The 60,878-nt window shown below is 45.0% G+C and overlaps 1 protein-coding gene across 1 annotated transcript; it reads right to left on the bottom strand.

Moving 5' to 3' along the window:
* Window positions 1–11,611: 11,611 nt before the first annotated feature.
* On the bottom strand, window positions 11,612–40,292 carry LOC138769586 (32 kDa beta-galactoside-binding lectin-like). The gene is made up of 5 exons (XM_069948157.1): window positions 40,213–40,292; window positions 37,470–37,496; window positions 37,303–37,391; window positions 17,018–17,186; window positions 11,612–12,156 (listed from the first exon to the last, which is right to left on the bottom strand). The coding sequence occupies exons 2-5, from the start codon at window positions 37,485–37,487 to the stop codon at window positions 12,016–12,018; spliced, it is 417 nt and encodes a 138-aa protein (XP_069804258.1). The 5' UTR covers window positions 37,488–37,496; window positions 40,213–40,292; the 3' UTR covers window positions 11,612–12,015.
* Between the last annotated feature and the right edge of the window lie 20,586 nt (window positions 40,293–60,878).

The raw sequence follows: 60,878 nt of genomic DNA, 5'->3' as shown, positions 1-60,878 counted from the left end.
CCCCATCTTCTCCCCCTGACACCCTAGCTGCCCCACCATCTTCTCCCCCTGCCCTCCCACCTGCTCCCCCTGCCACCCCATCTGCTCTCCCTGCCACCCCAGCTGCTCCCCCAGTCACCCCCAGCTGCTCCCCCTCCCAGTCACCCCCAGCTGCTCCCCCTGTCCCTGCCACCCCCAGCTGCCTCCCTTCCCCAGTCACCCCAGCTGCCCACCTGCAGACGAGTTGTGGTCGGAGAAGTCTTCATGATGCTGCACCAGATGGCGAAGAAAGCAAAGAGTGAGCGATGTAACTGCACTGTAATCACTTCTATAGTGTGCAGAGCCTGTGTATCATTGGGGTCTAAATGGGTCAGTGTATTTGTTTGCGGTGGTGTACTAACACAGCCCCGCAGTCACTACAGTACACTAGCGCACTATCCTGAGGGCTGCAGACTCTCAGTACATGCTGGGAGTTGTAGTGCCTGCAGCTGTTGTTGTTGGGTCCTAGGTGCATCATACACTGGATGCTTTGTGGCATATAAGAATACAGAGATCTGTGGGGGCTCAGTGCAGGGAAGTGACCCCAGAACATCACTAATAGGGGATAGAACAAAAACATCTACCCCTATCCCCTATTAGTGCTGTTCTGGGGTCACTTCCCTTCACTGATCCCCCACAAATCTATGTATTCTGATCTCCCACAAAGCATCCAGTGTACAATGCACCTAGGACCCAACTACAACAGCTGCAGGCACTACAACTCCCAGCATTTACTGACAGTCTGCAGCTCTCAGGATATGCTGGGAGTTGTAGTACAATAGTACAATCCTCTGATAACTGCCGCTGTAGACAGATGTATTGCTGGACCTTCAGGGCTGATGTCACCCACAGATTGCAGCCAACAGAAGACTCTGCACACAGTGATTTATTAAAGGGTTTTCCTCTCAAAGACTACAACTCCCAGCATACCCTAACAGTTGTATAAATGGAGGGTGTTCTGAGAGTTTTAGTTCGACTGAAAATGTTGTTCACAAGGGATTTGTCACAGATACAGATGATTCCAGGAAAGGACGGGGTCAGTATGTCGTGTCTCACTGGTTCTATATTGGTGGCCACAAGGATCATTTCCTCTGGTGGGCCCCAGGTACTCCAGTCCAACACTGGACAAAAGCCGTCCCCAAACTAAGACGTCCCTGGCCTCCTTCCTTCCTCCATCACGTCTGCTTGATGAGAAGAGCGGGCATCAAGCAGAGTGGCACCCCAGTACCCAGCACCCAGTACTACTGACAGCCGGGGGGTGCCGCTCAGTTGTACCAGGTACTGGGTGCCGGGGTGCCGGCCTGCCAGCTGTGCCAGGGTATACACCATGCATATAACCTGCCAGTGCCGAGGGGAGGGGGGGCGGCGCTAGGGCGCGTGGGGGGGCTCAGCATGCAAAGTGCCTAGGGCAGCATGAACTCTAAATACAGGCCTGTACCCTCCCCTAATCCAAATGCCTTAAGGGCTTCCCACAAGAAGCCCCACTCCAGAGGAGAAGAGCGGACCCGCTCCGTCCTCTTGACGTCATAAAAGTAGACCTTAAGGCGTAACTGCCTACAGAATTTGTAAAAATCAACTTTAAAGTCAAATTCGGAAATATCTTTCTCAGGTACAAACCCTAACCCTCTATTCAACAACTTCAATTCTGTGGTGTTAAGCGGCCTATCTGAGATGTTCACCACCAGTTTTTTTTCATTAGAGAAACACATTGGGGGAGATTTATCAAAGGGTGTAAAAGTTAGACTGGTGCAAACTGCCCACAGCAACCAATCACAGCTCAGCTTTCCTTTTAGCACTGCCTAAAGCTGAGCTGTGACTGGTTGCTGTGGGCAGTTTGCACCAGTCTAAATTTTATACCCTTTGATAAATCTCCCCCATTGTCTCTATTTCTTTTTCTTTTGTGATACGTTTGTCCTTTCCTTTTGTTGTCACGGTTCTTTGTCCCCTGGAATCCTCCGATTGAGTGCTGGCCTCCGACTCCTCTGTTGTCTCCTCTCTCTCCGATGTTTTTCCTAAAAAACGTGCATATTTTTTTTTGCTCTATATTTATTTTCACTTGAAGCCTCAGATAAATAGTCAGTGGAATCGCCATAACAGTCACTTTGTTGTCTCTCACGTCTCACCTGCCTCCGCTCATCGGCCCATGTATACACACGATTAAGCAAAAAATCGCGCATATCACGTTCGAATTTGGAGATCTTCCCTTGCAGGATGGTAGTGCGCAATTTGTCAATGGAACAGTTTAATTCGTCATGAATCTTTTGACATTCATCAATAGTCTTAGATTGTTTGATCTTGTCTTCAATTTCTTTTATTTCAACTCCTGATTTCTCAATGGCTACTTGTTACCATTGTACGGTCAAAAACATCAGATCCAACGAGTGCTGATTATTTAGGGCATACCATTTTTGGTGATATACCACATCATCGTGGAGCAATATTGGAAATAGTTTGCAGCGCAATCCTCTAGGGATCCTCTGTACCTTCAGATATTCCGTAAGTGTGGAGGCATGCAACACAAGGCTCAGTTCTTTTTTCTTTAGATTTTCAAGTTGCTTAGCATAGTCAGTTTTACATTTATCTCTGGCAGTTGCCAAAGTCAAACCAGCGGATGTTGCTTGATCAAGTATGCTGGCACGATCACTTGCCGTGAATGAGAGGAGACAACAGAGGAGTCGGAGGCCAGGACTCAATGGGAGGATTCGAGGGGACAAAGAACCGTGACAACAAAAGGAAAGGACAAACGTATCACAAAAGAAAAGAAAAAGAAATAGAGACAATGTGCTTCTCTAATGAAAAAAACCTGATGGTGAACATCTCAGATAGGCTGCTTAACACCGCAGAATTGAAGTTGTTGAATAGAGGGTTAGGGTTTGTACCCGTGAAAGATATTTCCGAATTTGACTTTAAAGTTGATTTTTACAAATTCTGTAGGCAGTTACGTCTTAAAGAGTCTTTTTGCTGAGTTTTTTTGCAGAAATCAATAGTTCAGGCGATTTTAAGAAACTTTGTAACTGGGTTTATTAGCCAAATATGCCATTATCTGCATGTAAAAAGCCTTTTCCCAGGTCCCCCCCCCCCCTCCTTCCTCTTTTCCATCCACTGCAAAAAATCTGAAAATTGTGACTTGTTGCAGGAGACGTCCCCTGTCTGCTCTAGGGAGAGGGGAGGGGGGAGGAGGAAGGAGGGAGTTAGCTGGCAGCAGAAAGCAGATAACAGAGGATTACAGGCACAGAGCTGGGTTACAGCTGTAATCTGAGCTCAGACTGGTCAGTGGTGACTGTCCCAGGAGATAAAGGGTGAGGTATTTGTAGATTAACTCTTTGTTGTCCTGTTTTGGTCTTTTCTTTAGCTCTCTCCATAGGAGAACAATGAAGACAGGGAAAAGAGCTTCAAACTGCTTTTTCATGATAAAAATGCATTTTTTGGCTAATAAACCTAATTACAAAGTTTCTTAAAATCGCCTGGACTATTGATTTCTGCAAAAAAAAATCACGACAGAGACACTTTAACCCCTTAAGGACCGGGCTTGAAATGGCCTTAAGGACCGGAGCAAATTTTATGAATTTGACCAGTGTCACTTTATTCATTAATAACTTCGGGATGCTTTTACCTATCCGGCTGATTCTGAGAATGTTTTCTCGGGACATATTGTACTTCACATTTCTTGTAAATTGGAGTCGATACTTATAACGAATCTTTATGAAAAAAAACAAAATAGCGTGAAAAATTGTGAAAAAATGCATTTTTCCAACTTTAAAACTTTTCTGCTTATACAGAAAATGGTTATACCACATAAATTATATATTAAATAGCATTAGCAACATGTCTACTTTATGTTGGCGGCATTTATTAAACTATATTTCTTTTTTTTAAAACAATAGAAAGCTTAAAACATTAGCAGCAAATTTTCAGTAAAATTTCAAAATCTGATATTTTTAGGGACCTGTTCAGGTTTAAAGTGTATTTGAGGGGACTGTATGTTAGAAAGCCCCACGAAGCACCCCATTTCAGAAACTGAACCCCCTAAACTCTGCAAAAGCACATCCAGAAAGTTTTTTAACCCTTTAGGGGAGTCACAGAAATAAAAGCTAATTGTGTAAGAAATTTGAAAATTTTAATTTTCTGTGCAGAGATTTTATTGTAATCCAATATTTTTCATAATTATAAACTTATTACCAGAGAAATGCACCCCAACATTGATTGCCCCGTTTCTGCAGTTTATAGAAATACCCCATATGTGGCCCTATTGCGCTATTTGACGCAACCACAAGCCTCAGATATAAAGGAGCGCCTAGTGCATTTCAATGGCTCCGTTATATTTGGTCATTTCTGACTGTACCACTTCAGGTTGGCAGAGGCTCTGGGGTGCCAAAACCTAAAAAACACCCCTAAAGGGACACCATTTAGAAAACTGCACCCCTCAAGGAATGTAACAAGGGGTGCAGTGAGCATCTGGACCCCACAGGTGCTTCACAGATTTTCCGAACAATATGGCATGAAAAAAGACAAAAGTATTTTTTACACTAAAACGTTGTTCTAGCCTTCAACTTTTCATTTTCACAAAGGGATAAAAGGAAAAAAAAAGCACAAAACATGTAGCGCAGTTTCTCCCGAGTACAGAAATACCCCACATGTGGACATAAAGTGTCAAGCGGGCGCAGCACGAGCCTCCAAAGGGAAGGAGCGCCAATTGGCTTTTGGAAGCTGGATTTCACTGGAGTGGATTTCAAGGGCTATGTCGCATTTACAGAGCCCTTGTGCTGCCAAGACACTGGAAACCCCCCACAAGTGACCCCATTCTGGAAACTACACCCCTCAAGGACTCTAACAAGGGGTGCAGTGAGCATATGGACCCCACTGGTGATGGGCACAAATGTGGAAAAATGTGACGTGAAAGTGAAAATTTTCATTTTTTCACTTTCACGGCACAAATGTGCCCATCATCAAGGGGTCCATATCCTCACTGCACCCCTTGTTAGATTCCTTGAGGGGTGTAGTTTCCAGAATGGGGTCACTTGTGGGGGGTTTCCAGTGTTTTGGCAGCACGAGGGCTCTGTAAATGCGACATAGCGTTCATCATCCATTCTAGCCAAATCGAACCTCTAAAATCCAAATGGCGCTCCTTACCTTCGGAGGCTTGCCCTGCACCCACATGGCGCTTTATGTCCACATGTGGGGTATTTACGGACTCGGGGGAAATTGCTATACACATTTAATGTTTTTTTTTTCTCTTTTAACCCCTTGTGAAAATGATAAATTCAAGGCTAGACCAACATTATAGTGTAAAAAAATGTAATATTTCATTTTCACGCCACATTGTTCCACATTTGTGCCCGTCACCAGTGGGATCCATATGCTCACTACACCCCTTGTTACATTCCTTGAGGGGTGTAGTTTCCATAATGGGGGTCACTTGTGGGGGGTTTCAACTGTCTTTGTAACACAGGCGCCTTTTAAATGCAACATGGCCCCTCGAAATCCATTCCAGCCAAATCCAGCCTCAAAAAACCAAATGGCGCTCTTTCCCTTCGGAGGCTTACCCTGCACCCGCATGGCGCTTTATGTCCACATGTGGGGTATTTCCGTACTCAGGGGAAATTGCTCTACACATTATGTTTTTTTTTTATCTTTTAGCCCCTTGTGAAAATGAAAAAATCAAGACAAGATCAATGATTTAGAGTAAAAATTAAAAAAAAATTACACTAAATGTTGGTCTAGCCTTGATTTTTTTTCCATTTCCACAAGGGGTTAAAAAAGAAAATAAAAGCAAAACATATAGGGTAATTTCCCTTGAGTACGAAAATACCCCACATGTGGACATAATGTGCCATATAGGACAGAGCGCCATTTAGAGGCTGGAATGGAGGATGGAGGCCATGTCGCAATTACAAAGCTCCTGTGCTGCCAGGACAATAGAAACCCCCCACAAGTGACCCCATTCTAGAAACTACACCCCATAAGGAATCTAACAAGGGGTGCAATGCGCATATGGACCCCACTGGTAACAGGCACATATGTAGAACATGTGCCGTGAAAATAAAAAATAAATTTTTTTTCATTTTCACGTCCCAAATGTGGCCGTCACTAGGGGGCCATATACCCGCTGCCCCCCTTGTTAGATTCCTTATGGGGTGGTTTCCAGAATGGGGTCACTTGTGGGGGGTTTCTACTGTCCTGGCCGCACAGAGGCTTTGTAATTGCATCATGGCATCCTCTAATGGGAATGGCGGCCATACCTATTTAGCTGGGGGAAAGGGACAACTCTAATTTATTTGGGGGTATTAGGCCAATTATTAGCTTATAAGGTTTAAAATGACAGGTGTCCATCAAATTCAACCTGTGTTGATCCTGAGGAAGGCAAAAAACCCTTGTAAGGCAGACGACAGTAGCCTCATCACTGGGAAAAAATTCCTTCCCGACTCCATAATGACGATCAGAATAATCCCCGGATCAACGTGACCCCTGAAATAGGAATAAGGGACAGAATTTAGATAATGTAGAACTCCAATGACGTGTGGTACGCCTTAAAGCGATCCAGTATGCAGAGGCCGGGGTGATCAGGTCAGGCGTCACACTGGTAAATGGTGTCCTTCCTGATCCCCCTGTTACGCCACACTCTGCACGTCTTCTGGGGTCTCCCGTTCTCCTGTGTGCGGGACATCACCTGGAAAATGTTGTCCTGGTGCGATACGGGGTCCCTCATATCCAGAAGCGCTGGGTTCGCTCCATGGCTGCTAAATATTAGGGTTCTATTACTGCTTCTGATATTTTCGGATCGTGCCACAAGCTACAGTAGCTCAGGCAGCGAGGGACCGGAAGAGGGGGTGATGGTAAAAAAGTTATCCCCGTACGGGTGGTAACCTTTATCCAGCAGTGGACAGATCAGTTCCCAAACGATCTTCCCACTAACTCTGAGGATGGGGGGGGGGGGGCATCTGGGGGCCGGATTCGGGTGTCCCTTCCTTCATACACTCTAAGGGTACGTGCACACTGCGGAATGGCGAAGGATAACCCTTTGTGCATTCCGCAGCTGCCCCCCCCCCCCACGCACTGATGCGGGCACGCACGTCTCCGTCCGTGTCATAGACTCCATTCTATGCACAGGCGGATTCCGCTCTCCGTCCAACGTGTTCATTCTTTGGACGGACGATGGAATCCGCCTGTGCATAACATGGAGTCTATGACACGGACGGAGATGCGCGCCTGCATCAGTCCGCCGGCGGGTGCCAGCTGCGGAATGCACAAAGGGTTATCCTTTGCCATTGCGCAGTGTGCACGTACCCTAAATCTGTAAGTGTAGCCTGAGGTACTCTCACAGAGTTTGTAGAATTTCATGCCATACCGTCATCTCTTATTGGGACTGTACTGGCGGAAAAGACGTGTCTGGGGGGCAGCATACGCTACGCTACCCCCAGACACGTCATTGGATGATGAGGATGAATGGAGGAACGAAGGTTCCCCCCATTCATCCTCACTGGCTGTTTCAGTGTCGGAGGCAATAATAACGTATGTGTCCGATACCGAAAACACGCCGGGGGCCACTTTTATATAGGGATTGGTATATGGGGTATGTAGTGGTGTAGTGTCAAACTTTATTCAATGTAGTGTAGTGTGGTGTAATTTTAGTGTTGTGTGTGTAGTTTTTTTTACGTGTTTTTTTACAGTAAGTATAAAAAAAAACCTACGCCAAAAATGGTGTTGCAGATAAATGCCGCCCTTATGTGCGGCACTTATCAGCAGACCGTGGTAGTAGGATATAGAAAAAAAACACCCTACGCCAAAAAGGAGGAGTTGCTGATTAGCAGCGCTGATCAACACTCAGTTACTACACTTACTACATGCTGAACATCCCTATAGTGGCTGATACGTGTATTACACTTATCAGCCGCTAGAGGGCAGCAGAGCGCAAGATCCGAAAAAAGACGACGCTGGAGCCGAAAAAATCCGAAAAAAGACGACGCTGGAGCTGAAAAAAGCTGATCGGGGACCGCACGGAAGAAGCCGAAGACCCGACAAGAAGAAGAGGACGCGGGGAACCCGGAAGACGCCGATCAGGACCCCGGGACAGGTGAGTAATGTACAAATACCTGCTCTGGACCCCTCAGCTAGGTAGCAGGTATTTATTACTTGTGGGGACCTTGATCGCCGGTACCGGCCGGCCGTTGACGGCGATCGGGCCGGTGGTACCGTGACCACCATTACTTTTTACAGTAATGGCGGTCGGTGCCGTCCTCGGACAGCACCGACCGCCATTTTTTCCGGGTCACCGATGGCCCGGAAAGGTTCCGATCACCGCTATGGGCTGATCAGCCAATAGCGGCGATCGTCGGCATGGGGGGGGGGGTTAACAACCCCCATGCCAACAGGGAGAGATAGCCTGCTATGTATTATAGCAGGCTATCTCCCTCGATCGGGACCCGGCCGGCCGCGGCGCCCTCTTAAAGGACCCGCGTAAAGGTATGTCATGGATCCTTAAGTGACAGTGATCCATGACGTACCGGTACGTCATGGGTCCTTAAGAGGTTAACGTCTATTTTATGACGTCAAGAGGACGGAGCAGGTCCGCTCTTCTCCTCTGGATGTCATTCCAGGTGCTTTATTGCAAAGAAGTTCTTTTGACCCTATAGTGGAGAATGAGTCACTGAATACATTTGAATGCATGGTTTTGCATGATGTCCGTGAATCTTGAACTCATGCAAACCATGGTTACATGAATTTGAGTAAAGCTGAAGTAGAGGCCTTAGATACATTACAGAAGGATACCTCCATCTTGATAAAAAAAAAGCGGACAAGCGCACCTCCTATGTCAATGAAGCTCTACGTCAATTAGCTGATGTGAAAACATACTGGAAATTACCTGGGGATCCTACAGTTCGGTTCAAGAATGAGGTAGACACCTTTGTCAATGATGCGGTGGTTAATGGTGTCATACAGGAGAAAACAGCCGATGCATTGCGTGTAGAGACCCCACGGATGCCGATTTTGTATCTTCTTCCTAAGATCCACAAGGACTGCAGCAGCCCACCCGGCCGACCCATTGTGTCTGGTTCTGGGTCGCTGCTGCAGTCCTTGTTGATCTGTCGACTCCTTTTTGTAAGGAATTGTTCGTAAGCTTGATAGATGCCTGGTTGATACTGGTCATTTCTTAGATATGATTGAGCGCATTGATACCACTAATGTAGCTTTTCTATGCACACTATGCACATGTGTAAAGTCTGTACACCAATATTCCACAGGAGGAGAATATGCTTTGCATTAGAGAACAGCTATGGAATGCAAATTAAGTAACAGCATGATTAATTTTTTGATGGGTTTGCTAGATTTTGTGCTCAGTCGGAAATATTTTAGGTTTGATACCGATTTTTATTTACAGACCCATGGTGTTTCAATGGGCTCGTCTGTGGCCCCCAGTCTGGCTAATATTTTTATGCACTCCTTTGAGGAGAAGTTTGTCGTCCCCCGCTTGCCCATGTCGTCCACATGGGTGCGCTATGTGGACGACGTGTGCTTGCTGTGGACGTCAGATGAGACATCTTTGCTGACATTCGTTGAGACGTTAAATGGTTGTCATCAAATTTACTTTAGAGTATGACAGTAAGTGCATTAATTTTCTTGACGTGGAAGTTCGCAAAGGCGATAATATGTTAGAAACTACATTATTTTCAGAACCCACCGATAGAAACAATCTGTTGCACCATAGAAGCCAGCATGCCCTCCATGTATTTAAGAGCTTGCCTAGATCCCACTTCATGCGAGCCAAAAGAATTGCCAGTACTGAGACTGAATATCTTAAAAATGCTGAAAAAAATTTAATCTAAATTCATAGAGAGAGGTTATAACAGAAGGGAGGTGAATTTTACAGAGAAGGAAATCGGCAGATTAGATAGGAGAGAAATGAGGAAGGAAAAAGAAAAAGTGGATAAAACTTGCAACAGATTGCTGTTTAGCAGTACTTACGATAAGACATTCTCAGATCGTGAGAAGATGTATCTTCAAGCATTGGAATTTGCTACAGTGTGATCCGAAATATGGCAGCATATTCAGAGAAAGACCTTTGTTTTGTTATAAAAAGAATAAATCTATTGGGAACAAATTGGTCAGAGGTGACATAGCTGAGAAAAAGATGAGCAGGCAGAATTTCTTAGCTAGCCCCCGTAAAGGCACCTTTGGGTGCATGTCATGTCAGCACTGTAGTGCGATCATAAAGGGTGACTCTATTAGTCATCCCAGTAAAGATACTAAGTATCCTGTGAAAGTTTTTTCATTGTAATGATAAAAATCTAGTTCACCTTCTCAAGTGCCCTTGCAGATACGGCTATGTGGGTCAGACCAGCCGTCCTATCAAGCTGCGTCTGAACGAGCACAAAGCCGCTATCCTCAAATTTAGTGTGAAACAGGAGACAGAGAGTGCTGCGAGATCAGAAGATAAGACTTTTGGTGAGACTACTGTAGCCAGGCATTCCTATGAATTCCGTCATAATGTTTGTGATTTAAGGTGCCAAGTTGTGGAGCAGGTAGAAGTCTGTGCCGACAAGGAGGAGAATCGTAAGCGATTACTCCGCTGTGAGACGTTTTGGATTTCAAGATTTGAGACATTGAGTCCGAATGGACTCAATGAGGTCTGTAGCTTTAGAGCATTTTTGTAGTTTACATATCGTATATTTATATCCTTTTGTCCACACCTAGGATCATGCGTGTTATTTGGATTTTTATGTGCAATACTGTTTTTATGTTATAATGCTATATTCATGCTATGATAGAGTTAATTGCAGTATCCATATAATGTTGTCCAGCCCCTTACATCCCCGCGCATGAGGAAGGAGGAGTTTATGTCCTCCGAAACGTCCGCGTTGAGGACGTGCCTGGGCGTCCGTGTCTGTTAATGCATCAGCTGTGAGCTTCAGCATAGAATGTACCATGAAAAATAAAAGAAATATACAGTATGTCAAGAAGGCATCTGTGAGTATTTTGTGCTCTTGATTCTTGGAGCATGAAGGTTTCTCAATCACTATATGTTTCTCCCCTCCGCTTTCCTAATATTCTTTTTGTCTTTGCTTTTGTAGAATATCTTCTCAGTACAGCAGCGTGCAGCAGCAGCGTTTTGTCACTGACGAGCTCTGTGCACTGGTAACAGTCTCCTTCCTCTATCTGTGCAGACTGCCTCATGCGGTCATGTGAACGCTCCTCTTAAAGCAATACCGACGTCACACAGGGGGTGGGCTAGTGCAACATCCCTGGATGTGTTCCGGGCCCGGATTGGATGTTTTCCCGTCCTGAACACTTTATGCTTTCTAAAATGGCGGCTGTCATTTTAAAAAGCAAGAAAAAAAAAATCGGAGCGGACTTCCAAAAATCCGAATCCGATCGGACTCAGACTTTTTGGAAAATCCGACCTGGATCCCATACCGGCCGAACCAGTTCGCTCATCTCTACTAATAATGTGATAACCTACATAGCAGTAGTCACCCTAATATAATGATCTCATTATACATATAATTCATTTATTGATTATCTTTATATGGCACCAGTGCAGAGCTCCTAAATTTACTAACTGTTACCATTTCTCAGTAGTCAAAAGCACCAGAGACGGTTTATGTGATTCAAAGCATTTATTGTGTGGTGAAATACAATCCATATCATAGCTTATAGGAGGAGATTATGCAGCACAGAATAGAAAGACATAGCGGTTTACCGTAAGAGCGCCCCAGAGGAAGCCATTGGTTTATAGATATTATATGTAAGATGAAGATAATTTACTGCTGGAAACGTCTATAACTGATGGGATAAGGAGGGCGAGAGAAGCCAATACTGTCATCACATTATGGAAACCTCAACCAAGAAAACGTTAGCTGAAAGTAAGAACCTCCATGAATGACATGCAAGTGTAATGTTACCAACATGCCTCAATGTTCTATTTAATTAGATTTTTATAAAGAAATGGAGACAATGATAGATTAGGTAAAAGCTCCAATTCTTGTATTTTCCATCTTAGAGTTAGAGTTTGACCAAGGTCACGCCGATATCTTTAATTTCAATAATATCAATTTGGTTGAAAGGCAGGCGATGTTTATAGCTGAAAAGTTTTTCTCCATTAACAAACACAGCGAAAGCGTCTCCTTCATTCCTGACTTCCATCTGATAGGGAATAATATACAGAAAAGACAGATTTTTACTTACTGGCCCCCACAGATATATTATACATTGTCCAGAAAACAAAATAAAACAGTGTATTGAAGCTCAGCTCTGGTAAAGGGGAGGGGGTATGGACCAAGATGGCAGCCACTGTAACGCCCGGAGTAGTGGATCCACTGGACCGGCACCAGCGATGACACAAACCTCACCAGGGAGCGGAGTCTAAGGGGCCGCTGGTTTTCACCAGAGCCCGCCGCAAGGCGGGATGGACTTGCTGCGGCAGGCGACCCCCAGGTCGCTACCCCTGGCTTGGTTGCTGGTGTCGGCAGGCGAGGCGTGGCAGGAGATGGCACAGGCAATAGTCTGCAGGTGAGAGCGCACGTGACAGGCTGGACACGGGAACAGGTGGAGTGACAGGGAAACAGGAACCAGGAACAGGGACTTGGGACCAGGTAATGGACAGGACTCAGGAACAGGGACTTGGGACCGGGTAACGGACAGGACTCAGGAACAGGGACTTGGGACCAGGTAACGGACAGGACACAGGAACAACAGGGAGCTGGGCCAAACGCTATGGGAAGCATGTAGAGGCTCCAACACAGGGGACAGGGCATGCTGGGATTTATAGGGGAGTGATTAGGTGCAACTACCAATTAGGAGCGCACTGCCCCTTTAAATCTGAGACAGCCGGCGCGCGCGCGCCCGAGGAGGCGGGGACGCGCGCGCCGGCCGGCACAGCGGGAGACAGGAGCGTGGAGAGGTGAGGCGCCCCCCGGGGCCGAGGTGATAGCAGCGCCGGGTCCCCGACTATGGACACCGGCTGCTGCATGGGGCAGGAAGCGGTCGCGGCGGCGGCCCGGAACGCAGGACGCCGCCGCGGCCGTGACAGTACCCCCCCCCTTTGGCCTCCCCCTCTTTCTTGCCTGCAGATGGCACAGGAAGCCACAAAGTCTTTGACATCTTGAAACAGACTAGGCCACCAGTAGTGGCGAGAGATCCGTTGGCCGGTCTTACGGACTCCAGGGTGCCCGGCCTCCACCGAGGAATGACCCCACTTCAAAATACCTCTTCGAAGCGCAGGGTGAACATGAGTCTTTCCGGGGGGTACTCTCTGAAGCGAGGAGGTGACGACTGGTGCTAGGCGATCAGGCGGTAAAACATGGCAAGGGACTGTGGGTCTGTGGACGAGGACCTTCTGTAAGTTCTCCCGGTGGTGAGAGGACACGACCTTAGTCTTGGGTACGGAGAGAGGGTACACCTCGGCAGAGAAGGCATCCGCCGAGTCTTGGTCTTCTGCCGGTAGGTCGGGTAGAGGCTTGGCTGGGACAGGAAACGACATAGTACACTTGGTCTGAGGTGACCTGAGACACTGGTTGGAACAGTCCTGACCCCAACTGAGAATCTCCCCGGTTCTCCAGTCCAGTTGAGGGGCATGTTCTTGCAGCCACGGGAGTCCCAGGAGGACCGCGGGGGAAGAATGGGGCAGGACGTAGAAGGATATCTCTTCTTGATGTAAAGGACCCACCTGGAGGACTAAAGGTGCGGTCTGGTAGTACACACGGTCGGTAAGAATTTCGCCTGTGACCGAGGAGATAGACAGGGGCCTGGCTAGTCGGGTCACGGGTAGCCGCCATCTTTGGACCAATGTTGCCGCAATAAAACTGCCTGCTGACCCAGAATCGAGGAAGGCAGTAGTCTGATGATTTCGTCCTGAGAGAGTCCGGATGGAAACTGGCATAGACAGACTTGGAATGGTGGCATTCACACCTAGGGACACCTGTCCCACCGGACCTAGGTGCGAGCATTTTCCGGATGTTTGGGGACGTAGGGGACATCCCAGCCGGAAGTGATCGGAACCACCGCAATAGAGACAGAGATTCTGCTCCAGGCGCCGGATTCTTTCATCAGGCGTCAGGTGAGCCCGTTCCACCTGCATAGGAATCTCAGGAGAGGGTTGGGACATCGAAAGGTCAGGATTCTGGAAAACCGGCGCCAGCTGGGGATGGCGACGGGAACGGGTTAGTAAATGTTCATGCCGAACCTCCTCCTCCCTCTCCGAAAAACGAGTATCAACTCGGGTGGCCAGTAGAATGAGTTCGTTCAGGGAGGTAGGCAGGTCTCGGGCAGCGAGCACGTCTCTCACACGACTAGACAGGCCCCTCTTGAAGGTGGCCAATAGGGCGGCCTCGTTCCAGTCCAATTCGGCTGCCAGGGTGCGGAACTGGATGGCGTAGTCACCAACAGAGGAGCTGCCTTGAGAGAGGTTGAGGAGAGCAGTCTCGGCTGAAGAAGCACGGGCAGGTTCCTCAAAGACGGAGCGAAACTCGAATAGGAAGGCCCGGAGATTGGCAGCAACTGGATCATCACGGTCCCACAGTGGCGTGGCCCAGGCCAGGGCTCTACCTTCTAATAGGCTGATGATGAAAGCCACTTTAGAGCGCTCGGTGGAAAACTGACTACTCAAAAGTTCAATGTGCATGGTGCACTGAGTCAAGAATCCTCTGCACAACTTAGAGTCCCCAGAGTACTTGCTTGGGAGGGCCAGTCGGAGTGAAGAAGAAGCGTCAGGAGGTGGTGTGCGCTGGGCAGTAGTCTGCTGCTGTAAGGCGGCAGTGAGTTGCTGGATCTGCTGTGACTGCTTCTGGATTTGTTGCGCCTGCTGAGTGACCACTCTGGCGACATCACGGAGATCAGGCACCTCGCCGGGATCCATGGTTGGAGCCTACTGTAACGCCCGGAGTAGTGGATCCACTGGACCGGCACCAGCGATGACACAAACCTCACCAGGGAGCGGAGTCTAAGGGGCCGCTGGTTTTCACCAGAGCCCGCCGCAAGGCGGGATGGACTTGCTGCGGCAGGCGACCCCCAGGTCGCTACCCCTGGCTTGGTTGCTGGTGTCGGCAGGCGAGGCGTGGCAGGAGATGGCACAGGCAATAGTCTGCAGGTGAGAGCGCACGTGACAGGCTGGACACGGGAACAGGTGGAGTGACAGGGAAACAGGAACCAGGAACAGGGACTTGGGACCAGGTAATGGACAGGACTCAGGAACAGGGACTTGGGACCGGGTAACGGACAGGACTCAGGAACAGGGACTTGGGACCAGGTAACGGACAGGACACAGGAACAACAGGGAGCTGGGCCAAACGCTATGGGAAGCATGTAGAGGCTCCAACACAGGGGACAGGGCATGCTGGGATTTATAGGGGAGTGATTAGGTGCAACTACCAATTAGGAGCGCACTGCCCCTTTAAATCTGAGACAGCCGGCGCGCGCGCGCCCTAGGAGGCGGGGACGCGCGCGCCGGCCGGCACAGCGGGAGACAGGAGCGTGGAGAGGTGAGGCGCCCCCCGGGGCCGAGGTGATAGCAGCGCCGGGTCCCCGACTATGGACACCGGCTGCTGCATGGGGCAGGAAGCGGTCGCGGCGGCGGCCCGGAACGCAGGACGCCGCCGCGGCCGTGACAGCCACTAGTTTTTAGATTTACTTGCTATGAGCAATAAGGCTTAGAAAGTATCTGCCAGGACCACCAATGGAAAAATGAAACAAGAGACAACAGGGAGGAGCAGAGAACTGCTAGGAAGTGGGAGTCATGTGTAGTGAGCTAAAGGCCTGTCCAGTCTGCTCACTGAGCAAGGACCAAAGGAGGAAAAAGAAAGAAATAACAAAGACATCACAGAGAAAGGTTATATAGGGATGTGGCAGTACTGTGTGTTTTTAATTAATTAGACATGTTCAGGGATATTCACCTGGACTCAGGCCTGATGTCCTTACTGCTAGCTCTGGCACTTAAAGGGAATCTGTCAGCTGTTATTCAGGTTCTAACTCCTGACACTGTTAGATAGCTGTTTGGAACAGGAGACACAAGGTACTGTACCTTCCATATGTCCACCTGTCCTTTCATAATGTAAAAAATTTTTTTTTACTTTATGGTCAAAGAGGCCTGTGAACTGACAGGTTTTTCTGCGGCCGGAATTCACTGAATTCCGTCCGCAGAAAACTGACATGTCCGTTATTTGCGGAGCTGCATGGGATCCCGACCGGAGCGTATACAATGTGTATACGCTCCGGCCGGGACCCCATTGAAAGTAAGGCATTGTTTCACCGCGTCAAAAGTACGGCCGTTGTTGCCATCGGCAACAACGGCCGTACTTTTACATAGTGTGAACATAGCCTAACCGTGTGAGATCGGAAATGTGATTATTTATTAGTTCGTACACATACACATGCAGGTTTTTGTTTTTTTTTACACTTTTTAATTCCCCTCTAGGGACCTTTTTTATTCCAATATTAGTCTGATCTATGCAATGATACAGTATATAGTATTAGCATTGCATAAGTCAGACACTGTGGTGAGTAGACCTCCAGCTGTGACCCATTGTTCCCTCACACTCATATTGCGAGTGTCCCGATTGGACACTTGACAGTCAATAATTCATTTCAATGCCTCGATTGTGGTACAATCATGGCATATAAATGGTTAAATGACTGCCGAGAGGAGGATGGGCCGGGCTAAGGAGGTGACGGCAGGGGGCAGCACATAGAGAACATGGCCGGCACTCTGTATACTGTATAAACCTTTTAGACAAACCAGATCACCAGTGCTGCAGGTCGGGTAATAATAACCAATTGTTCTGTAATTTTACCGGCTACCCATAAAATAGAAAATAACTTTTAAAATATCAACCACCAATGTCAGAAAATCTTGGGTGTAAGTTACTTGAAAGGACTACACACCCTGTGTTATCCTCAGATTAGCAAGCATGAAGAAACTGTTCATACCCAGGATAAATTTTGATAAGTGATTAGATAAATTTAAATTATAATAAACAACCCCTTTAGTTTTTATAAAATTTGTTGTTCATACCGTAAATTCTTTCCCTTGTTCAAAGCCAAACTTTGGAGTATTGTCTTCAAATTCTTTAGACCAGGTATTATTCTTTTTATAATTTCTTGATATTTTCCTATCTCTGAAACGAGGCTTTACATGAAAGTGAATATCGCCTGTGTTGCTGTTGATAAAATTTACTTCAAAGCTGGAAAAGTGACAGTGACATCAGTTTTAATGTTGATACAGTCCTATGTTAAACATATTTGGAAGGTTAAAGCTATATTGATCTAGAAAACGGAGCATTTATTGACTTATCTAAAATAAAAGGGGCTTTCCAGGAATAAAATATTTTTAATATATGACTCTAAAAAGTAAAAAAAAGAAGTGATACTTACCTACCCCAATTCCCACTGCTTCTGCCTCAAGGCTCCCAGTTTTCCCCAGTCCCCAATTCTGACCTGTTCTGTGACATATTACCCACTCAGCCGATCACTGGCAGCAGCAATGTCCTGAAATCATGGTAGCTCAGAATGATTATGACTGTGCCAATGTCCACATATATAATGGTGTCAAGGGGATCAAGGTGGGTAAGTACGATATATATAAGAACAAGCAAATAGGTAACAATATCCCAGATTTACTATAACTGTCTAACTGTGCACGTAGACTAGACAATCTTTATATGTGCCAGATTTATCAATTCATCAATGTGGCAAAGGCTGTTTGTCGCACTTATGTGTAACTGTCAATTATTTAAATGTCCCTTTGCATCCATAAACTATCAATAGTACAAGCGATTTTAAAGGAAATGAGTCGCTTTTTTATAGTTATAGTAAATCAATGTTTAAAAAAAATAGTTAAACTTTTATTTGTGTTTTGGTTTCTTTTAATTTAATCGTAATGTGCTGCACTGGGGGCTGCCATTTGTAATAGCATCTGTGTAATGGTGCCTGTGCATAGAAGGCAATAGACGTCTCCCGCTCTCTCTGCTTTGCTGTGTTGGGAAAATGCCATGCGCAGCTCACAGCCCTGTGGGAAACCAGACACCATAACTGAGAAGCCCAAACAGAAGCCGACCTGCAGTAATGCTCACCATGTGTAGAGTAGCCTCCTATTTTTTGTGATCAGCAGAAGCAATCATTCCTCCAGCCTTTAACCCCTTGCCGCAACATGACGTTCCAGGAACGTAATGCTTTCCATGCCTCCCCCCGCTGACCCTAGTGGCTGTCGGGTAGCAGGAGGAGGCTGTGTCACACAGCCTCACCCTGCTGCCGCTGCCTTGCGGCCACAGCGTCTACGGGGAATCCAAAGGGAGATCGACTCCCTCTGACGCCCCCTTCAACCCCCCTCCCCCGGAGCCACGCAAGCAATCGCTCGGCTCCAGGGGGGTTACCATAGCATCCCAGACGCTGCTTAAAAAAAGGCACCAAAATTCCCCAGGTCTCTGTCATGTCTGCGGCCTGTGGTTGAGTCAGGTGATACACTCTGGCCACATATGGGGGATTTCTAGAAACATTGAAAAAGCGGAATAAATATTGAGTTCCATTTCTCAGTTAGTATTTGCTGTGTAAGAGGAAAAAAAATGGATTAAAATGAAATATCTGCCAAAAAAATTAACATTTTTAATTTCTTCTTCAACCTGTTTAAAGGGGTTATCAAGTGCTCTAAAAAAATGGTCACTTTCTTTCAGAGACAACACGACTCTAGTCTCCAGTTCAGGTGTGATTTGCAATTAAGCTCCATTCACTTTAATGGAACTGAGCAGCAAAACCTACACCCAAGCTGGAGACAAGAGTGGGGCTGTCTCTAAAAGTAAGTGGCCATGTTTTTGTAGTGCTGGATAACCCCTTTAAATTTCTATGAAACACCCAAAGAGTTAATAAACTTTCGAAATGTTACTTTGAGTACTTTGAGGGGTGCAGTTTTTACAGTGGAGGGATTTATGGGGGTATCTAACATACAGGCCCCACAAATCCACTCCTGAACTGAACTGAATAAAATCAGAATTTGAAATTTTCCAGAAAATTTGAAAAATCGCTTCAAAATTTCGAAGCCCTCTAACATCCTAACAAGTAAAAGGACGTTCACCAAATAATGTCACCATAAAGTAGACATGCTGTAGATGTTGCATTAACAGTTAGTTTATGTGACATGACTATTTTTCTTAGAACAAGAGAATTTTGAATATGAAGAAACATAATTTTTTCAAGTTTATGTTGTGTTTTTTTACAAAAAACTACTGAATGTATCAACCAAAGTATACCATGAAGAGGAATATGTAACATAAACATATAACATATAAACATATAACATAAAGAGGAATACGTCATGAAAAAACTATCGCGGAATAACCACAATAATTAAAAGCATCGCAGAGTTATCATTACATAAAGAGAGACAGGTCAGATTTGAAAAAGTGCCGGGGTGACAGGCTCCCGACCCCCCGTTAGAGCCCCCTATACTCACCTAATCCCGCCGGGTCCCGCTTCTGGAGGTGGTCGGGTGATGAAGATCTCAGCCGCTGCAGCCCGACGTGCGCTCTGAGAGATGAGTCCAACGCTCATAGAGAATGACGGAGCTCTGGACTCTCTTGTCATTCTCTATGGGTGTTGGACTCATGTCTCAGCGCGCGCGCCGGGCTGCAGCGGCTGAGATCTTCATCACCCGACCACCTCCAGAAGCGGGACCCGGCGGGATTAGGTGAGTATAGGGGGCTCTAATGGGGGTCGGGAGCCTGTCACCCTGGCACGGGGGGTGACAGGTTCCCTTTAACTAAAATGGAACTGAGTTACAAAACCCCACCCGAACTGGAGACAAGAGTGGTGCTGTCTCTGGAAAAAAGTGTCCATTTTTGTTTAGCACTGGATAACTCCTATAACATGTAATCTGGAGTGTTGGTATGTAGCATATGCTCTGCCAGGAGTTGGGCTCTGTGGGGGAGGGGGTCTGAAGGAGAACTCACGGACAGAAGCAGCTCATGCCGACCAGGGCAGCAGGAACAGGGCTTATATAGTGGATGGAGAAGAATCATCCCTGAATCCAGTAGCTGTCAGTGTGTGTGTGTAAGCGACTCTGTACCCTCATCTGCCCCCGCAATCTGCTTGTACCTTCAGATAGCAGCATTTTATCCAAGATCTGTCCTGGGGTCCATTTGGCAGATGATGCAGTAATTGTCCTAAAAAACAACTTTAAAACTTGCAGCCCTGTGTTAAATTGGTGTCGCCTAGAGTACCCATGCCCTAGGACTGCAACACACCTCCGTCCCTCCTCCCCGTCCTCTTCATCATTAGGAATGCCCCTAGAACAATTTCTCCTTTTCATCACCTGTGTTAACTCTACACATGTGGTGAATCGTTAAGGCCCATATGCAGTGTTCAGACAGGTGAAGAAAAGGGAAAAATCCTGCCCGGGGGCATTCCTGGTGATGAGGAGGGCAGGGATGGAGGGGCGTCACAATCCTTGGGCACACACACTCTAGGCCACACCAATTTGACAAAGGGCTGCAAATTTAAAATAACTGCATCACCTGCCGAACGGACCCCAGGACAGATCTTGGATTAAAAGCAGCTATCCGAAGGTACAAGTGGTTTGGGGAGTCATATTGGCTCCTGTTATGTACCGGTACATCATGGGTCCTTCAGAGGTTAAATGTTTTTGCCCTCCTAACATGTCTTTTTTACACTTTTACCAAGATTAAAATAATTTTTTAATACCATGTGGTTATACAGAAACCCTCTTTAACCCCTTCAAGACGGAGCCCATTAATGCACGGATGTCTTGGTCAAATTAATGCAATGTTCCTCCTCGCCTTTTAAGAGCCATAGCGCTTTTATTTTTCCACCTACAGGGCTGGTTGGGGTGTCATTTTTTGCTCCATGATCTCTAGTTTTTATTAATATCATATTGGTGTAAAATAAAAGTTTTGATTGCTTTTTATTATTTTATTTCTGATATATAATTTAAAAAAATCAGCAATCCTGGTGTGTTTTTTTTCTTCTTTTTTTCGTTAACGCCGTTCACTGTGTGGGAACAATAATGTTATATTTTAATAGATCACACGATTCCGCACGCTACGATATAGTAGTACGCTATAATATGTTTATTTTTTTATATCTTTTATATGGCCAAGGAGGTATATTAAACTTTTATTGGGGGGGGGGGGGGGTTGTTATAAGGTTTTTTTTAAATACTTATTAAAAAAGAAAAGAAATTACACTCTTATTTTACTGTAAAACATGCAATAATTAGATTGCATATACTGATCTATGCTATGCCATAGCTTAGATCAGTGTTATCGGAGATCTATGCACAGAGCCTGCCTGAGAGCAGTCTCTCTATGCATAGATCGCCGATCCGACAGGACGGAGGTAAGTGGATTGCCCCCGTCAGTTGGTAAAAGCGCTGTAAAAAATTTTTCCCCTCCCACCTTTCCTGGTGCTTTTTTGGACCAATAACTATGCAGGTGTGTGTGTGTGTGAGTGAGACAGGTTCTAGGAGCACACTGGCATCTACATTTATTGGCTGGCTTTCTCATATAAGAACTTGCCATTTCCTGTTCGTCGTTAGATGCCATCTTGAAGCTAGTCAGGGAGAGAGGCTGGAGCAGGGAGAGTGAGCATTTAGCTGATTCTAGGCAGGAAAGATACCAAAAGCCCTTGTTAGGGCTACAAGTATGCACAGCACAGCACATTTCTTGGGATTCCCTTTACCACCGCATCTGCAGCTCTTTCTCACAGATAGGTAGGGATCTGCTCACTGTGTAGAATTAGCTGCAGTCAATCTATTTGCTCCTACAATTTTGGATAGTGTTGCAAGTAGTGAGGAATAGAGAGATTGCATTAGGGACAGTGAGCATCTTATCAGATTGTAGGCAGGAAAGACCCCAAAAGCCCTTGTTAGGGCTACTACACAGCATAGCATATAATGTACATCCGCATATACAGTTCATACACTAGCAGCATATCAGCTAGTTAGACAGAGAGAAAGCTTAGAATTATCCTGCATATACCTTTTTCTGATTTTTTGCCCTACAGTGGAATCGTCACAGGATAGTTTATTGCACTCTGTGCCTGTTAAAAAAAAAAACAAAAAAAAAAAAAACACCTCTCATGTATTGCACTGCGCCAAGTTTAAAAAATAAAAAAACACCTCTGTCATATCGCCGGAAGCCATACGTACAGTACAATTTCAGATATATACAGTGTACGCCAGGCTTGGACTATTTCCAATGTGATAACAGTGGTCGCAGTGTTTAACCCCTTAGTGACCAAGCCTATTTGGGCCTTAATGACCAGGATCATTTTTCAAAATCTGACCTGTCTCACTTTATGCGCTTATAGCTCAGTGATGCTTTAACGTATGCTAGCGATTCTGAGAATGTTCTTTCATACTTTATGTTAGTGGCAAAATTTGGTCACTGTCTTTTTTGTGAAAAACATCAAAATATCATGAAAGATTTGCACTTTACGAACTTTGAAATTCTTTGCTTCTAAAAAAAGAAATTCACATAACATAAATTAGCTACTAAGTCACATTAACAATATGTTATCTTTATTCTGATTTAATTTCGTAAACACATTTGACTTTTTTAGGCTATGTTCACACTACGTATATGTCCGGACGCATATTTTTCGCGACCGGACATATACGTGTAAAACTCCGGCCGGAATTTACGCAAGTTGCGGCCGGCTACGTACGGTTCGCGAACTTACGCCCGTAAGCTACGTACGCTTCCCGAGCGGCGTACGTAGCGATCTGACAGCGGCCTTTTACTTGGATATCTTTGCCTAGCCCCGGACACCCCACAGAACCTTTTGGATCGGCACAAAAAGCTGGCAAAATGAAGAAATCACCACTCCGTACGGGACCTCATGTTACGCTACTGGCGTAAGTTACAGCATTTCCGTCCCGAAACAATGGTCTGGTTAATTTTTTACGGCGCCGCATACGATCCGGGAGTAAGTTCTTACGTAGTGTGAACTGTGCGGCCGTAGATCGTATACTTTCCATTGTACGCAAACTACGTAAATCTCCGGCCGCTTATTCACGGAGCGTGCTACGGCCGGAAACTTACGTAGTGTGAACATAGCCTTAGGGTGTTACGGGGCTTAGAAATGTATCAGCAAATTATCAAATTTTCATGAAATTTCCAAAACTGATTTATTTTTTTTGGCCCCATTTTGAAAACTAGACACCTTGAAGAATTAATCTAGGGGTATAATGAGCATTTTGACCCTACAGGGGCTTGAGTAAAGTAGTCACCATTAGGCCATAAAAAAAATGGAAAATAGAAATTTTCCAATAATATATTTGTTTAGATTAAAGTATCTCATTTTCACAAGCAACATGAGAGAAAACGCACCCCAAAATTTGTAATACAGGTTCTCCTGAGTACAAAGTCACCCCATATGTGGGAATAAACCACTGTATGGGCACACAGCAGGGTTTAGAAGGGAAGGCAAGCCAATTAGCATTTCCAGTTAAAGGGGTTATCCAGCGCTACAAAAACATGGCCACTTTTCACCCTACTGTTGTCTCCAGTTCAGGTGCGGTTTGCAATTAAGCTCCATTTACTTCAAAACCCCACCCAAACTGGAGACAACAGTAGGGGGAAAGTGGCCATGTTTTTGTAGTGCTGGATAACCCCTTTAAGATTTTGCTGAAGAAGTTTCCGAGCACCAGGTGCATTTGCAGAGCCCCTGTAGAATAGAACCCTCCAAAAGTCATCCCATTTTGGAAAGTAAACCCCTCAAAGAATACATCTTAGGGTGTTGTGAGCATTTTTCCCCAACATATATTAGAGGAAAGTATTAAAAATTAGACAGTAAAAATGAAAAAAAAAAAAAAAAAAATTCTAATAATATGTTGGTTTAGTTTAAAATCTCTCAATTTCACTAGGAATAGGGGAGAAAACGCACCCCAACGTTTGTAACAGAGGTTCTCCCGAGTACAACAGTACCCCATATGTGGGCATAAACCACTGTATGGGCACACAGCTGGGCTCAGAAGGGAAGGAGTGTCATTTTGGTTACGGGTAATCTGGGGTGGTTATGGGCAATCTGGGGGTGTTTACTGGCTATCTAGGGTGGTTATGGGCAATCTAGGGGTGTTTATGGGCAATCTGGGGTGGTTGCGAGCAATCTGGGATGGCTACAGGCAATCTGAGGTGGTTACAGGCAGTCTGTGGCAATCTTGGGTAGGTCATGGGCAATCTTGGGTGGTTACGGGCAATCTGGGGTGGTACGGGCTATTTGGGGTGGTTACAGGCAATCTGGGGTGGTTATGGGTAGTCTGTGGCAATCTGGGATAGTTACAGGCAATCTGGGGTATTTACTGGCTATCTGGGGTGGTTATGGGTAATCTGGGGTGTTCATTGTCTATCTGGGGTGGTGATGGGTAATCTGAGTGGTTACAGGTAAACTGGAGTGGTTATGAGTAATCTGCGGTGGTTACAGGTAATCCTGGGTGGTTACTGGTAATCCGGGGTGGTTACAGGTAATCCAAGGCACTTGACTTGGGTGACAGGGGATAAAAAGTGTTGGCAGCATTTTGAACAAGCGATCAGCGGTATATAGTATAGTAACTATTACCACTTTGGTGCAAAAGAAACTATCTTCCTAGCAAAAACACACAAAAACTGTTGCAAGATCCATAGCGTTCTTATCTTTAGCACAACAGAGCTGGTTTTGGGCTTATTTTTTGTGGGAAGATGTGTATTTTCTATTGATACCAAGTTTTATTTTTTTTTATCTCTTTAATTATGATGTATTTTCTAAAGCTGATTGATAAAATACAGCTATTCTGGTACTGTTTTTTTTTTTTTTAACAGTGTGTGTCCTGCGATATAATTATTCATATAGTTTTATAGAATGGATCGTTACGAACGTACTCTAGTGTAATACTTAACAGTGATCTACTGTAGTGCAGGGTATTGTATTATGCATCATGCTGACAGGCAATAGCCACAGCCATGTCTGTGAGCATGACGGCATCTCCATGGTAAGCCCAGGGGCCTTCAACAGGCCCCTGGGATTACCATGGAGACCATCGGGGGACCGGACAGTGACGCGGGACCTCCGATCACGTGAGTAGCCCACGGTAGCCACTGGAACCCGTTAGATGCCGCTGTAATGATTTGGCATTTAGCGGGTTAAACTACCCGGAGCGGAGAATCCTCCGCTCCCTGTATTTTTTTTGGGGGGGGGGGGGGGGGTCAGCTGTCACAGGGGGCGGCAGAGCATTCCAAATACATATGCTTTTTAACGGCGTATGTATCGGAATAAAGCCCATTAGTGACCGTCGTGAAAAGACAGCTTGGCGGTCACTAAGGGGTTAATTTGGCTCTGCACCAGGTTTAACAAAAATAAAAATATATCTTTCACGTATCACCTGCAGGCATATGTAAAAGTTCAGTGTGTGCCAGGCTTGGCCTTGTTCTGGTGGGATAGCAATGGTCATTGTATTTTATTGGGATCTGCGCCAGGTTTAACAAATAAATAAAAACTCTCACGTATTGCCCGCAGGAATACGTAAAGATATATCCAGTGTGCACCAGGATTGGCCTAGTTCCGCTGTGATAGGAACAGTCACAGTATTTTATTAAAATCTGCCCCAGGTTTAAAAAATAAATAAAAAAAAAACACCTCTCACGTACTCACGTATTGCCGACTGGCATATGTATATATATTGTGCGCTATGCTCAGCCTAGTTCCGTTGTGACAGTCACAGATTTTTATTAGAATTTGTGCAAGGTTTAAAAAAAAAAAAAAAAAAAAACACCTCTCACGTATTGCCGGCTGGCATACGTAAAACTTCAGATATTCAGTGTATACCAGGTTTGGCTGAGTTTCGGTGTTATAGTAATGGTCACAGCATTTTATTGGGCTCTGCACCAGGTTTAAAAATTGAAAGGTTTGGCAATGCAAAAAGATGGCGCAAAGGGACAGGGATGGTGGCGCGGAATTGCTGCTGCTGGTCTCAACTTGTCAAACTCAATTTTTTGCGGGTCTCACCTCAAGGGTCTAATTTTTGGAGGGTTCACCTGAAGGTCCTCTAAATCAATTTTAGAGGGCTCCCTTTTTTAATTGTTGGTATTGATAATTTTGGTATCGACAATCTTGATGGCTTCTGACTTTCCTTCGATTTAGTAGCTGTTTCAAATGCAGAAGCCGTCTGGTCAACTATAGGCCACTTTGTCGGGTGTTTTTTTTTAAGCTTCAATTTCAAATTAGATTTAATTCAATTAAAATTTTAATAGATTTTTTTTTAATTAAAAGCATCTCAAAAATGGATATATGGCTCTTCTAATCTTACAACATGGTGCAGTTTTAAGAGGGAAAATCCAATGCTGGAGCTGAGCCTCAATATCTGTGTTAGTAATAGTGGCGACAAGCTGACCCGAGCCGCTTAAGTGCTGGAACTGTTTAATGGGAAGAGCCCTGTATTTTCAAAAGCTCTCTACTGTGTGTTCTTTTTGCATCAGTTAAAGAGAGAAGATCGCACTTGACTGTACAGTTCGGGGAGCTAATGTAAAAATTTTTTTTTTAGAAAAAAGCCTTAAAGGGGTACTCCAACGAAATAAAACTAGCCTTCAATGAAAGGGTTAAGTAAAGTTTGGCTTTAGTCATCTTTTGTGCCCTGCAGATTTGTTTGTCCCTGCTGCCCTCTGATTGACCAATCAGCGTTGTCCCTGTGCGCACATTCACACAGCAGCTCTAATTTCTACATGTTATACTGCGTTTACTCGGAGCCATAATTCGCCCAATTGATCGTTTAACGATTTCAAAGCAACGATTTGGTTTTTATAACGATCAGCGTTTAGACGAATAAATCGTTAGAAAAATCGTTTGAAAATTCATAAGAAAAATCGTTATTGCGATCGTTTTTAAGATTGTTTAAGCCCATCTTTTACATAGGGTAAATGGGTGAAAGACTGTTTACACGAAGCGATCTGCGAATTTTTAGCGAATGCCGAACTCGGATTAAGAACATGTTGAAAGATCAAAATGAACGATTTCTCGCTTGTCGTTTGCCGTGTTTACACAGTATAATTATCGCTCAAATGCGATCATTTATGCGAAAATTCGAACGATAATCGTTCCGTGTAAACGCAGCATTGGAGATTCAAATCTGCTACTGAGGAATGCTGTGAGAGGCAGTGAGGCCATGATCAGCTGTGCACTTCGGCTGATTCCCTACTAAAGATGAGCGAACCTCGAGCATGCTGGAGTCCATCTGAACCCGAACTTTCGGCATTTGATTAGCGGTGGCTGCTGAAGTTGGATAAAGCCCTAAGGCTATGTGGAAAACATGGATATAGTCATTGGCTGTATCCATGTTTTCCAGACAACCTTAGAGCTTTATCCAAGCTCAGCAGCCGCCACTAATCAAATGCCGAACGTTCGGGTTTGGATGGACTCAAACCCGAACCCGGTTCGCTCATCTCTATTCCCTACCCACTATGCCCCTTGCAGCTGTGTGGGAGATTCAAGGCTGTTACTTAAGGGCCGATTCCCTACCTACGTATGCGCTGATCAACACCTATGCCCCTTACAGCTGTCATCTGAGATGAAAGTTAGTAATAGTTTAGTAAAATAAAAAGTTTAAATAAGCATACACACAAATAAAATATAAATAAAGTACAAAACACATAAAATCCCCATAGCCCCCAATGCAATAATAGATGTAGAGAGACAAAAAAAAGACATAATTAGTATCACTGCGTATGTCATTTTTCACTATTCTAAAGTACAATATATCCAAAGAAAACCGAACCCCGATGGAGCCCCTTATATATTCCCCTTCCTCGAATTCCCGGACCCCGCCCCGCTGCCGAGAAATCCCCGTTGGAAGCCGCGCGCGCGCTCACCAGAGATGAGTCCGACGCCCATAGAGAATGACTGCTCCAGGTTCCCTTTAAAAAGATGTCTGGTTTTGCTGTGATTTAATTGACTTCAATGTAATGCATTGAAGTCAATGGAATGACGGACGTCCAATGCACACAGTATATTAAATGACGGACAATGTCTGGGCGGACAATTATTTTCAGACGTCTTTTGCAAACAGCGGATGTTATTTTTTGTTGTTCACACACAGTTTTTTTTTTTCCACTGTCCTTTTGTCATGGCCGCAACGGCGTCCCATGCTCCGGGTTGCCCCTGACGTCGCTCCCCTTCTACTGGCTGTAGTGCAGCGGCAGACACCGAAGCCCACATGCAGGGGTATGGCACCGCTGCTTTTTCGGCTACACAGAGTGTCTTACCATCCAGTGCTCCCCACTGTCCCGAGCGCCAGCTGTCACAGATTTAAAGGGGCAGTGCACCCCTAATTGGTTAGTGCACCAATCACCTGCCCCTATAAATAAAGCACCTTTCCTTTCATTCCCTATTGGAGCTTCTGCATGCTTCCCTTAGCGTGTAATCCTAGCTCTCCGTTGTTCCTGCCCGTGCTTCCAGCCATAAGTCCTGCTGTGTTCCTGCTGCCTGCCTACGTGTCACTAGTTGCACCTCACCCGCTGCCATTAGCAAGCCTAGCTAGGGTTAGCGACCTGGGGATCAACTGCCGCAGCAATTCCCTCCCGCCTTGTGGTGGGCACTGGTGAAGACCTGCGGCCCCTTAGACTCCGCAGTACAGCGGATTCTCGACTCCCGTTGTGACACCTTTTACCGTTTTTACTACTAAATTTTCAATTAAAGACACACCCAAAGGCCAATTAGTCCACCTAATGGTCCGTTTAGACCAGGGGTGGGGAAGCTTTTCCTTTTTGAGGGCCAGTCGGGCACTGATAAAATCCTTTGAGGGCCGCATACTGTGCGTGGCAGTTGGTAGCGTGGGTTTGAAGTACCCGGGGCAAGGCAAAGTATTGTTTCCCTAGTGCCCCTGCTATTGTAGTTAACCCTCTGTGATGCCTCTAGTACCTGATGTAAATCCTTAGTGATGCCGTTAACCAGAGTTAACCCTCAGTGATGCCCCTGGTAGCTGTAGTTAACCCTTATTGATGCCCCTGGTAGTCCTAATTAACTCGCAGCGATGCCCCTGGTAGCTGATGTTAACCCTCAGTGATGCCTCTGGTAGCTGATGTTAACCCCTAGTGATGCCCCTGGTAGCTGATGTTAACCCCCAGTAATTCCCCTGGTTGCTGAAGTTAACCCCCAGTGATGCCCCTGGTAGCTGATGTTAACCCCCAGTGATGCCCCTGGTAGCTGATGTTAACCCCCAGTGATTCCCCTGGTAGCTGATGTTAACCCCCAGTGATTCCCCTGGTACCCAGTGATTCCCCTGGTAGCTGATGTTAACCCCCAGTGATGTCCCTGGTAGCTGATGTTAACCCCCAGTGATTCCCCTGGTAGCTGATGTTAACCCCCAGTGATGTCCCTGGTTACTGATGTTAATCCCAAGTGTCTGTACCAAGTAGAAAAATAAAAATCCCACTCACCTTTCCTCCGCTCCCACTCTGCCCCGCGTGCAGCCCGCAGGAGAAAGAAGACGTATGCCGCTCTGGAAGGTAAGGAGTCGGCATGCACAGCATCCTCCTGTGTCTGTCGGCTGTCACATTCACAGACACAGGAGATTCTCACCAGAGATGTCTTAGGGGCGGAATGCGGCCCACTGGCCGGAGGTTCCCCACCCCTGGTCTAGACTAAGCAATATATCTACCAATCGATCATTTTACGATTTTGCAGCAACGGTTTGGTTTTTATGCCAATCAGAGTTTACGAACGTTTGAAGATCACTTAAGGCCATCTCTCACACTAGGGTGAATCTGCCAAAGACTGTTTAGACAAAGCTTTCTGTGAATTATCAGTGAGCGACCAGCGCTTATTTGAGAACCTGTTGAAAGACCCCGATGAACAATTTCTCGCTGGTCGCTTGATCGTTACCTGTGTTTACACGAGATTATCGCTCAAATGTGATCGTTATAGCAAAAATTTGAACATTAATCGCTCCATGTAAACAGACCATAAACTAGAATAATCTACCGACAGTTGTCATTGCACTGATGGGCAGCCAAACAGCAAAAGTGTAGAAGAAAAAACATTTTGTGAGCCATAAAGTGAGACCGATTACACAAAATGATCTTTAAATTAAGCTAAATGAGAGCTGAACTGTGATTGGTTGCTGTGAGAAGTTTATGCAAGTTTCTATTTTACACAATTTTATATATCTGGGCTGTTATCTTTTGTAAAATGTACATGTTCACTTTATTCTGCAAGTTAAAAACACCAATTTTATATTTTACCTATGTTTTACTACTTAAGGGTGCCTTCACAGATCAGTATCAGTATCACTGCGGATTTAACGCTGCAAGTTCTGCAGCAAAATCGACTGCGATACACTGTACTGTTAGCCACCGCCTACTTAACCCCTTAAGGACCGGGCCTTAAATGGCCTTAAGGACAGGAGCAAATTTTATGAATATGACCTGTGTCACTTTATTCATTAATAACTTCGGGATGCTTTTACCTATCCGGCTGATTCCGAGATTGTTTTCTCGTGACATATGGTACTTTACATTTCTTGTAAATTGGAGTCGATACTTATAACGAATCTTTATGAAAAAACCCCAAATAATGTAAAAATTTTGAAAAAATGCATTTTTCCAACTTTAAAACTTTTCTGCTTATACAGAAAATGGTTATACCACATAAATTATATATTAAATAGCATTAGCAAAATGTCTACTTTATGTTGGCGGCATTTATTAAACTATATTTCATTTTTTTTAGACAATAGAAAGCGTAAAACATTAGCATCAAATTTCCAAATTTTTAGTAAAATTTCAAAATCAGATATTTTTAGGGACCTGTTCAGGTTAAGGCTATGTTCACACTGCGTATGATTCCGTCCGTAGATCGTACGCCGCCGTACATGTGCGGCTGAAACTACGGGCGTGGGAAAAATCGACATGCGGCTGGATGCGTACGAACCGCGAACATACGCCCGTAGTACAGTTATGCTTCCCTAGCTTGTTTCGAAGCGATCTGAGGCAGGTCATTTACTTGGAAATCTTTGCCCAGCCCCGTAAACCACACAGAATCTTTTGGATGGAAAAATCAAGTTCAATTTGGCTGGAATAAGTACTTCGTACGGGACCGCATGGAAATCCACGGCCATGAGTTTCAACATTTCCGTCCTCAAACAATGGTCTTGTTCATTTTTCACGGCGCCGTATATGATCCGGCCATAAGCTCATACGTAGTGTGCACTGTGCGGGCGTATATCGTATACGTTCAAGCGAACGCATCAACCTCAAAACTACGTGCGTATATTCGCGGTTCGCTCTACGGACAGATTCATACGCAGTGTGAACATAGCCTTAAAATGTATTTGAGGGGCCTGTATGTTAGAAAGCCCCACAAAGCACCCCATTTCAGAAACTGCACCCCCCACCCTCTGCAAAAGCACATCCAGAAAGTGTTTTAACCCTTTAGGGGAGTCACAGAAATAAAAGCTAAGTGTGTAAGAAATTAGAAAATTTACATTTTCTGTGCAGAGATTTTATTGTAATCCAATATCTTTCATAATTATAAACATATTACCAGAGAAATGCACCCCAATATTGATTGCGCCGTTTCTGCAGTTTATAGAAATACCCCATATGTGGCCCTATTGCACTGTTTGACGCAACCACAAGCCTCAGATATAAAGGAGCGCCTAGTGAATTTCAATGGCTCCGTTATATTTGGTCATTTTTGACCGTACCACTTCAGGTTTGCAGAGGCTCTGGGGTGCCAAAACCTAAAAAACACCCCTAAAGGGACACCATTTAAAAAACTACACCCCTCAAGGAATGTAACAAGGGGTGCGGTGAGCATATGGACCCCACTGGTGACGGGCACAAATGTGGAAAAATGTGACATGAAAGTGAAAATTTCCATTTTTTCACTTTCACGGCACAAATGTGCCCATCATCAAGGGGTCCATATCCTCATTAAACCCCTTTTTAGATTCCTTGAGGGGTGTACTTTCCAGAATAGGGTCACTTGTGGGGGGTTTACAGTGTTTTGGCAGCATGAGGGCTCTGTAAATGCAACATGGCGTTCATCATCCATTCTAGCCAAATCCAACCTCCAAAATCCAAATGGTGCTCCTTCCCTTCGGAGGCTTGCCCTGCGCCCACATGGCGCTTTATGTCCACATGTGGGGTATTTACGGACTCGGGGGAAATTGCTCTACACATTTTGTGTTTTTTTTATCTTTTAACCCCTTGTGAAAATGATAAATTCAAGGCTAGACCAACATTATAGTGTAAAAAATGTAATATTTCATTTTCACGCCACATTGCTCCACATTTGTGCCTGTCACCAGTGGGGTCCATATGCTAACTACACTCCTTGTTACATTCCTTGAGGGGTGTAGTTTCCATAATGGGGTCACTTGTGGGGGGTTTAAATTGTCTTGGCAACACAAAGGCCTTTTAAATGCAACATGGCCCCTTGAAAGCCATTCCAAATCCAGCCTCAAAAAAACTCAGGGGAAATTGCTCTACACATTTTGTGTTTTTTTTATCTTTTAGCCCCTTGTGAAAATGAAAAAAAAAACAAGACAAGATCAATGATTTAGTGTAAAAATTTTTAAAAAATTACACTAAATGTTGGTCCAGTCATGATTTATTTCCATTTCCACAAGGGTTTAAAAAAATAAATAAATGCAAAACTTGTAGTGTAATTTCCCCTGAGTACGAAAATACCCCACATGTGGACATAATGTGCCATATGGGCACAGGGCAAGCCACCAAAGGGACAGAGCGCCATTTAGAGGCTGGAATGGAGGATGGAGGCCATGTCGCAATTACAAAGCTCCTGTGCTGCCAGGACAGTAGAAACCCCCCACAAGTGACCCCATTATGGAAACTACACCCCATAAGGAATCTAACAAGGGGTGCAGTGAGCATATGGACCCCACTGGTGACGGGCACATATGTAGAATATGTGGTGTGAAAATACAATTTTTTTCATTTTCACATCCCAAATGTGGCCGTCACCAGGGGGCCATATCCCCGCTGCCCCCCTTGTTAGATTCCTTATCGGGTGTAGTTTCCAGAATGGGGTAACATGTGGGGGATTATACTGTCCTGGCCGCACAGAGGCTTTCAAATTGCATCATGGCAAGCCTCTAATGGGAATGGCGGCCATACCTATTTAGTTGGGGAAAAGGGACAATTCTAATTTATTTGGGGGTATTAGGCCAATTATTAGTTTATAAGGTTGAAAATGACAGGTGTCCATCAAATTCAACCTGTGTTGACCCAGAGGAAGGCAAAAAATCCTCATAAGGCAGACGACAGTAGCCTCATCATAGGGAAAAAATTCCTTCCCGACTCCATAATGGCGATCAAAATAATCCCCGGATCAACGTGACCCCTGAAATAGGAATAAGGGACAGAATTTAGATAATGAAGAACTCCAGTGATGTGTGGTACGCCTTGAAGCGATCCAGTATGCAGAGGCCAGGGTGATCAGGACAGGTGTCCCACTGGAAAATGGCATCCTTCCTGATCCCCCTGTTACGCCACACTCTGCACTTCTTCTGGGGTCTCCTGTTTTCCAGTGTGGGGGACGTCACCTGGAAAATGTTGTCCTGGTGCGATACGGGGTCCTTCATATCCAGAAGCGCTGGGTCCGCTTCATGGCTGCTAAATATTAGGGCTCTATTACTGCTTCTGATATGTTCGGATCGTGCGGCAAGCTACAGTAGCTCGGGCAGCGAGGAACCGAAACAGGGGGTGCTGGTATAAATGTTATCCCCGTACAGGTGGTAACCTTTATCCAGCAGTGGGAAGATCAGTTCCCATATGATCTTCCCACTAACTCCGAGGATGGGGGGGCATCTGGGGGGCTGGATTCGGGTGTCCCTTCCTTCATACACTCTAAGGGTACGTGCACACTGTGCATTCCGCAGCTGGCACCCACCGACGGACTGATGCAGGCGCGCGTCTCCCCCCATGTCATAGACTCCATTCTATGCACAGGCGGATTTCGCTCTCCGTCCAATGTGTCCGTTGAATAGGAGCGTCGGCAGCAGACGCTGCTATATCCTATGGGCTGCCTGGACGATCAGCGATCACCCGGGCAGCCCCCCCGCAGCTCCCCGCCGTCCCTCCCGCACTCACCCGCTCGCTGCTGCTGCATCAAATAGCGGCGGCAGCGAGCGGGGAACGAGGAGCAAACGAGCGCTGAGAGCACTCGTTTGCTCCTCTAACGACCCGTGTAATAGGCCCTTTATTGGGACGGTACTGGCGGAAAAGACGTGTCTGGGGGGCAGCGTGCGCTATGCTACCCCCAGTCACATCACTGGATGATGAGGATGAATGGAGGGAAAAAGAATCCCCCCATTCATCCTCACTGGCTGTTTCGGTGTCAGAGGCAATAATAGCGTATGCGTCCGACACCGAAAACGCCCTGGGGGCCATTTTTATATAGGGATTGGTATATGGGGTATGTAGTGGTGTAGTGTAAAACTTTATCCAATGTAGTGTAGTGTAGTGTAATGTAGTGTTCTTACGTTTTTTTTTAACATTCAGTATTAAAAAAAAAACCTACGCCAAAAATGGTGTTGATGATAAATGCCGCACAGTGTGGTACTTATCAGCAGACCGTAGCAGTAGGATATAGAAAAAAACACCCTACGCCAAAAAGGAGGAGTTGCTGATTAGCAGCGCACTTACGTGCGATGCAGATCAACACTCAGCGACGTAAGGGTGCGGAAAATACCAAAAAATAAAATTAAAAAAAAACCATTTACTACATGCTGAACATCCCTATAGCTGCTGATAAGTGTATTACAGTTATCAGCCGCTAGAGGGCAGCAGAGCGCTGAAGTCCCGAACAGAAGAAGATGACGTCACGGAACCCGGAAGACACCGATCGGGACCCCGGGATCCGGTGAATATGGTCAAATACCTGCTTAGGTAGCTGAGGGGTCCAGAGCAGGTATTTATTACTTTTGGGGACTTTGACTGCCGCGATCGGCCGGCTGGTACCGGTACTTTTAACAGTAATGCCATTATTTTCCGGGTCATCGGGTCACCGATGGCCCGGAAAGGTTCAGTTCGCCGCTATTGGCTGATCTGAACTGATCAGCCAATAGCGCCGATCGTCGGCATGGGGGGGTTAACAACCCCCCATGCCAACAGGGAGAGATGGCCTGCAGTGTATTTCAGCAGGCCATCTCTCGCGATCGCGTACCGGCCGGCCGCAGCGCCCTCTTAAAGGACCCGCGTACCGGTACGTCATGGGTCCTTAAGTGACAGTGATCCATGACGTACCGGTATGTCATGGGTCCTTAAGAGGTTAAAGGGGTAGTCCGGCAAAATGATTCTTCTTTCAAATCAACTGGTGTCAGAAAGTTAGGCAGATTTGTAATTTACTCCTATTTAATAATCTCCGGTCTACCAGTACTTATCAACTGCTTTATGTCCTGCAGGAAGTGGTGTATTCTTTCCAGTCTGACACAGTGCTCTCCCCTGCCACCTCTGTCCATGTCAGGAACTGTCAAGAGCAGGAGAGGTTTTCGATGTGGATTTGCTGCTGCTCTAAAATGTTTCTGATATAGACAAAGGTGGCAGCAGAGAGCACTGTTTCAGACTGGAAAGAATACAGCACTTCCTGCAGGACATAAAGCAGCTGATACGTACTGGAAGATTGGAGATTTTCAACCCCCTAATGAGGGAGCCAATTTTCATTTTTGCATTTTTGTTTTTTCCTTCTTGTGTTTAAAAGGCCAAAGCACATTTATTTTTTCTCCTACAGAACCAAACAAGCCCTTATTTTTTGTGTTACTAACTTTATTTTTTTTTCAATGGAAGGCTTTATTTTTGCATAAAATATGCTGCGAAACCAGAAAAAAAAATATGCGCTGTGAAATTGAAGAAAAAAACACAATATTTTTTATTTGGGGGAGTTTTGTTTTTCCGTTGTTTAGTCCTATGGTAAAACTGACATGTTATCTATGTTCCTCAAGTCGGTACGATTACAATGCTATGTAACTTGCATAACTTTTATATTATTTGATGGCTTTTAAAAGAAAATAAATGTTCCTTAAAATTGCTCTATGACCATCCTTATAACGCTTTTATCCTTTGGTCTATGGGGCTGTGTGAGGTGTCATTTTTTGCACCATGATCTGTTCTTTCTATCAGTACCTGTCGATCGGTTCCCCCTGGGGGACTTCTAATATAGCTACACTGATATCTCATAGAGATCAGTGTAGTATATTTAATACAGCACAGATCCATTAGGTCATTTCTTTATTCGTCTAGTCTGCTGCAGACCAGATCAATAGAATACCAAGCTGAGATTAGCGTAATTCCGACGCTTAGTCCCGGGACGGCAAGCAAAAGGTATCCCCCCTCCACGACCGCATCGCAGGGGGGATCCATCCACTAGACCCCAGATAAAGGCCATAGAGGACTATTAAATGCAGCTGTCATGTTTGTTAATTATAGCCACGGTCCTGGGCTACAGACAGCAGTCGGGGTCGTGGCAGTTCAGAGACCGGCCCCCATGAGCTAGCAATTGCTTGATCATTTGTAGAGTGAACTGCAGAAGTAATTTACTACCATTGCTGTCATCTCCTATTATTTCTAGCCTATAGTAGGGTGTAATAGGTGGACAGAAACAACAGCTTTGCATACATTTAAAAGGCCGTCTGACTACAGAACAGCACTCCACAATTGCTCCATGGGGGGGGGGGGGGGGGGGGGTTATCAGAGATGCAAAACTACCAGCAACCAACCCTATTAATAATGCAGTATGCTATTAGAATCACCATTTAATCAGGATTAAAGCTCAGAAAACAGGAAGTCCTGTTTTTCCAGGATACCTGAGCGCTCACAGAGGTAAGGCAGTCATGTGATTGATGGACACATTCTTGTGTTTAGGCTCTTAGTCAGAAAATCTGCCTTCAGGACACTGGACCTGGATTTCTGGTAAGTACAGCTTTGTTTCACAGCATGATAACAACAACAAAAATAATGAATTGCAAGCTTGCTTTTAGGGATGGTTCGATCCTGCCGAGGTTCGGGTTCGTACGAACCCGGACTCTCGGCAATTATTCCCGCTGTCTTAAACCTCAGTGCAGAGGGTGGATACAGCGGGAGGACCGCCTGGAAAACCGGAATACAGCCACAGCCATAGGCTGTATCCCAGTTTTCCCGGCGGTCTTCCCGCTTTATTCACCCTCTCCACGGAGGTTTAAGACAGCGGGAATCATTGCCGAGAGTCCAGGTACCTTGGCAAGTTCGGACCATCCCTACTTGCTTTATATCACATCTACTGTTATAATTACTAATAATAGTAATAGTAATTATAGAAGAAACATACGTATGTATCTGCGAAGGGACGTTTCCTATGAGAGTAAGACTTTCATTTCCTCTAAAATTTGCCTTAAAAACAGCTTTATAGGCAGATTTCTGTAGAAAGAAATAGTTTTTAGTATGATACAATGGAAGAAACCAGCTTCTTTATAGTAAAACATGTTAAAATCATACCGGTACATAAACAGGCATGGCTGCTTCCTGTGGGTGAGAGTATAAAGAAAGATATTAAACTAATATTACACAGATTATTATTATTATTATTATTAGTAGTGGTAGTAGTAGTAGTATACAGGCATAGATACATGCAGTATACAATATAGCCACATAACTTATCACAAGTTGGGATCCTACCTACTCGGGATTTGCTTCTCCATTTAAAATTGTACATTGATTTATAAAACATGCTGCTTGCATAGACTCTTCTGGACTAAGAACAAGAGTGCAGGAGTCTTTGAGACCGGGGAGGGAAGGGAGTAGCAGTCTTTAAAGCGACTCTGTACCCACAATCTGACCACCCCCCCACCCCCACCCCCCCCGCCCCCAAACCACTTGTACCTTCGGATAGCTGCTTTTAATCCAAGATCTGTCCTGGGGTCCGTTCGGCAGGTGACGCAGTTATTGTCCTAAAAAAAAAAAAAAAAGTGCCAAATGGGAGTATCTGTGCCCTTACTTTGCACCACCCCTCCGTCCCTCCTCCTCACCCTCTTCATCAATAGGAATTCTCCAGGCAGATTGCCTCCTATTCCCCACCTGTGGCAGCCCGGCACATGGGCTGGATCGTTAAGGACCTGTGCAATGTTCAGCATGAAGAAAATGTTTCAGTGGCATTCCTAATGATGAAGAGGGTGGGGAGGAGGGACGGAGGGATGGTGCAAAGTTAAGGCACAGATACTCCCGTTTGGCACGGGCTTCAAGTTTAAAAGTATTTTTTTAGGATAATAACTGCATCACCTGCCAAACGGACCACAGGACAGATCTTGGATTAAAAGCAGCTATCCGAAAGTACAAGTGGTTGGGGGGGGGGGGGTCAGATTGTGGGTACAGAGTCGCCCCATCTTCACTCACCAATTAGCGTCATGATTAGTCTTAGGCCGCGTTCCCACATTCACTGTACGTCACCACATGCAGCCGAAACCAGACCCTCATGCTGTAACCAATAGCCGTATGGCCAATAATCCTGGTAACAGCACATGACTACTGGGGAAGAAATGGGAGCCTGGTTTTGGCCACATGCATTTCCCTACATGTAGAAACATTGTCTGAATTTGTGATTTTTCATGGAGACTCAGGATGAGGGAGTGCGGGCAGGTAGGCATTTGCTACTTATTAACTTTGCCGGCAGCTAAGTCGTTAAATATGGCCGTCACTCCGGTTGCATGTGATATTACAGCTCAGCATCATTAACCACAAGGGGAATTTATCTGTGAGACAATGGTGGTGCTGTTTCTGAAAAAAGCCATGGATTTTACTAAGCCAGGATAACCCCTTTATTGAGTAGAGCATGGTATAAAATGAAAACTAATTTTTCACAAATATGCCAATGTATTTCAGTGCCAATATATTTTGCCCAGTTTATGCCACCAGAGACATGCACTTCCTCTATTGATAAAGAGAAACTATCAGCATGTTAGACGAATCTAACCTGCTGACAACTCCTTATTGCGCAGGGGGCGCTGAGGATGAAGGTATGTCTCTTACAGTCTTTCTCTGAGCCATTCCCCTGCAGTTTCTAGAGTAACCCTGTGTCTGCTCAAGGCTGCTTCTGGTCAAGGCTTATTGCCCCCAGCCACCCCTTTCCTTCTAATGATTATCAGAGGAGCGGGCCAGATTGGTGCTCTGGGTGGTAGCATTTACATGGCACAAGAAATTGAGCAGATAGGCTGCATGATCCTTGTATTGCTTCATTTTCAAATATCCCTGCTGTCACTTTCCAGATCACAAGTAGTAGTCTATACTTACCAGCCATGCTGCTTGTGATCCTGTTCTCTTGCTCTCTGGTCCTTTTGCTGGCTGTATCTCAGCCCCCCCCCCGGTTGTCAATCATTCCAGAACAGCTGGAGCCTGAAGGTACAGCAGTGTCTGGAGGACCCTGGAGACCCAGATGCTGGATGACAGGCAGTGTGGCTGGTAAGTATAGATGGCTTCTTGTATTCTGGAAACTGACAGTACTGATATACTGTACACATATCCCAGACCCCAGTATACAATTAACTGCTGTCAGTCTCTCTTTATCTTTCTCAGTTGCACAAACCCCTGTTTACACAGGGAAATGTGCAGCCGATAAGGATAGATTTTTGGGTATGGTCAAAAGATTCAATCAGCCAATAAGCGGACATTTGCCTGGTCTTCGGCTGATCGTTGCCCCTTTAACACGGCCCAATAATCAGCTGCAGGAACATCTCTAGCGACACTCCTGGATGATAATCAGCCTGTATAAAAGGACCCTAACTTTCCATCCCATCCATGTCCCTGCTTGGGCTCAGCTTCCAACTGATGACAAGTAAGCAGGGACAGGGGTAGGAGTTTCTGCACTTGAGGAGATTATTTCAGGAGAATACAAAGCAGTTTTCTATGTTCTAGAAGCATATACAGGTATATGAAAAGACCATGGGGGAGATTTATTAAGGGTGTAAAATTTAGACTGGTGCAAACTGCCCACAGCAACCAATCACAGCTCAGCTTTCCTTTCCGCACTGCCTAAAGCTGAGCTGTGATTGGTTGCTGTGGGTAGTTTGCACCAGTCTAAATTTTACACCCTTTGATAAATCTCCCCCCATGTATCTCCTTGACTGCACAGTTATCTCATAGTGTCAGCAGTTTTGAATGTGAATTACAGATAACAAATTCACTTTTTGTATAGTTAGTAATACAACCTATATATACACAGAAAATTATAGTTAATCATTATACTTACAGATAACACTGCAAACTTGATGTAAGAGACGAGAGAAAATAGAATCTTCACCCTGTTTTCTATGAAGCTGATGTTAGAAGAGCATAACTATATATAGGAGTCCCATGTAATCCCTTCTTTGGGGTGGAATTCAAGAAAACGTATGACCTTGTCTTATCATGTGATATTAATATTATCTAAATGTTACCTTCTCATGCCTTTTGAGTAAACATGTGGGCTGGTTAATTACAGCTGGCATGACTAGTACATTTAATTTCCCTGCCAGTGTCACTCTCATAGCACCCTAAGCGCTTTAACCAGAGGGCACATGGTTAAAGGGCCCCCTCCGAGCAGACTGTCTGTTGCTATGTGCGACCGCACTGGGCTCCAGCCACCAGCCTGTCAGGGGGGAGCGCCATGGATAATAGATGGGTTATCTACTTACCCATCCATTGCGCCCCCTGCAGCACCCCCGCCCCGTCCGCCCGCATTACTGACAGAGAGATCCATTGGCTCCCTCCCTGTCAGTCACTCTTGTGTTCGCACTTCTTGCAGTCACAAGGGGCCGCACTTACCCTCTGGTGTGGGGGCCGAGTGACGTCAGTGGGCGCCAGCACCAGGGTAAGGGGAGAGCGGCCTCTAGTGACCGCTGCAGTGCGGCCACAAGAGGGAAGAGAAGAGTAACGCGTGGACCCAGGCGAGTATAATTGTTTTTTTTTTTTAAGTTATATGGGAGGGGGAGCGCACAAGGGTGCACAGCAAGGGGGCTATATACTATTGGGGAGAGCACATGGAGGGGGGACACAGCAAGGCGGCTATATACTATTGGGGAGAGCACACGGGGGGAGCACAGCAAAGGAGCAATATACTATTGGGGAGAGCACATGGAGGGGCGCACGTCAAGGGGGCTATATACTATTGGGAGAGCACACAGGGGGGGGGGGCGCACAGCAAGGGGAATATATACTACTGGGGAGATCAAAGGGGGGCTATATACTATTGGGAGAGAGCACAGGGGGGGCTATATACTATTGGGGGAGAGCACAGGGGGGCTATATACTATTGGGGAAGTGCACAGCAAGGGGGCAATATACTATTGGAGAAAGCACAGGGGGTCTATATACTAATGGGGGAGCGCACAGGAGGGCTGTATACAACTGGAGGAGCACACGAGGGTCTATATACTACAGGGACACCTTAAAACTGTGGAGGCACAGAAGGGTGTAACTATATAGGGGTTCAGAGGGGTGTAACTACTAAATAGGGGTACAAGGGACCTAACTACTGTATGTGTTGGAGCCTAAAATATTTGTCTGGCAGATTCTGGAAAGAACATTCACAGCCAGGAGAAGACTTCAAGGTGGCCCAGGCTGGATGGAGAGAAAAAGAAAAGGTGACAGACTCTGATCAGAGAAGATGCCCCGGGTGAGTCACTGGATGTAACTGCACTATGTTATAGGGTCTGTAGTGAAGGGGTCATGATGTGGCGGTATTATGTAATGGTATCATTGGTGATATCTTTGTATTGTTCAGGGCTGTTTTCATGTAATATGTAATCACTGTATGGTGGAAATAGTGTTATAAGGTAACTACTATATGTATTGGGGCTCTTGATACAGTGTGGGGGCAAATTCAGTACATTATACCATGTGCCGAAAGGGAAGAGGGGGGGCCCACCAATGTATTAAAACTGCCCTGCCCTAAACTACTAAGGCCTGTGTAATGTACTGTACCACTGTCCTCTAATGTACTGTACCGCTGTCCTCTCTAATGTACTGTACCACTGCCCCCTCTAATGTACTGTACCGCTGTCCCCTCTAATGTACTGTACCACTGTCCCCTCTAATGTACTGTAACGCTGTCCCCTCTAATGTACTGTACCACTGTCTTCTAATGTACTGTACCACTGTCCTCTAATGTACTGTACCACTGTCCCCTGTAATGTACTGCACCACTGTCCCCTCTAATGTACTGTACCGCTGTCCCCTCTAATGTACTGTACCGCTGTCCCCTCTAATGTACTGTACCGCTGTCCTCTAATGTACTGTACCACTGTCTTCTAATGTACTGTACCACTGTCCCCTCTAATGTACTGTACCGCTGTCCTCTGTAATCTACTGTACCACTGTCCCCTCTAATGTACTGTACCACTGCCCCCTCTCTAATGTACTGTACCACTGTCCTCTCTAATGTACTGTACCACTGTCCTCTCTAATGTACTGTGCCACTGTCCCCTCTAATGTACTGTACCACTGCCCCCTCTAATGTACTGTAACGATGTCCTCTAATGCAGTGATTTTCAACGAGTGTGCTGCGGCACACTAGCACATGGTCGGGTGTGCTGCGGGGAAAGTTCCCCAAACTATGGTGCCCCTGCAGATCGCCCCGCTGCTGCTGTCCGCCTCACCTACTGGCCGCCTGTAGCGTGTGCTCCTCCTGTCTAATCAGCGGAGACCGGGAGCGTGGTGCGCTGCGGCGGGCCGTGATGCACGCATCCAATCAATGCGTGCGCTACGGCCAGCCGCAGCGCACCACGCTCCCGGTCTCCGCTGATTGGAGGAGCACGTCCGGGCGTGAGGCGGACAGCAGCGGCGACCATCTTGGAGGAGGTGAGGAGGAAGGGGGGGATTGGGCAGAGAAACAGGAGAAAACAATAGGGGGTGGGGGAGAGAAACAGGAGAAAACAATGGGAGAGAGAAACCTGGGGATGGGGGAGAGAAACCTGGGGATGGGGGAGAGAAGCATGGGGGAGAAACGGGGGGGGGGGGGGGGGGACAGGGAGAGAAGCATGGGGGAGAGAAACCTGGGGATGGGGGAGAGAAACATGGGAATGGGGGAGAAACAGGGGAGTGAAGCAGGGGGGAGAGAAACATGGGGATGGGGGAGAGAAACAGCGGAGAGAAGCAGGGGGGAGAGAAGTTTGGTGGAGAGAAGCAGGGGGGAGAGAAGTATGGTGGAGAGAAGCACAGGAGAGAAGCAGGGGGGAGAAGTATGGTGAAGAGAAGCACATTAGAGAAGCAGGGGGGAGAAGTATGGTGGAGAGAAGCACAGGAGAGAAGCAGGGGGGAGAAGTATGATGGAGAGAAGCACAGGAGAGAAGCAGGGGCAGAAGTATGGTGGAGAGAAGCACAGGGGAGAAGTATGGTGGAGGGAAGCACAGGAGAGAAGCAGGGGGGAGAAGTATGGTGGAGAGAAGCACAGGAGAGAAGCAGGGGGGAGAAGTATGGTGGAGAGAAGCACAGGAGAGAAGTAGGGGGGAGAAGTATGGTGGAGAGAAGCACAGGAGAGAAGCAGGGGGGAGAAGTATGGTGGAGAGAAGCACAGGAGAGAAGCAGGGAAGAGAAGTATGGTGGAGAGAAGCACAGGAGAGAAGCACAGGGGGGAGAAGAAAACAGTGAGTATAAATACATTTAGAATCTATATTATTAACTATATGTATAATATGTACTGTTTTAGTGTCATTTTGTGCCATTTTGGTTGGTGGTGTGCCCCGGGATTTTTTAAGTATAAAAAGTGTGCCGCGGCTCAAAAAAGATTGAAAATCACTGCTCTAATGTACTGTACCACTGTCCTCTAATGTACTGTACCGCTGTCCCCTCTAATGTACTATATCACTGCCCCCTCTAATGTACTGTACCACTGACCTCCTAAATTATTGTTTTCCAACCAGTGTCTACTCAGCTGTTCCTAAACTACAACCTCCATTGTGTCAACAGGACATGATGGGAGTTCTAGTCTTGTAGTGACTGGAGGGTCACATGTTGGAGAACACTATACTAAATAAACCTCCCCCTTATTGTTTCCCTACCAGTGGCAAAACTACAACTCGCATTGTACCCTGGTGGCAGGACATGACGAAAGTTGTAGTTTGGTAACAGCTGAGAAGCCACTGTTAGGAAGAAATGATTTAGGGGTACAGTTTATTTAGTGAAGTGTTCTCCAACATGCGACCCTCCTGCTGTTCCTAAACTACAATCCCCATTATCTCCTGCCAGAAGGGCATGATGGGAGTTGTAGTTTTGCACTAACTGAGGAGTCACAGGTTTGAGAACACTACTAAATAAACTCTACCTAAATGATTGCTTCCTAATCAGTGACTCCTCAGCTGTAACCAAACTACAACTCTCATCATGTCCTGCCACCAGGGTACAATGGGAGTTAGCGCCACTGAGTTCTAATGTGGGTGCATCCGTATCACAATTCCCCACTGCACATAATGGAGCGTGCGGCCGGAGCCACACGCTCCATTGGCTTTCTGCAGCCGCTATTCATTGAATAGTGGCTGCAGAAAAATGACATGTCAGTTTTCTACAGCGCTGTTAGGGATCCCGGCCGGAATGTATACACTCCGGCCGGGATTCCTCAGAAGGCAGTACTATGTAAGTGCCGTAGAAATCACGGCCATTGTTACAACGGCCATGATTACTACGCAATTTACGTAGTGTGAACATAGCCTTAAACTCTAAGTTTTACTTATCTCTTCTTACATCACATTCCATGCACCCAGGGACACATACACATCCCATGCACCCAGGACACACATATACATCCCATGCACCCAGGACACACAGACACATCCCATGCACCCAGGGACACACAGACACATCCCATGCACCCAGGACACAAACACATCCCATGCATCCAGGACACACATTCACTCAGAACACATACACATCACATGCACCCAGGACACACACACACATCCCATGCACCCAGGACACACACACACACACACACACACACACACACACACACCCCATGCACCCAGGACACACACACATCCCATACACCCAGGACACACACACATCCCATGCACCCAGGACACACACACACACACACACACATCCCATGCACCCAGGACACACACACATCTCATACACCCAGGACACACACACATCCCATGCACCCAGGACACACACACACACACACACACACATATCCCATGCACCCAGGACACACACACATCTCATACACCCAGGACACACACAAATCCCATGCACCCAGGACACACACACACACATATCCCATGCACCCAGCAACACAGACACATCCCATGCACCCAGGACACACATACACATCTCATGCACCCAGGACAGATACACACATGCACCCAGGACAGATACACATCCCATGCACCCAGCAACACAGACACATCCCATGCACCCAGGACACAGACACATCCCATGCACCCAGGACACACAGCACTTACTGTAATTGCAGGGAAGCTCTGAGGGGGCCATCTCTGGTGTAGCTCTCTGGTTTTCTCCTCACAGTCAGACTCTGGGCCCCTCCTTTTCTTCTGTCCCGACATCAGAGAACAGGAAGCAGCCGGAGGAGGTAGTGAGGGTGCGGGGGAGGGGCCCGGGCAGTAAGGAGGGGGCCCTGTCTGTGTCTCTCCTGCCCTGGTATAGAGTGAGCAGACACACAGACAGGAAGCTGCAGTGTCTGCCCTGAGTGCAGCAGCCTTTCCGGGCAGCCTTAAAGTGGCAGAGCGGCATAATTAACATCCGGCCTCTGCGGCCCTAAAGTGTACTGGGGGAACGGCCCGGGGGGCCCCCAGCTTTGGTGGGCCCGGGAGCGGCTTCCCCCTTTGCCCCCCTAATTTTGATACTGAGTACAAGCAATGCAACTATAAGCTTAGATGAAGAGGATGGCTTAGGATGCAGCTGGCTCTGCAGTTGTATTAAGATCAATGGATGAAATTATGAAGGTAATGATGTTATCAGGGTCATCGGCCTCAGATAAGGTAGCTGAGATGGACGAAACAAGCTTTTACATACAGACTACAGTGTATGCAAATGACCCCTAGATGAGGGATTAAAGATTTGAATATGGATTCATTACAGCATGAATACAAGGTACAGCATATACAGTATAGTAACAGCATACATACATTTAGAAAACAAAAACTGCTGAGGTTAGTTATGTGGTCTAGATTAATTACAGTTGACAAGATTAGTACATGTGATTTACCTGACAACGTGACTCCCATGCAGGGACGGCTCCAGGTTTTTGTGGGCCCTTAGGCGACAGAGCCTCAGCGGACCCCTTATCCATCCACTATGCACTCAACATCCACACACTATGCACAATCACTTGAGACACCACTAACATAAACAAACACACATTATTGACACAGACACTGACTGACACACTCAGACACAGACGCTAACACATAGCACTAACAGCTCAGTCTTCATCCTCTTCCTCTCTGTTGGGCTGCTCTCCACACTGTAAGGTTGAGGACCTTCAGGTCATGTGATCAGGTCCTTCACCCTTTTCTCATTCTCTGTGCAGGTCCTGCTCCATCACCTGTGTCTTCTGATGTTTGGGCCGCTATCCTAGCACTACAGTGAGCGGGCTGAACATGAGAACACTGGGCCCCTCTTCCTCTCCGGGCCCCTAGAGGCACTGTGGGCCCCGGCACTTGCCTAGGTAAGCCCTGTGCTGACACCAGTCGTGCTCCAATGGCACCCAAAACTACTAATATGTACACATATCCTACCCAATATAAAGGTGACCTTTGTGTACATACCTAGTGGTTTAGTACCCCAGTTCCTAATGTCCACATTTGCATAGCTTTATGTGTGAGTTATTTCCCCAGAATCTATAAAAACAAACAAGAGGCCGCTTCCTAGTGCAATACAATCAGTAAAGGTGAGCACACACAAAGTTCTATTGAAATGAACTCACCTAGTCGAGTTGTGTAGAACTCTATAGGCAAAACTCTATAGAAGCGTGTTGTGGTATACATAAGTCATCGCAGCTCAAAGGAAGAGGGATCACCACCCGTGTCCGCTGGTGTCAGGAATATGTAAGACAGAATGGCTCGATCCAGACCTATCGTGCCACTTGATCTTATATGAAATCCCAAACGCAGGTGAGCGTTTACCTCAGTCCGTGATGGACACAGTAGAGATGGACCATCAATTCAGGAGCACAAATAATTTATTAAGCACAACGCGTTTCAGCACTCACATATAATGGAGCCTTTCTCAAGCATGTCATAAAGTACAACCTCAACATATATAAATATCTAGATGACCATATTGTTTCACTTCCAGGTCATCTCAGGGAGAGCCAATACAAATAAACTACTAAAAAGACTACTAAAAACCATATAAAACATATAAGACAAATAATAATATTACACAATGTATAACATTAAAAAGTGGACACATGTTAATAACAATCATTAAAAAGGGAGTACTTATACATATATGCAAATTAACTGATACCCCCCTTTTTTTCTGTATGCAAAGTGACTAATACACCTAAAAAGATATACATACAGTATATGCAAAATGACTAGTAGGTGCAAGGAGCAACAGGATGTAGTGGCTGTATGGGTGTCAATAATCACAGTCACAGTCACAGTAAAGATAATAATGAAAATAAGGGAGCTGAGAAGTGAGTGTGCTAGATGAAAAAATAAGATGTGTGTACAGAAAAACCATATATATAAATAATAACTATGAAGAAAAATAATAATAATAATTGTAATGATTCTGAAAAAGATGTAGCCAGGCTAATTATAATGTTTCTACGTGAATCTAGACACAAATTAAAAACAAAGGAAATTGTAATAATAATAATAATAATAATAATAATAATAATAATAATAATAATAATAATAATAATATAAAATGATGTAATATTTACTAGATATATACTAAATATATACTAAATAGTGGGGTGGGGGAGAAAGAAAAAAAAGAAAGAGAAAGAGAGGGGAACAGGGACAACCCGGTCCCACATGTTCGATTGCCTCATTTAATCCCCCTGGTATAAGGCACTGTAATTTGTAAATCCAATAGGATTCCCTTCTATTTAGAAGTTTCCATCTGTCATTCACCCCCTTCCTGTATCTATTCAATGGGGCAAATACTAATTTTATTAAAATCTTTTTCATGTTCTTGTGTTAGGTGTTGTGAGACACTATGTTTTAGAAAGCCTTTCATAGTGTTGCACCTATGGCTGTTCATTCTTTTATGCAGTGGCTGGGCGGTCCGACCAATATATTGGAGGCCACACTCACAGGACAACAAATAAATCGCAAAGGATGACATACAGTTCAATCGATGTTTTACCGGAAATTCGTTTCCTGTTATATTAGATTTAAAATGTTTTGCACCCTCCGCAATGTTTTTACAACAAAGGCACATTCTCCTCCCACATTTAAACACCGCACTATTGATCTGGCATGTTTTAACCACTACTGAGCTATTTTCTTTAATGTGTTTTAGTCTACTGGGGGCAACAAAGTCTCTAATAGTCTTGCCCCTACAGAATGTGATACCTGGTTTTCCAGGGATAATCCCCCTGAGGATCGAATCCATTCTCAAGATGTGCCAATATTTTTCGAGAGTGTGTGTGATCGATCCATTACTGTCATTGAAACTTGTTATAAAATTTGTACATCTTGTAATCTCTTTTTGCTTTCTTCGTCTAGGGAGCACTAAGTCCCTGTGAGAGGTGCCCAGATTTTTTCTAAATCTACCAGATTTTTGGGGTATCCCTTCTCAGAAAAAAACTCTTTTGAGGTTGTACTTTGTTATGACATGCTTTAGAGAGGCTCCGTGATATGTGGGTGCCGAAATGCGTTGCGCTTATTAATAAATTATTTGTGCTCCTGAATAGAGATGATTGAACATCGGGAAATCTTAGGCTCTATAGAACTCAAACCTTGTCAAACCTTCCGCATTTGATTCCCGATGCCTTCCCGGTCAGTGGGAAAGGAGGAGACAGCCCGGGTACTGCCTGGAATTCTGTCTATTACCTAGGTACCTGGGCTGTCTCCTCCTTCCCCACGGACGGGAAGGCATCGGGAATCAAATGCGGAAGGTTCGACAAGGTTCGAGTCCTATAGAACCTAAGATTTTCCGATGTTCTGCCTTACTTATTCCCCTAGAGAGTTCTCAGAGATGTCCAAGTGGCCATCTTTTTGACCAAATGGGAAGAAAAGAGGGACGGGGCGCCTCCTGGTGTAATAGAGTCGGGTGACTGCTCACACAATTTAGAATGAAAAGCACTCACCTAGTCAAGTTGTGCAAGTTCATAGGCACAACTCTATATAGCACATGAGGGTGGAAATACCGCAGTTCCTACTGGGAACACCAACCGAAGCGGTGCGGAGGAAGATAAACAAATGTGAACCCCTCAGGGTCACTGGACCTAGAGGACTCTCAAAAGATAATCGGGTGCAGGTACTCAGATTTAATCTAATTTAAGCTAGACGGTGTTTAGGCCAAAGTGCTGCATCAGTGATCCACAGGTTATTCGCCAAAATAAAATATTTATTTTGTAGCAGCAACGCATTTCGGCCCGGTGTATCCTATGCGGCTTTTCTCAAGCTTAAAACTAAAAGGCAAACACTCCTCTTTAACGGACAACAAATGACACATATTCCAATTACTTTCGGGTTTTCCCACCGGATACCTATCGTGGCACCCTAATGATGCTGCAGAGTGCATGTCAGCAGGTAACTAGATGCGTAAGCACATGTACATATGCATATAGAGATATCAACATATAAAACAATTCATAATCTTACTTAATGCAATAATTCAGAGTCTGATCGAGAGTCACATCAGTGAAGCCGGACGCCATCTGTAGAGTGAGGAGTGATGTCATGTGGTGCACCCTACGCTACCTACGCTATTTACGTCATAGTTTGCCATTCATAGATCTCATGTTACGCAAAACTTACTAGTGCACTCGTAGTTTGACACACTTCAAAAATACAGATAATAAGTTATAAAAATAATAAAATAATGGTAAGTTAAAATACTTTTCTAAGTATAAATAAATAGATAAATAATGACAATCATTATGAGTAAACAGTATGTTAGTAAATAAGGTGCACCTGTGACATCTAGTGGAAATGAAAGAGAACTACAGTGGTTCATCTACTCTGTTCAGCTATGCCAACTCAATACATTCGTTCAGGCCATCTAGGACCAACGTCTGGATCTGATAGAGTCAATACTATTCCCTTTTACACAGACAGGACCAACAATCAAAACTATTTTCAGAAATTTGTTCAATCGGAAATATTTTGATATTCGAAAAGCAACCTCCATGTTCTTTCACTAGGTGTCTGGACACTCTTCATTTCAGGTAACCTTTTGCTGTATTATAACAGTCTCCGTTGATCCTCCTGTGCAACGGCTGTTTAGTACGCCCAACATACTGTTTGCCACAGCCGCAGCACAGGAGGTAAATGGCGTATGTGGATGAGCAGTCTAATTTTTGTTATATATGAAAAAGTGTACCTGTTGTATTAGAAGTAAAAGTGTTTCCTCCATGGGCGATGATTTTTCACATCTAAAAATACCTTTCTTATGGTGTCCGGTAGCACTGTTACCTTTTTTTAAAATTTGTTCTTTTTCAGTGTTCTGGACTCTACTCGGCGCAATCATATTATGTATCACATCCCTTTTCGGTATATCATCTTTGGGTTTCCCAGTGAAATCTTTTGAAAGTAAGTGTCTGTGGTTAAATGGTGCAAATGTTTCGTTAGAATATTTTTAATTACTTTAAAGTTATCATTAAAAGTAGTGATAAAATTTGGAGGTCTATTCTGTACAGTATGAATTTTCTCTTTTGTTTTCAATAGTGTTTCCTGTTGTAGACCCAAATTTTTTCGATTGCATTTTTTATCAGGTCCTTAGGATAAGCTTTTTCCAGGAATCTTTTCTGTAGAATTTTTCCTTGTATCTTAAAATCCTCCTCCATGGTACAGTTCTCCCGAATACAGAAGAATTGACTGTATGGGATATTACTAGTGATCAGTGAGCATGCTCGGCCGAGCCTGGTACTCGTTCGAGTATTAGGGTACTCGATGGTACTCAATAATCAGACAAGCATCTCGCGATACTCAAGAAAATGGCATCATCTGTTTCCTGTAAGTTTGGGCGCAATTTCTCAGCCAATCAACATGCAGGAGACTCTTTGGTACATCCTGCGATCATGTGGGACCCATACATGTCTATAGCAGCGATTGGTTGGCCAGATCAGATGACCCTGGCTCACATACATGCTGGAAAAGAATAGGGACAGAGCTGCTGCTTGTCAGGGAGAGCTTTAGGGAGGGAACTAGCGTTCCCGTAGGCAGGGATACTATAGAAAGAACCCAACAGCCCTTGTAAGGGCTTTATTTATTTATTTCTTTTGATCACTCCAGACTGCTGGCTGGGACTGCTAGGCTCTCCTGCACCTGGGGCAAAGATTCAATTTGGCACATCCCCCCCCCCCCCCCCGTGTGCGCAGTAAGAACAGGGGGGCCCATGTTGTCCCTTCACTGCTGGTATATAACATTTATGTATATTTTTTTAAATGAAGTTTAGATAAGCGATTGTTTGGATGAGCGATTCGCTCATCTCTACTGGCAGCACTAGTGTGGTGTTCACAATATAAGATACATAATGACAAAATTACTGTGTACCTGGAATGTTTTTATGAACAATGATTATCAGGCAGCTCTGGGCTCAGCATTTTTTAAAGTACTTCCATTTTTCCCATTTAAAATTTGGTCCCTAAGTACCTTAACGGAGGCGCCGTTGTCTCCGTCCCTGCTGTCTGTACCTGAGGAGGTGCCGTTGTCTCTGCTCCCTGCTGTCTGTACGTGTGAATTAGGAGGCGAAGCTTCCTGATCTATCTCCAGTGTGACACCCAGTGTAATAGTGCCATCTCCTAATGCACAGGTACGCTCAGCAGTAGAGTTGATCAAAACTTGGGAAATCCTAGGTTCAATCGAAATCGAACATTCACAAACCTGCCACATTTGATTGCTGATGCCTTACCGGTCCATGGGGAAGGTGTAAAGTGCCCGGGTACCGCCTGGAATTCCGGGATTCAGCCTATTACCTAGGCTGAATCCCAGAATTCCAGGCGGTACTCGGGCACTCGCTTCCTTTCCCAGGGACCAGACAGGCATCAGCAATCTAATGCGGCAGGTTTGTGAATGTTCGAGTTCGATCGAACCTAGGATTTCCTGAGGTTCGATCAACTCCACTTAGCAGCAGAGACAACAGCAGTAATACCTCCAGTAAGGTATTCCATCATCAAATTCAAAATAGAAATAATTTAGAGAAATGACTCTTGTATCATGGTCGCTGTATATACAGATACAGATGCTTTATAGATTGGCGTAGGGAACCTTGGCTCCCCAGCTGTTGCAAAACTACAACTCTCCATCATACATGGACAGTCACAGCTAAAACTTTGGCTGTCCAGACATGATGGGAGTTGTAGTTCTGCAACAACTGGAGAGCCAAGGTTCCCTACACCTGCAGATAGTAGGTGAGGTTTATATAAATGTGATATATATTTGGAGAGGGCAGTTATTAAGGGGTTAAGTATAGAAAAATGCACAAACAGACCAGACCCCTAAATAGACACTGGGCACTCTTTTGTGTGTTTCCCCCAATCCCAGACTGGTGTCAGTCTGAACCCCCTTGCCCCCTCCCCACTCCAGACTGGGCACCCTTCACTCCCCTCCCCACACTGTGCACCCCTCACCCCCCTCCCCAGACTGTGCACCCCTGATTGTCCTCCCCTTCCCACACACCTGTATTTTCTTTCTTCCTCCTCCATAGTGCAGTGTACATACAGGACCTGCAGTGACATCATAGTCACATGTCAAGGTCCTTCAACTTCTACACAGTAACTGTACTGTACTGTCTCCTGGCTGCTGTTTAGCCCTGATTTGCGCAAAATCTCGGTAAAAACACAGCGATTTTCTGCAAATTATAGCTAAACAGCAGCCAGGAGACAGTACAGTATGGGAAATATCTCTTTTGATCAAGTTAAAATCGTCTCCTGTCTCCCCACACTGACAGCGGGCAGGAGGCTTCCAGGCTGCCTTATCCACTGTGATCCTTCTCTCTCTGCTCCCTGTGATGGCGCCCCCCCTGGTCCATCCGAGAGTACGAATATTAGAGGATTCTCACATAAAAATAACAACAGAGCTGCGGTCGCATTACTCACTCCGGCCAAACACAGTGTACCTTTCCAATATATATCAACTCAAAAAATATATAAATCAAAAAACAAAAAATATATATACATACAGTAGGATAGATATACATAAAGAAAATCTCCTATTGTACAAGCAGGGAACATATGTTTGGCACTGTTCATTTTTAATTCTTAGAATAAATAATTTGATGGCTGTCCAATATCCAAAGGAAGGAGAGAACAAGGAGATAATCCAATATTGTTCCGATTACATCATGTGCAAATAATGGTACGGCAGTTTCTGTTCCATTATGCCTCTCTAATGATATAGGGGACCTCCGTCCAAAAGAGGTAAACCACAGACTTTCAGCGACAAATGACACAGTTCAATGTTTTCAGGGAAAATGTGAGCAGAGGTATCCAATTAGCAAAGTGATGTATTAGATGAAACAAAGAAAAAAGGGGGGGGAAGAGGGAAAGAAGAGAAAAAAGAAAAAGAAGAAGAAACAAAGAAAAAAAATAAGAAAAAAAAAGGAAAAGTAGAAGGATTGTAAATGTGAATATGTATGTGTGTCAAAAAAATATATAAAAGTAAATGTGATAATGAAATATGTGTATATGCTACCATAGAAAAAGAGGGAAATTAACTATATATATGTAAACTAAATAAGTGACTATACATCTACAGTATGTGATATACAAGAAGCCATAAATGAGCATGTATACAGTGCAAATGTGAAAAGTGATGTAAGGGGATAGGAAAAGCCTAACCATGTTTGTAGCCCTACCAGATGACAAACACAAACATAAGCAATTATTAATATTAAATCCTATAAGAGAGCAGAAATAAAGGAGATTCCGACACAATAAATACCAAATTAGTTACCTACTTGTAAAGGCCCGTATATAATAGCCCTTCATTTTTCCCATCAGGAACCAGACATCCTAGCTTATGAATCCATCTGCATAAAAGACGTTTACCAATATTACCACCCCTCACACCCAAGGACAGTTGTTCCAGACCAATGACTTTCATCCCATCACACTTACCGCCATGTTTCTCCATGAAGTGGGATGCTACTGACGTCCAATCAGGGGCTGGGTGTACCGTCCTCGAAGTGCACCGGACATTCAATAAATGTTGTTGAATGTGTTTCCTTAGTTCCTGCGTTGTCTGTTGAACATAAACCATGGAGCAAGGGCAAATCAAAGCATATATAACATTTTCATATATTGTTTATATATTGTCGTAGTCGATATTTTTTGGTATCCCTTGGGTTACAGAAAGTCTGTATCAGAATCATGAATTGGTACACACTGCAATTACCACATGGGTAGGATCCTTTTAATTTCGTGGCAGTACCTGTCGAGGATTTTGGTCGAGAAAAATTACTCTGAGTCAGCAAGTCCTTCAGGTTTTTAGCTCGCCTTGGGGTAAGAAGTGGGTATTCCGTCAGATGTGGAGCAAGGCGGGGTTCAGCTAGGAGTATGTTCCAATTCTTTTCCAGAATTTGTCGGATATCCTGCCATCGATTGTTAAATGTAGTCACCATTCAAATTTTCTGTGATACAACCCTCTGTCTTGGTTGCAACAACCTTTTTTGATATCAGCATTATGTGCTCGTTGAAATGCTTTTGCAATTACTTTTTTAGGGTATCCTCTAGCTTTAAATCTACATGTTAGGAGCGCAGCTTCATCCCTGAAATCATGATTATCCGAGCAATTACGTCTGATCTGATAGAACTGTCCTACTGGTATATTATCCCGAAGATTCCTAGGGTGGAAACTGTCATAATGTAATAGGCTGTTCGTCGCTGTCTTTTTACGAAAAAGAGTTGTTTCAATCCTGTTGGAAACCAGTTTCAGCTTAAGATCCAGGAATTCAGCCTCTAACTCTGAAAAATGAGAAGTGAGATGAATGTTACAATCATTCCAATTAAGTAGCATCAGAAAGTTTTCACACTCCTCTCTGGTACCAGTCCATAGCACTAAAATGTCGTCTATGAACCGGTACCATTTGAATACATGCCGTTGAAACTCAGCCATGGGGTACACGTGGGCCCCCTCCAAGCAGAGTGGGAAAGTCTGCTGTGTTTATAGATCACCCTCAGCACTAATCTTTAGACCACAACACAGTTACAGCGTGGGAGCGGGTGGCAGAAAGAAGATGGAGGATCTAGATCCTGCCTACTAACTCTGCAAGCTGGTGGTGAGCAGATGGTGCATAAACAAGGGTACCACGTTGCAAGAGGCACTGCAGATGGAGTAAGGGTGTGAAGGAGAGGGTCCGTCTCCTCCCAAATCGGGGCTGGGTACCTGGGGTTCTGCTGTCCACAAGTCTGAGGGCCAGGTCCTCTGGTTATGGGAAGCAAGATGGCGCCGGCCGCGCCGCTAATGAGGGCCTCACTGTGCTGGTATCTACTTCTGCGTGGCTCGGGGACTAGATCCACCAGGCGGTTCTCGGGCATCCTCCGACACCAGGGTTGAGGGTTCCAGAGAGGTTAGTGCCAGGATCCGGGAGTTAATACCTCCTTGCGCGCGGCCCAAGATGGCGCCGACCACGACGCGTGTGAGTGTCATGCTCCACAGCCTGTCACTCCTGTGCAGCTGGGTGTCCTCTGATGACCAGGGAGAAGATCAGGTTCAGGGTAGTGCAGGATAGCTAATGTAGCAGGCGGGTAGTGAGCGGAGCTCCTTTCTCAGGCAGCCATCTTCCCTAGCAGCCAATTTTTGTTTTTAGTTTGAAAAAGTCACTGTTTAGCAGGCAGGATCAATTAGGTCGGTAGAGGCGGTAGTAGTGGGTGGTTTTTAATGTAATTCAATTTAAATTTGCCCTCTCTTAGATACACTTTAAAGGATTTAAAGTGTGAACATTCAAATTACAGGGTCACTTACATGGTTTCTATGACAACCACACCACTGTAGAATGTGTATGACCAAATAACACACACACAATGACAGTTAGCGGTAGGTGCTGTTTGCAGGGGAAGCATGCCTCTAAGATGAAGATGCCTTTAACACTAGTGATGAACCTAAATTGAAGCATATGTTTCAGTCTAGCACGAATAGCGCACTATTCGCTCATCACTAAATGAAGTATTTTACCCTCTTAATTTTCTTCACTAAGTTGTTCCATGTATCCAGTTTACTCTTCTGGATAGTAATTCCAGCTTCCCCTCGCCTGTATATGGGGTTCGAGTTCGAGTTGAACTTCGAACCGAGCTTCACTACTGTTCGAGGTTCGACTTGAACTCAAACATTTTATTGTTCGCTCATCACTACTTGTAACTCCCCCAGGTCGACTTTTTCTTCTAACACAGAGCGGGAGTGGACCATGCTGCAGTGTGTCCTCTCCATCTCATTCTCCTGATCTGTATGGGTCTGAACACTCAGACCCGGACTGATCAAAACTTTTTACATTTCTCTATGACATGCCAAAACAAAAAGAAAGACCAACAACACCTTAATGGAAACAATAAAGATAGGGCCACCAGTGAGAGTGCAGGATGCAAGCAGGTAGGCCCACAATCCCTGGTGAGGGCACTGTAAACTTGGAAACAATAAAAAGAAGGCACTTAAAGGGGAACTCAGGAGGAAAAAACATTTTCAAATCAACAGATGTCAGAAAGTTACACAAATTTGTTCTTTTATTTAAAACCCTCAAGCCTTCCAGTTCTGTAGCTGCTGTATGTCCTGCAGAAAGTGGTGTATTGTAACTTTTTAACAATAGTTCATTTGAAAACATTTTTTTTATCTGGAATATCCCTTTAAATAAGCGCCCTCCCTAAAGTTTTACCATGAAGCAAACCTGCCCCAGCAAAAACATTTGCATAGCAATGTACAGTAGTCAACTTAAAATGTCCCTGTCGATATAACTTTCAAAATCTAAATCAACAGTAGATGTGATATAAAGCAAGTTTGCAATTTACATTTATAATTTTTTTTAATTTTCATGGAAAACATGGCACTTCCTGTTTACTGAGTTTTTTTTCTCAAAAAACAGGGCATAGTAAGAAAACAGGTGTGTATCCCAGGCCATCTGAGCGCTCGCAGAGAGAAGGCAGTCATGTGACTGATGGGACACTTTGAGCTGTGACTCTCTGTACTGGCCGGAATTCTTGTGTTTAGTCTGTCTTTTTCAACCAGCAGAAGGCTGGACTTGGATTTTTGGTAAGTATAGCAATGTTTTACAGCAAGATAACAAGAAAAAAAATAATGAACCTATATTGCAAACTTGCTTTATTTTACATCTACTATTGATAACGACAGTGACACATTAATATTAAATAGAATGATCCCACTATACATATGATTCATTCAATGTTATATATTATATGGCACCATTACTAAGCTCCTAAACGTACAAACTGGGTAAGACTGAGGTCACATTACATGTTACCATTTCTCAGTAGTCAAAAGCACCAGAGACGGTATATGTGATTCAAAGCATTTATTGTGGGGTGAAATACAATCCATATCATAGCTTATAGGAGGAGATTATGCAGCACAGAATAGAAAGACATAAAGCGGTTTACCATAACAGTGCCCCAGAGGAAGCCATTGGTTTATAGATATCATATGTTAGATCAGAAATACTTAAAAAATTCCCACTGAAGATGTCTATAACTGAAGGGATAAGAAGGGCAAGAGGAGCCGATCCTGTCATCACATTATGGAAGCGTATACTAAGAAAATGTTAGCCGAAAGAAAGATCATCATGAATAACATGTAAGTGTTCTTGCCCATTAGTAAACACCACAAAAGTATCATTTTCATTCTTAAATTCAATCTGATAGTAAATAACACATAGAAAAGGCAGATTATTACTTACTGGTGCAAATAGATATTATACATTGTCCAGAAAACAAAAGAGAAACAGTATATTGCAGTAAAGGGGGTTATGAGCTATGGGCACTGATGTTACTTCTGTTTGGTCTTAAAGGGGTAGTGCGGTCTAAAAAAAAAATTCACTAAATAACACACATTACAAAGTTTTTTTTTTTTTTATGGAACCAGAAATCTATCCAGCAACGATCTGCCTTCACATTAAGAGAAGTTGCAACACCTTAATGGAAAGGCTAAACCATGATATAACTCTCACAGAGGTGCGGTCTCTGGATCAAAATATATTTTGGCTAATCAACATATATTAGAATGCCGCTTATATGGCCCTAAAGGCCACTTGATTGAACACCAGAATGCAATTTTTTTTACTCCCTAATACTACTAGGGGCAATAACCCATAGAGGGTAAATGGCGTATTCTTCCATGGAGGTTTCAACTGGGAGACATTTTTCCTTGGATTCTAATGATTCCCATCGAGTCACAAAAGGATTCAGTCCCCACTGCTTGAGCTCATTGTTTTCTTATCTTGCTAATTTTTTCTGTCTGTCTTTTCAAGTCATTCGTGGTTGGGAGGAATGAGGGTCAGAGAGAGGTTCCTGCAGTCCAGACTCTTGGCTAGCGACGAGACTAGACTGTGTGGATAACTGGGTGACTGACAGGTGACTGGAAGCGTTATTGGCTATCCATTTTACCACCTGTTTCCGCTGCTCGGGACTCAACACCAGTGTACTCCTTTACTGACCAATAAAGACAAGGATGCTGGATGAGCACAATGCTGGCTGCCCCTAGCAACACGCATATTTTCTCAACGCGCTTGCGCCCGCACCAGCATTTCCGCGTCCCCAACCTCGTCATCTTGTTGTTTCTGTTTATGTCTTTTTCAGATCATTGTGCTTGGGCTACCTTTGGATTTTTTCACCTTGCCAGCCCAGGGATTTGACAAGACCACATGAGTGCAGCCACATATCAGTGGTGGGCACTCAGGTTACTATTTTTAGAGCCCCTACTCAACTTGGAATGGCACAGTGTGTAAACTGCGACAACATGATTTAAAGGGGTACATGAAAATGTTTCTTTTACTTTAAATTTGGCTTTTGGTCCATGCTAAGGTAGAAGAAAGAAGGTTTCCATGTATTTTTTCCACTTTAGATAGAGGTTATATGGTGTTTGGAGTGTATTATAGACTTGTTAGATGCAGCGAGGCATGCTTCCCCTGCTGTCCCAGTTGCATTCCAGAGGTGTTTGTATCATTATCGGAGTTACCATTGTGGACTTGGAAACCTAAATTTGACCATGTGGAGTTCACCAGGTCACAAGCATTTTTTCCCATAGAGTTTTAAAAGGTTTGATATTTGATATCGAACATCTCACTCATCTCTAGTACCCAGGTGACCAGGTAGAACTGCATAGATTTTCTCTCACAAACTGTCATAGAACTAACTGACTAGAACCTCCCACCAGGAACTAACTCTCCTACATAGTTGTTACCGGGACTAATCTCCTATTGGTGGGGAAAGTGCTAGAAGGGGTGACCTGTGAGAGTGTGATAGGAGGAGTAGTGTGATACACCTGAACCAGTGATTGGAGAACAGAAAACAACAAGAACACATAAATGAACCCTTTTTAAACCTTCAGCTGTGCACAATAAACTAAGGAGAGTGAGACACCAAGTGGTGGCATATATCTGTAGACCACAGTTTGGTCACGTGGCCCCAGGTACCATGGGGACATCCTCCCGGGTAGAGAAGACTCTCCATCTGTACACTTGGAACCACCGGTATACTTGTTGCCGAACCATTAAAAAGACTAACATAATGGTCATGGTGACTGGCACTGGCAATCACATGCAGGTAAAAGGACTCCGTGACATGCCAAATATTCTGCAAAGGACAGTTTATTGAAAAGAAAAAGAAAAATACATAATACATTACAAGTGGTAGATAAATAATGAATATTCGGATGTCACTCCACTTTCCTTTGCAGTATATTTGTCATGTCATGTAGTCCTTCTACCTGCATGTGATGAGCACCAGTCACCATGACCATTATTAGAGATGAGCGAGGTGATTCACAGTGAATTTTGCAAAATTCATTTCCAAATTTGCAAAAAAAAAACAAAAAAACCCCACCTAGAATAAAAATATGCCGTATTAAGTTTATAAACAACAAAGGACTGGCGCTATTGCATTGCATTAGATGGGATTCCCTTACTATTAGCGAGTGCAGCCATGGCCTGCCTTAGGGTAGATGGCGCCCTGTGTGAAATTTGCTTTTGGTGCCCCCCCCCTACACACACACACACACAGACCATTCTCTGACACGGCACAATCAGAATCAACAGGATATAAGGCCAGAATGAATACTAGTAGTGCAATACTAGTCATTTTTACTGTCCACATAAACCCCTTTAAGGACATATTCTATGTCTCCACACACAGTATAATGCCCTCAAAGTGCCCCCACACAGTATCAAGTGCCCCAACACAGTTATCCTACAACATTATTGACAATAAATATTACCACCTTACATTGTTTACATATTGCCCCCATCCTGCAACTGAACAAAATAGAAAGACATTACCAATGACACCACTAAATAATACTGCCACACCATGACCACTATCTCTACAGACCCTATAAGAGAGTGTCGGTACATCCAGTGACTCACAGGGGCATCTTCTCTGATCAGAGTCTTTCACTTCCTCTTTTTCTTTCCATCTAGTGTGGGCCACCTTGAAGTCTTCCCCCGGCTGTGAATCCTCTCTTCCGAATCTGCCAGAGAAACATTTTAGGCTACTTGCTCCAGCACATATAACAGTTAGATCCCATGTGCCCACATATGAGTCTGTCCCCTCTGTGAAGCCCTTATATAGTAGTTGCC

The sequence above is a fragment of the Dendropsophus ebraccatus genome, chromosome 12 (assembly GCF_027789765.1).
Source record: "Dendropsophus ebraccatus isolate aDenEbr1 chromosome 12, aDenEbr1.pat, whole genome shotgun sequence".
Lineage (NCBI taxonomy): Eukaryota > Metazoa > Chordata > Amphibia > Anura > Hylidae > Dendropsophus > Dendropsophus ebraccatus.
This window is presented reverse-complemented; position numbering and strand designations above follow the sequence as displayed.

What these genes read in the sequence shown, in the direction of transcription:
- LOC138769586 (XM_069948157.1), bottom strand. An exon ending in GTCCCTTCGCAGATACATAC is followed by an intron (nt 17,187 to 37,302) that starts GTATGTTTCTTC and finishes TCACTTTTCCAG; the next exon opens with CTTTGAAGTAAATTTTATCA. An exon ending in AACAAGGGAAAGAATTTACG is followed by an intron (nt 12,157 to 17,017) that starts GTATGAACAACA and finishes ATTCCCTATCAG; the next exon opens with ATGGAAGTCAGGAATGAAGG.